The sequence below is a fragment of the Musa acuminata genome, chromosome BXJ1-10 (genome assembly GCF_036884655.1).
Source record: "Musa acuminata AAA Group cultivar baxijiao chromosome BXJ1-10, Cavendish_Baxijiao_AAA, whole genome shotgun sequence".
NCBI classification, from domain to species: Eukaryota; Viridiplantae; Streptophyta; class Magnoliopsida; order Zingiberales; family Musaceae; genus Musa; species Musa acuminata.
This window is the reverse complement of record NC_088336.1, coordinates 13,955,472-14,027,560: the sequence shown is the minus strand read 5'-3', so window position 1 is coordinate 14,027,560 and position 72,089 is coordinate 13,955,472. Positions and strand designations below refer to the sequence as shown.

The following is a 72,089-nucleotide window of genomic DNA, read 5'->3' as shown; positions in this document are numbered from 1 at the left end:
CCAATGATATGCCGGACGACATGATTCATGCTTAGTAATAATTATCTAGATTTAAGTATGTTTTTATGTGTGCAGGATTAACAATGATAGCAAGGCATAAAATAAAATGAAGTCCTGGAGTCAAGAACGCGATTTCATTGGGAGTTCGAGAGTTCATCGAAAGTCCGGACGTTCATCGGAAGTTCTGCCGGAATTGACCGAGAAGTCCTGGAGCTTGCCAAAGAAGCTCATCGGAACTTGCCAAGAAGATCATTGTGAAGTCTAGGAGCTTGTCAAGAGTCTGCCGGAACATTGCCATGAGATCGTCAGAAGTTCGTCGGAAAATCGTCGGAAGCTCACCGGAAGAAATCAGACTTATTTTACTTAGAATATGTCTTAGGAATTGTAGTTAGCACATAATTGGAATTGAAATTAGAAGGTAATCCCATCAACTATGTTAGGGGCCAATTGGGCCCAAAGTTGGGCTGGTTTGGGCCAGATTCAAGGCCCAACCAGGATGCTGAAAGCTTGGCCGGCAGTGGCATCGCTTGGGAGACAGTCTCCCAGGTGGTCTGGGCGGTGGTACCACCAACAATAAATGTAGCCAGTGGTGGTACCACCCCTGCCAGGCGGTGGTACCGCTAGAGCTCGGAGAAACCGAGTGCTGTCAGGCGGTGGTACCGCCTAGTGTCAGGATGCCAAGCGGTGGTACCGCTAGAGCTCGGAGAAACCGAGTGCTGTCAGGCGGTGGTACCGCCTAGTGTTAGGATGCCAAGCGGTGGTACCGCTTGTACCCGGGAAACCCAAGATGAGATATTTTTAGGCTCCAAGTTTGAATCAACTTGAAGCCTATAAATACCCCTCTCATCCCTGGTTAAGATACATAAGTATGGAGAGTAAAAAAGGAAAGAAACGCTGTTGCAATCTTGTGTGAACTCCTCTCCGTATTCTAAGTGTTAGAATAGTTTGAGAGAGGAGTAAGTGGGGGTGTAAGGGTTATCTCCTAAACCTGATAAAAGGAGAAAGAGCTATAAAAGGTGGTTGGTCTTTGCCTATTGAAGGAAGATCGATAGTAGATGCCGGTGGCCTCGACGGAAGAGGAATCGGTGGAGCGGATGTAGGTCACGACGACCGAACCACTATAAAATCTGGTTTGCGTTTTCCTTCTTGCAATTTACTTTTGTAGCAAACTATCTCTCCTCTTTATTATGCTTTTACTATGCTTACACTCATATACTCTTTCAAATTTTCGAAATCGATTTTCAACATATGAAAGAATTTTTAAAAACTGACATGATTTTACTGCTACACTAAGTCACCCCCCCCCCCCCCCCCCCCTTTAGTGTTGACTCGTCCCTAACATGAATTAGTGCAGTGGATAAAAACGTCGGTTTAAAAATCTTCGTACATTAAAAAATCGATCTCGGAAGATAGTTTGAAAGCATATTTGTTCGTAAGGGTAGTGAAAGCCAAGTAAGGAGGATGTGAAGCAATTGTAAATGATAATAATAGAAATGCAAACTAGAATTTATAGTGGGTCGGTCATTGTGACCTACATCCACTTCTGATTCCTCCTCCGTCGAGGTCACTAGTGTCTACTAATGATCTTCCTTCAATAGGCGAAGACCAACCACCTCTTTACAGCGCTTTCTCCTTTTCATGAGTTTAGGAGATAACCCTTACATGCCTCACACCTCTCTTGAATGATCACAACACTAGAAAGGGAGGAGGACTCTTTGCACTTTTACAACACTTTTAACATTTCTTCATCAGGTGGAATGACTATATCATATGCATGGATTAGTCTAGTGATCAAGGCACCATATGGAAGCATCATATCCTTTTTTGATAGTTCAATCATGTTTTGTTGTATCAGGTAACCAAAACAATTATCATGTCCCTTCATAATTCAATACATCGTTCTTAATTCTATTTGGCTAACTTCATCATGATGATATTATTTTGAGAGTATAATACTTATCAAGATGTGATGAAGCAATTTGGTGTTGAAAAGTAGTAAATGTTCATAACTTTTTGGAAGGATAAACAAGTTTGGATTACCAAAAATGGTACCTAAGGCTTCAGAATAAGTGGTCCCAACTGATTCTTCGCCTCATTGTTCTCTAAAGTAACAGCCTCTTCCTTTCTTAGTAATTCTTGTGAGATTATAGATTACACTATCATTAATGGGTATGTGATGTCTTAAGAGATAAGTGGATATCCTATCATATTCATCCGCATGCAAATTGTTGTAAAATAGCCTAACAAGTCTAGGATAAATAGGTTCACTTATTTAAAGAATTAGGCGGATATCTAGGTTAGCAAACAATTGAATTGGTTCCAAATTACTCAATTTCTTCAAATCTACGTATTTACCCTTATGAACATTTCTAGACTCTATGGTTGGAAATTTAAGGGCATGTTGAGGAGAATCAAAGAGTAGGGAGTCATAGGTTTCATCTAATCTCCTCTTCCCTTTGCCCCTTAAGGATCTTCTAGAAGTCATGGAGACAACATTTATTAAGAACAAATGAGAGGCAAGAACAAGTAATACAAAGAAGGAAACAATTTGATTTAGAGATTACCTTAGTAGTTTAACCTTCTTGTGATCACCAAAGGAGGGTTTGAGATTGATCCTTGATTTTGTAGAGAATGAGGGTTCTTTTGAGTTAGTAGAGGGAGAGCAAGAAGAATTGGGGATTTGGGGCTGTTTGGAGAGGTATAGAGTGAGTTGGGATCGGTTCTGTCGCCGGTCCTAACTTGTGTTTATATAGGGCAGGTTACGGTGGTGGTACTGCCAGTTGGGCGGTGTTACCGCTTATAAGCAGTGACCACTGACGGTGCTACCACCAACTGGGCGGTGCTACCGCCAATTGGGCGGTGCCACCACCTACAAACAGTGACCACTAGCTTCATTGGGGTGTGGTGCAAACATTATGTGGTGCCAACATTGTATGATTCCAACAAGCAAGATCTTTATCATTACGTGGTGCACATACTTATTTATGCAAACATCATATAAGGTTTTTGAAGTTCTACTTTCGTAAGAGAAGAAAATTTATATGGAAAAATTCATATGGCTCATTAAACATACCATAGATCCATGATTCAAATCTTATCTCAAGTGAAGAAATAATAGTGAATGATCTCAAAAAAGAGAACTCAATTAAGAAAATATGGAGAAAAATTTAAAGAGGAACTCATGTATTAGAAAAAAATTAACATACATAATTCTTTTATTATAAAATCAAATTGTTCCTCAATCAAGGGTTTTGTAAAAATATCAGCTAATTGATGTTTTGTGTCAATAAATTTAGAGATATGTCATGGTTATTAACATGATCTCTTATAAAATGATGCCTAATATCAATATATTTTGTTCTAAAGTATTGAATATGATTTTTTATTAAGCATATTGTACTAGTGTTATCACATTTTATAGGTATATTTTTCAGATGAATTTCATAATCCTCTAAAGTGTTTTTCATCCATATAACTTGAGCACAATATGCACCTGCTACTATATACTCAGCTTCGATTGTAAATAATGCAACCGAGTTTTGTTTCTTGGAAGACCAAGAGACAAGTGTGTGTCCTAAAAATTGATATGTTCCAAATGTGTAGTTTCTATCTATTTGGCGGCCAACAAAGTCGGTATTAGTATAACCAAGCAATTCAAAGTTTTTGGATTTTGGATACCATAATCCTAGTATAGGAGTTCCTTTTAGGTATCTAAAAATCCTTTTAACAGCTTTTAAGTGAGATTGCTTGGTATTAGATTGAAACCTTGTACAAAGTCCTATGCTAAACATGATTTTCGGTCTAGTTGCGATGAGGTATAATAAGCTACCTATCATACCCCTATAAGTTTTTTGATCAAAGCTTTCTCTACTTTCGTCACTATCTAACTTGGTGGAGGTACTTAGAGTATTGATAGCCTTTGAACTATCCATATTAAAATGTTTTAGCAAGTCTAATGCAGATTTTGTTTGACTAAGAAAAATACCATCACTAAGTCGTTTGATTTGTAAGCCTAAAAAGAAAGTTAGTTCACCCATTAAACTCATTTCAAACTCTTGACAAACGATTCGCATAAGGATTCATTTGTGGAACCAAAAATAATATCATCAACAAAAATTTGAACAATAAGAAAATTATTTTCAAAAATTTTAATAAACAATATAGTATCAACCTTACCTTTTGAGAAATTATTTTGGATAAAAAATGAGCTAAGTCTCTCATACCAAGCCCTTGGGGTTTATTTTAATCTATCGAGAGCTTTAGTCAATTTAAACAAATGATTAAAAAAATTATCATTCTCAAAATCGGGAGGTTGTTTAACATAAACATCTTCGGAAATAAAGCCATTAAGAAAAGCACTTTTAACATCCATTTGAAATAACTTAAAATTATTACTACTAGCATAGGCAAGGAGCATCCTTATGACTTTTAATCTTGCCACAAGAGTGAAGGTTTCTTCATAATCGATATCTTCTTCTTAGTTGAAACCCTTGGCCACTAATCTAGCCTTATTTCTAACCACGATATCAAATTCATCTTGCTTGTTTATAAAAATTCATTTAGTACTGATAACTAAACAGTCACTAGGTCTTGGAACAAGCTCCTATTAGGAACGAGTCGCCACTAAGAGGGGGAGGTGAATTAGTGCAGCGGCAAAAACATCGATTTCGGAAAATATTCGTTCATTGAAAACAGATCGAAAAGATGTTAACTTAAAAACACTTACGTAAGCATGTAATGAGGAAGTAGAGCATTAAGCAAGTAAAATGATTTGCAGCAAAGGTAAATAGTAAAGTAAAAGGTAGCAAACCGATGTTATAGTGGTTCAGTCATTATGATCTACATCTACTCCCGATTCCTCTTCCGTCGAGATCACCGGCATCCACTAACAGTCTTCCTTCAATGGGCGAAGACCAACTACCCTTTTACACCCCTCATCTCCTTTTCATAGATTTAGGAGATAACCTTTTACAAGCACTCACTCCTCTTTAAATAAAATTATAAACTTAAGCTGGAGGAGGGGATCTCTCAAGTAATTGCCATAGTGTTTTCTCACTTTTAAGTTCTCTGTGCTTATCTATGTTAACCAGAGATGAGAGGGGTATTTATAGGCCTCAAGTGGATTCAAAATTGGAGCCTAAAAATATCTCATCCTCGATTTTCAAGGTATTGGCGGTACCATCGCTTATGTTGGGTGGTACCACCACTTGTGCTAGGTGGTACCACTACCTGACACCCTACCACTAGACGGTACCACCACCCAGTCTGGTGGTACAACTACCTGACAGTCTCTTGGAGACTGTGTCTAGGTGGTACCACCGCTTGACACAGTCTCAAAGATTGTACCATAACGGTGCCACCTGTTGGGTCATTGTTTGGGCTTTTCACTCGGCCTAATATAGCCCAAACTTGGGCCCAATCAACCCCTAATTGAGTTGGCCCAATTCCAACCCAATTATGTGCTAACTATAAATTTTAAGATATCCACTAAGCTAAATAAGTCTATAATTCTAGGTTTCTTTCGGCGAGCTTTCAGCGATCTTCCGACGAACTTATGACGATCTCTTGGCAATGTTCCAGCAAACTCCCGGCAAGCTCTTGGACTTCATGACGATTTTTTTGGTGAGTTCTTACAAGCTTCTTTGGCAAGCTCTTGGAGTTCTCGATCAATTCCGGCAGAACTTCCGATGAACATCTGGATTTCCGACGAACTCTTGAACTCCTAACGAAATCTTGTTCTTGACTCCGGGGCTTTATTTTGTTTTATGCCTTAATCGCTGTCATAGTTAATCCTACACACTTAAAACCTACTTCGATCTAGACAATTATTATAAAGCTTGAATTCAATGTTGTTAGGCATGTTATTGGTTCATCGATGCTTCATTCGATTCCTCAACGCATCATCCTCTCTTGCGGCATATTGCCCAATCGGCTAGTTGACCTCTGTAACTCTGATTTCTTTGGTGCAATTTCTGCTCTTAATGGATAGATGCCCGAACCCATGGCCCGATGCTTTCTATTGATACATCGATTGATCCTTCGGCTCGACGTCCAATCTTCTAACATGTTTTTCTCCGGTCCAACATTATTCTTCTTGCTTTAATTGTCTCTCCGTAATCGAAGCTTACTACTGTTAGGATCGTAGTGGCACTAAGAGGGGGGGTGAATTAGTGCAGCGGCTTAAAACGTTGGTTTCGACAAATCTTTCGTACAATAAAAATCGGAATCGGAAGTGCTTAACTTGAAAGCATATTCGCAAAGTTGTGCAGTAAATGTAATGAGGAAATAAAGCAAGTAAGAGGGTTTGCAGTAATGTAAATAGCAGTAATGAAATGCAAACCAGAGATTACGTCGTTTTTAAAGTGGTTCGGTCAAGTGACCTACATCCACTTGCGAGGCCCCTCTTCGATGAGGCTCCCACCTTCCACTAGCAAATCTCTTGAAAGGGAAGGGTAAATACCCCTCTTACAACTTTTACAAGTGGTTCACTCTCTTACAGATTTTCAGCAAGAAAGAAGGAGGTGAACACTAGCAAATTGAAAACAAGAAAGGCAAAGACTCTTCTAAGACTTTTCTCTCAATCACTTGCTGCACAAAAAGTTGTGTTCTCAGTTGAGACTTGAGGGGTATTTATAGGCCTTAAGAGGATTCAAATTTGGGCTCCAAAAATTTGAATTCTCTTATGTTCCCGATGCTGGCGGTGCCACCGCCCAACGCTCGGGTGCTGGACGGTGCAACCGCCCAGCCCAAGAGGTGTCACCGCCCAGCTCTCAGGTGCCGGGCGGTGCCACTGCCCAGCCCAGGCGGTGCCACCGCCCAGCTCTCGGGTGCTGGGCGGTGCTACCGCCCAACCAGGCGGTGCCACCGCTTGGCTCTCCGATTCACTGGTTTGGTTTAATTTTAGCCCAAACCAAATCTGACTTTGGGCCCAGTTGGCCCCTAACCAGGATATAAGATTATCTCTTAATCCTAATCCTAATTACAAGTGAACTACATAACAAAAAAAAAAAAACATCCTAAGCAAGTTTTCAACCGCGAACGTCGAGTCTTGTTCCAGCGAGCTTTCCAACGAACTTCTTCCGACGGACTCCCTGCAAGCTCCCGATCTTGTGATGACTTTAACGAGTAGCCGAGCCTTCTCGGTGATCTCCGTGAACCTCCGACGATCTCTTCGGCGAACTTCCGAAAATTCCGATAGGTTCCCGATTTCTTCTCGGTTGGTTCCGGCAGCATCTCCGACGATTCTTCGGACTCTTAAACGTCCATCGATCTTGACTCCGGTATTCTTGCTTTGTGTTTTCTGGTTATCGTAGTTAATCCTGCACACTTAACTCAATAATATGGATTAGATCAATTAACCCATCAATTGATTTTGTCATCAAAATCCGAGATTCAACACCTACGTCACACAAAACACAAATCAAATCATAAACACTATCAATTGGTTTCATCATAAAAATTCGAGATTTAACAATCTTCCCCTTTTTGATGATGACAACCAATTGATGATGGAGTTTAAACAAACTCCTCCTATCAATATGCCATATTGATAGAACCTTGAATTCAACTTGAATTCAAGTCAAAGCAAATTTTAATCATGAATATTTGTAACACGTATCAATTGGTTTCAAAACATAAATCAAATCATGAACACTATCAATTGGTTTCATCATCAAAATTTGAGATTCAATAATCTCCCCCTTTTTAATGATGACAACCAATTGATGACGAAGTTTAAACAAACCCCCCCTATCAATATGCCATATTGATAGAACCTTGAATTCAAGTCAAAGCAAATTTTAATCATGAATATTTGTAACACGTCATCATAAAATCGTGCATAATCAAAATTTCAATACATCATTCCATGCATGATCATTATCATAACTTCTCCCTCTTTGTCATCAACAAAAAGGAGAAGTGCATTTAGCAAGTTTCAAATCATTGTATTATAAACATAATCTCAAGTTTTATCATCAAGCAAGCTAGCAATAATTTTGAGCTTTGCAAGTTTGTAAATTTTGCTAGATGTGCCAGTTAGGATATTTTGCTTCTTGAGATGGGCAAGATAGCACTTTTGCTTCTCTTGATATTGCAAGCTAATAATTCTTGGTGATGTTCAAGATAGCAAGTTATACATCATGAAAGCTAGTGAATTTTACAATATTTTAGAACATGCAAGCTAGCAATTTGGCAAGTGTCACTTCTCTTTGAAGTATGAAGACTAACAAGTTTTAGAAAAAGAATGCAAGATAGCAAGCTAGCAAATTTAGTAAAAGATATACAAATTTTGGAACATGCAAGCTAGCAAATTTTACATATATGAAAGTTGAAAATTTTTTTGCATCTTTCGAGATGAGCAAGCTTTTCGCTTCTCTTTATGATGTGCAAACTAGGAACTTTTTGCTTCTTCTTGAAGTATGCAAGCTAGCTAGCAAGCTAGTAGATTTTATCTCCCCCTTTGTCATTGTTTTCAGTTTTAAACATGATGCTTATTTTGATTTGGCATAAATGACAAAGGCATACTTGTATGAAATAAAAAGGAAATACATTTATCTTGAAAACTTCTCAATTCCTATCTTATTGTGTTTTCAAAGAGAGATTAATGAATGTTTTTTTTTTATGAATCTCTTGAAAATGATTTTGATTTGACGATTTGAATTTGAATGAGATTTATCTTAATTTTTTTAGATTTATAATTTAAAATTTCTTATGCCTGAATAAAGATATTATATCATTTGATCTCCTATGTTTCTTTTTGCTATTTATAAAAGAAGATATTTGTTAAAATCAATCATGTCTTATGGCATTTATGATTTGATATTAATATCTTTCATGTCATAATTTTCATATGACACCTTTGTATTTTTGTGATGACTTGAACATTTACACCATCATGTTCTTTCCTTCTTCTTTCTTATTTATAATGACAAATGGGGAAAAGAAAATAGCTAGCATCTCAAAAGAACCAAATTTACTAGCTTGAATGATAAAATTTAGATATGTTGGATCTCCCAAATGCATAAATTCTTCTTATACATTTTTTAGATCATGATATTGATTTCTTAAATTTTAGACTTGAATCTTCTTTTTGAATCAAGATTGTTTCCCTATCATTCCTTCTATATACATAAGAAGAGATATGTCAAAAATCATGACTTGATCTTTCATTTTTGATGATTGAAATAATGATTAGAATATTGATGTAAATTTATTATTTATCTTTGTCATGCTTTGAAAATTGTTGTAAAAATCTTTCACTAAGGCAAAGATTAATAAGCCATTAATCACAAGAATCATCATGTATAATTTTGAAATATAAACTCATTAAACATGATTATTATGCACTGTTAGATCATCAAGCGTGGTTTCATTGAACATAAGGCATCTTTAATTAAAATCAAAAAACTATACGGAAATCATCAAAATACACATTATTGCTTCTTAAGAATATACATAAGATTAATCTTATTTGGTGTACAAGCATTAGATTTATATATCTAACATTTTATTATATTTTCATAAAATATGCAATGGTCATTATCATTTTCAAAATTACTAGCATGATCCTTTTTTTTTTACATTTTTATTACATCATTAAACATGTAATTTTTCAAGAAAAATTTAAAAATATATATAATTTTTCTAAACTAAATTAAAAATAACTCATGAAAAGCATCAAGTAATTTCAAAGTAAACTAAGGGGATTTTGATTATCTTGTTATCGAAAACCGTTAAGGCGTAGTTTGCCACCTCGCCTTTGTTGGTTTGCTCCTCGTCTTTGGATGAGCTCGATTCGTCCTAGAGTGCTTTCTTTATCTTGCATTCATAGCAAATAGTTGTGATCTTTTTAGTTTATTTTTATTCTTTGATTCTTGTTTTCAGAACTTTTTAAGCTTTATTGTGAGACGTTCAAGTTCATCATCACTTAAGCTTTCGCTCGAGTGATCTTCTTTTGTTCTAAGTGCAAAATCCTTCCTGTTCTTTAGAAGGTTATTCTCAAGTTTGTCATATGCCACATAAGTTATTTCATAGGTCATCAAAGATCCAATAAGTTCTTCGAGAGGAAAATTATTTAAATCCTTGGCCTCTTGAATGACCGTTACTTTAGTATCCCACTTTTTAGAAAGAGATCATAAAACTTTATTCACAAGTTCAAGATTCGAAAAACTTTTACCAAGAGCTTTTAGACTATTAACGACATCTGTAAAATGGGTGTACATGTCTCCAATAGTCTCGCTTAGTTCCATATGAAATAATTCAAAATCATGCATCAAAATATTTATTTAAGAGTTTTTAACTCTACTAGTAAGACTGTGTGATTTCGAATGTGTGCCAAATGTCAAAAGCCGTTTCGTAAGTAGAAACCCGATTGAATTCATTTTTGTCTAAGGCGTAAAATAGAGCATTCATAGCTCTAGCATTTAAAGAAAAATTTTCTTCTTCAAATTATTCCATTCATTCATTGAAGTAGAAGACTTTTGAATGTCATTTTCAATAATATTCCATAAATTTAAATCCAAGGAAAGCAAGAAAACTCTCATTTGAGTTTTCCAATAAGTGTAGTCCGTCTTATTGAATATGGGAGGATGAACGATAGAAAAGCCCTCTTGAAAGTCGAAAAGAGCCATTTCTATTGGGTGTTAAACTAAACGAGAAATAACGTGGTTCTAATACGAACTATTAGGAACAAGTCGGCACTAAGAGGGGGGAGTGAATTAATGCAGCGGTAAAAACATTGATTTCAGAAAATATTCGTTCGTTGAAAACCAATCGGAAAGATGTTAACTTAAAAACACTTACGTAAGCGTGTAATGAGGAAGTAGAGCAGTGAGCAAGTAAAATGATTTGCAGCAAAGGTAAACAGCAAAGTAAAAGGCAACAAATCGATGTTATAGTAGTTCGATCATCATGACCTACATCCACTCCCGATTCCTCTTCCGTCGAGGCCATCGGCATGCACTAACAGTCTTTCTTCAATAGGCGAAAACCAACTACCCTTTTACACCCCTTTTCTCCTTTTCACTGGTTTAGGAGATAACCTTTTATAAGCACTCACTCCTCTCTAAACAGAATTCTAAACTTAAGCTAGAGGAGGGGATCTCTCAAGTAATTGCTACAATGTTTTCTCACTTTTAAGTTCTTTATGCTTATCTATGTTAACCAGGGATGAGAGAGGTATTTATAGGCCTCAAGTGGATTTAAATTTGGAGCCTAAAAATGTCTCATCCTCAGTTTTTGGGGTACTAGCGGTACCACCGCTTGCAGCATTGACACTGGATGGTACTATCGCCTAACACCCTACCACTAGGCGGTACCACCGCCTGACAGTCTCTCAAAGACTGTGTTTGGGTGGTACCACCACTTGACATAGTCTTAGAGACTGTGCCACGATAATGCCATATGTTGGGTCATTGTTTGGGCCTTTCACTTGGCCCAACACAGTCCAAACTTGGGCCCAATTGATCTCTAATTAAGTTATCCCAATTCCAACTCAATTATATGCTAACTATGAATTTTAAGATATTCATTAAGCTAAATAAGTCTATAAGTCTAGGTTTCTTCCAGCGATCTTCCGGTGAACTTCCGACGATCTCTCGACAATGTTCTAGTAAACTCTCGGCAAGTTCCTGGACTTCACGATGATCTTCTTGATGAGTTCCAATGAGCTTCGTTGGCAAGCTCCTAGACTTGGTCAATTCCGGCAGAACTTCCAATGAACGTTCGGGCTTCCGACGAACTCTCGAACTCCCACTGAAATCTCATTCTTGACTCTGGGGCTTTAGTTTACTTTATGCCTTGATCGCTATCATAGTTAATCTTGCACACTTAAAACTGACTTTTGTCTAAACAATTATTATAAAGCTTAAATCAAATGTTGTCTAGCATGTCATTGGTTCATCGATGCTTCGTCCGATTCTTCGACGCATCGTCCTCTCTTACGGCCTATTGCCTAATCGGCCAGTTGACCTCTATAACTCTGATTTCCTTGGCATAATTTTTACTCTTATTGGCCCGAAGCCTTCGATCGATATGTCGATTGATCCTTTGGCTCAATGTCTAATCTTCTAACATGTTTTTCTCTAGCCCAACATGATTCTTCTTGCTTTAATTATCTCTCCCTGATCGAAGCTTCCTGCATCACTCAAAACGTAAATCAAATCATAAACACTATCAATTGCCTCATGCTGCTTGAACTGGGTGGGTGCTAGTTGGAACTTTAACGAGCATCGCATCGCAAACTTTCAAAGTTTTTGGTCCTTCCTCCACAAAATTTACTCATCGACTCTTTTTTCACTTAGTTGTCACTTCCAAGTAGATTCACATCACTTCCGCTTTCGATTGGCATTTTGTTGGGAAATGAGGCGGATACTCTACTCTCAGTAGCACTGATCACCAATGGTGAGGATTTGACAACTATTATCTTCTAATATCTTCGAAGGGTCTTTGAACATATGCAGAGCTCCTCTGCTGGATAGATAAGAGAATCAAGGTACTTAGTTTCGCCCATTCTCTTAAGGGTTGAGAAGGCAAAGGTTACATGACTTTGCCCGTCTCCTCGAGGTTGTACTCCATGCATCGAGCTGGTTACTGGCCTTCGTCTACTCTTTGCTCACACTTCTGAAGCACTTGAAGTGTTTGCACTCCTTGCGTTGAGTTAGCTACTATGATTCACCTTCTCAATGCCATCGAACTTCTGGAATGCAAGAAGTTTTCACCCCAACTTGGAGTAATTCTCTAATAGATTTGGTCACCTCTGGGATTGTACCGTCTTCTCCATCAACCCTGTTGCCTACTCCCCTGAGTAGCAAAGGTACAGCACCGCGTACTGCCTGCTTTGTTCCTTGGTCATGCACTCTTGCATGACCCGAAGTCATTCACTTTCGGCTATCTTGATGAGAAGCTCGTTGACACCAGTCTTACGAAGTTCCTTGGCCTCTGCCCTTCAGCCTTGTCTCGGTACTTAGAGTTTGCCTCTGCATGCTCTGCCTCCTCAGCCCCTTTCACGACCAAGCGCTCTCCCTCCATGAGAGCAAGGGATCAATGACTTTCGCGGAAGTCCCGCCTCTGCGGTACCATGGCGCTGCCATGCCCATGGCCCTACTATCCGTCGCCTCGCATATGCATCCCTTTTTGTCACAATCAGTAGATATGTCTCTATGGCACTCCACTGAGTCCACCTCCATTCTAACTGATGCTTGATTTTGGCTAGTTAAATCCCTTTGGATTTGTCGTCACTTCCTCGCCCCTTTCGACCCCCTACTTCAACACCTCTGTATTCTCCAAGCAGCTCCCTTTTAGTCGATGGAAATATAGACTGTAACTCCCATGCATGGCCTCCGCCATCGCATTATAGGGTTTGCATCGATTCTGTTCTCCTTAGCTTCCTTGGTAGCAACGTTCACTTACTCGACCTTGTCCTCTGACTTGCCGGGCTCCCTTAAGCGAATATGGGCTCTAAAGCAATCCAACTCTCCAACTGCTTCGATCATACCTCTGCATGATCAAGTCCCTCCTATGGGACTCACTAGTACTTGCATTCGAACTTTTCCCTTGGCGGAATATAGCCCCCATATGCTGATGACCAAGGCTTTTATCCGATGTAAAATTCGATGCACGCATGGAAGACCCGCCTCTGTCGTACCATGGCCTTCACTCCTTGAATCCATAGCCCTTCTTGCCATCATGTTGTTCATAGAAGTGGAGCTTCTAGTAGCTCTCGATCATAGCTCTGTATGATCTAGTCCCTCACGGGACTCATTTATGTGTATCGTATTGCCACGAACTATTCCACCACGATCCGCTGCACCATGTCGCCTCTTGGTGATATCTCCATTGCATTCTGATCCTTGTGGGATGAACTTGAATTGTGATCCCTCCATGTGTGGCCTCTGCCAATACATCGCAGGGTCTCTTCCACCTTCGATTTTGTTCACTCATTTGGCAATCGACCTTCATCCACCCACTCTTGGGTCACACCTAGATGAAGCATCGCTCTAGGACAGTCCATCGCCTAGTAGCTCCCGAAGTCCACCCCCCCCCCCCCCCCCCCCCCCCCCCCGACTTCGCTGCAATTAGTGCACCATTGTTTGGATCCTGGGCCTCTGCCCCTACTAGCACAATCTTCGCTGCGCACCGCTTCCTTCATGGCAACTTGAATAGCAACACTGTGGCATATTCTTTAAGAGTACCTGCCTCCGCGTCTTTTTGCCCCGTGCTAAGGCCTTCTGAACCTAACTTCGCCTCTGCAAGTTGAGTCGCCTTAGTTCCTCCATCAAATGCTTCTCCGAGATAAGGTGTATATGCCCAGAAGCTCCCTTCATCTTTGGCACTATGCAAGATGAGTCCTCTCTATTAGAATGAAGGACCCATGGAACAACATGATCCTGCTCTTGCCTCTGCAATAGTTCATGTCCTTGACCTTTGTCCAAGGAAAGCACTATGCCTTTGCTCCATGTTCCATCTTCTATGCTGGCTCCCTTCATGCGGCTTGGGTACTTTGCCAAGTTACACCCAAGTTGCTTCGCTCTTCGTTTTTGCATTGAGTTGATGGTGGCCCTCGCGCCCATCATTCCACAGGTCAGCCCTTCCTTGAGTCTGATCTCCATATCGACTCCATGTGTGCCTTCATTTATGTTGCTTTAGGTCGCTCCCCCACTTGATCTCGCAATGCATCCACTAATGCATTCTCTCAAGCGAGATCATGCGACGGCTCCTCACCGCTTACTCGGTCCATTGTGCTTCATGGAGTTGTTTGTTGAGGTACTCCTCCTTAACATGTGAGGTCCATCCCATATGATTCTCCCTTTAGAGAGCCGGGACTTATCTTTCCTGGATAACTGTCCCGTTGGAGCAACATCTCTCTTCGTTTCGAAGACCACCATCCCCTTGGACTACTCCGATTTGCTGAACAAACTGTGCATTGTTCTACCTCCTGCAAACGCACTTACTAGATTGCGACTCCACGTCAATAAAGCCCCCGCTGCACCACTCAAGGCCTAGCAACATGCTGAACTCATTGCACATTTCAGCCTCCTACGGATGTATCCTTCACATACCGAAGAGAAAGTTTCAAGGCTCTATGGCGTCGAGTTTCGGTCGCCTTGGGATGGCCACCAACATTCCATCGTCCACATACAAGCCCATGCATAAGTACCAAATTCTTCGAGTTAGCAATTCCCCTCACCTCTGTGAGTTTTGCATAACTCTTTCGGTCATTGAGCAACTCATTCCACCTTGCATAGTCTCATCCTTTACCAAGCGCCTCGCTTGCCTTGAGTACCATCAAGTATAGTTGTCAACGTTGAGCCATAGCTCAAACTCAGCCATCCCACCCTTTGTGCGCTCCACATTCTTCCAAGCTTGCCTGTTCTCGTGGTGCATCTTGCGCGAAAGGTTGGCCATTCCTCTAAATGCCAATCTCAGATGCTCGCTCCTCCGAATGACTCTTTTCCCTACATCTCCATGCCCGTTTTCCCCTAAACGGTCGCGCGTGTGCTGACTGTCCTCAACGCAGCCCCGCTAGGTCCCCTACGTTTGTATGCTAAGTGTTTCTATGAGAGCTTGTCCTGCTCTTATACCATCTGTCACGGACTTAGCTGGTTTTGCCTAAGTCATGCAGCACCCTTGCGTGTCCATCCATAAAAGTCAGCCTCCCCGAAGCCTCCCACAGTCTCTTAGGACCCATAAAAGAGAGAACGAGTTAGAGAAAATGCCTCATTTGGGATCCACAAGCAAACATTTCCGAAAACACTTCATAGACAATGCAAATTACAAACATGCTTTACAAGCTCTGAACAGTTGCACAACAAAGGGTAAAATGGTCAACTACAGACAAAAAATCTCTCACAAGTGTCCATATGACACAACCTTTATTTACAAGCCTAAAGCGGCCACCAACCCAACTAAAATGGGACTGTTAAGCCTTCGACTGTCCCTCTACATGTTGTACAAAGCATGAACATACCAAAAGACACGGACATACATAAGTATTACATCAAACATCCTGTTTAGGAGTTTGTTTATGGCAAACTCTATTTACAAGCCTAAAGCTGTAAATGCAAATTACAAACAGACTTTACAAGCTCTGAACAGTTGCACAACAAAGGGTAAAATAGTTCATTATAGACCAAAAATCTATTACAAGTGTCCATATGACACAACCTTTATTTACAAGCCTAAAGTGGCCATCAACCTAACTAAAATGGGACTATTAAGCCTTCGGTCGTCCCTCTACATGTTGTACAAAGCATGAACATACCAAAAGACACGGACATACATAAGCATTACATCAAACATCCTGTTTAAGAGTTTGTCCGTGACAAACTCTATTTAAAAGACAAGGACATACACAAGTATCTACATGACACAACCTTTATTTACAAGCCTACAACGGCCGCCAAACCTAACTAAAATGAGACTATTAAGCCTTCGGCTGTCCCTCTACATGCTAGACAAAGAATGAACATACCAAAAGACATGGACATACATAAGAATTACACCAAACATCCTATTTAGAAGTTTGTCCGTGAGGGTGGTACCATTGCTCACTCTGGGCGGTACAACCGCCTGATAGTGCTCGAAGACCGAGCTCTAACGGTACCACCGCATGACAGCATTAACTGCCAATGGTACTACTGTCCAGTCTGGGCGATACCACTGCCTAGAGTACTTGGGAGACTGAGTCCCAAGCGGCGCCACCGTCGGTCATGACTTCAGGTGCTAAATAGGCTATTCAACCGGCCTAATTCAGTCTTGTTAAAGGCCCAATTGGCCCTAATTGAGTTAGTGGGATTACCTCCCAATTCTAAATTATATCTAACTACGATAATTAAAATATTTAAACAAGCAAACTCTATCTGGTATGTCAATTGATCTCTCGGCAAACTTCTGACGAACTTCTCAGCAAACTTCCGATGAATTTCTCAGCAGTTAACTACTGACGAACTCCCGACGAACTCTCAGCGATCTCCCGACGAACTCTCGGCGAGCTCCTGACGAACTCTCGGAGAGCTTTCGGCAAACTTCCGACACATCATTTGAATCTTCGACGTATCGTCCGATCTTTGACTCCGCCCAACATATGCTTTATGTCTTACTGCTATCATAGTTAATCCTGCACACTTATCTCAACATATAGATTAGATCAAATAATTTATTAATTAATTTTATCATTAAAATCCTAGATTCAACATAAATAAATAGGACCTCTAGGGGCTATAGAGACGCATCTCAATGTAGTTGAGAGATTAAGTTTTTCCTCTCAATCTCCCTAATCCATCAATCTAAATAGTCCTGTGAAAGTATAGGAAGAGAGGAGTGTCTAGTTCTCTTTGCGGATTCATAGCGATCTTAGATCTAAAGACAATGCCTTTGTAGATCATACAAAAATCTTCTTTTCAATGGCATCAAAATGTTCGCATCGTAATATTGTTAGATCTAATTTTATTTGATTTCAATCCTGACATAAAAAATTATTTCCACATTACAATAGTATAATTATAGATTTTATGCTAACACTAGTAACCAAAACCTATCACTTGACCTTGCCATTGTTGTATAAATTGCTTGAACATTATCTGAGCTACAATAAATGATAATAACCGAGAAGAAGTCTACCAAAATTATAGTGTCAATTTAATTGTCATCTTTTTGTTGATTATTAAGGGTTTGCTCTAGTGTCACTGCTATCATAATTTATATCATTTCTGTATTGGTTTTAGCAGGTTCAATGAGATTTAAAAAGGTTAAGAATACTAAAAAGGGCCACCTTTGTAGTTTCAGTCCTATAAGGTATAAGGTAGATTGAGCTTTGTTCACAATTCATCACCCTTACAACCAAACGATATATTTTGCGAGAAGCCACAGTTTTCCTCTGGATAAGAGCAACAGCGGAGAGAAGGCAGAAAATAAGATAAATGCTGAGGAACTATGGAAGGGGGATGAGCAAACTCTATTAAGGAGAAGGTTTTGGCACCTTGAACTTCTTGGATGCTTAAGGAAGCTCAAGCAAGAGAGTTATGTGAAAGAGTATCGAGCGTAGCAGATGCCATTAGACTGCAAGGGATGTGATGATGGGAGTTAAAGCATAAGGGTTGGGCATTAGACAAATGTTCAGTAAGCACCAGATTTCAAGTATTGGAGGATTAAGATTCCTGTAGCATAATTTATCTCATTCTTCTGAACAATGGTTTTTGAATATCATATTAATCTCAAAATGTTTAAGAGATCTTTGGGTTCCTTTTCTATTTTAAGGTAGATTGAGTATACATATTGTTCACCATGGTGAAAGATGCACAAGTTTATAAATGTTATATAGGTCTTGTTTAAGTCAGTCTTGCATTGTTAATAATGTTGGAAGTGGCCTTTTATGTAAATCTTTCTTAAATGTTAGGAGTGGTTTACTTTCTATGACCGTCATACCGTTCTTACCCAAAGATCTTGGTGATACCAGCATTGGTCCATTTGAAAAGAAAGAGAGGTTCAAAGTCCTCCATAGGATCAAGGAAAATGTGTATTGGATTCCAGAATCTGCTTGACACGTTTGTGATTGTTTAAAATTTTGGAGAGAGCTTCAGCAGATTCATGGATTGGACAAGGAAATAATATTATAGGCTGCACTCTTTACTTGTGAAACCTGCTTAATGATAAGTGTTCATGTAAACCATGCACCAAGCAGGTTGGTTCATTTTGTTTTATCTGATACACTTCTTAATAGGTTGAAATGGGAAATGATGGGCATCTCAGAAGAGCATTCTCCTACTTTGATAAAGATGGGAATGGCTTGATTGAACCTGAGGAAACTTTGTGAGGCCTTAGCTGAAGATGGAACTGCTCCTGATAGCATGGATGCTGCAAATGACATCTCACGAGAAGCTGACACTGACAAGGTAGCTATCTCAACTATCTCTGGTTACTACATCTTCATTCTCTCCATCACATTCATGCTAGAGTATTTATGTGATTGTAGGACGGGATAATCATGGCAACGATGAAAACTGGAACAGGTTGGAGGAAAGCTTCATGGCAACTGGATAAAAAAATGGATTGATTTAAAAGGACCCGACGGATATACAATTGTTAATGGGGGGCTTGAAGTAATCCAGATGCACAGTGATGATCATGGATTGGCTCGGAAGATGAATCCTGTCATCTTTAACTCTTCACTTTGGATTTTTGCTGCGATATATGCTAAATCAGACCATATTACTTTTCCTTATAAAGCACTGAACTTTTTTACTTCCAAGACCATATATTGTACCACATTGATGCTTATATAGCTTCGATCATAACATATAACCCAGCATGTGGAACTATGCAGATATCTATTTATCAAATCAGGTGCATGGAATTAATCCTTAAACAACCTGCTGCTGAAGTTTGAAGCAGAAGCTCTCATATGAAACTTTTGGAGTTGGGTCTGCGTCTCTTTCTGGTTAGTTCATCTAATTCTGAATCACTTCTCCCGGTATGCAATCCAACAGAATGACCCACAGAATTTGAATCTGCTTCCTTGCAGGAAATGCTTCCATGGTAGTACAGCTCCATCAACAGGTTTAGGCTCATCCCTTAAAGGCAGCCATTCTTCAAGCTTTTGTGCTTTCTAGGATACTGGTATGCTTGGCAGATCTGAAGTCAATGTCTCCATTGGTAGCAAGTTAGATCTTTGATTATGACGGACATTGTAGGGTAGTGTATAAGATGAGACTTCCTCGTATGAGTATATTCTAAGTACGATTCCCAGGAAAAGCAGCTGAAAGTTGACAGACTGCCAAAACAAAACCTACCACTTAAATTTGGTTGGTTCAGATTTCTTGACTCACATGCAATCTGACAATTTGTTCATGTAGTAAGGTTTGACTTGGTATGGTAGACCAATCTGAATCAGGTTCAGTATAATGTATCAGATCAGAGTTGGATTATTATGCTGCCTAAGAAACTCAATCAAACCAACAGTTTCCTAGTTCCTTGCATTTTGCTTTAGATAGTTCTTGAGATCTTTCAGAATGAGACAAAGCAATATATTGGGTGAAGAACTCTGTTATATCCTTTGATTGTTTGGTAATATGTTACATCCACTTTGAAATGAAAAGGCTGATTAGTGTCAAAGAATCACACCAAACAAAGTTTCAGAATAGTAAAATGCCAGCCAGAACGTGTTAGATTTATGAAAAGTGGAGGTCTATTATTGTCCTTTTCGAGACTATAAAACACTAGTCATAAATTATGTGAATAAAGTTGGAACCTTCCAAAGAATATGTCAGAGGAGCATATTTGAATTATTATCACCAAATTTTGAATTATTTTAGTTTGAGAACCTGGGTCCGGTCACCTCACAACAAGGCGGTGAACCTAACCTTACTTTATCTCCTCTTTGTGAAAAGCTAAAGTTTCATGGTCCCTCTTATACATGGAATTGAAACCCTATTTTATTCCATTTCCTGTCTTATAAGCACTCTCGCTTATGGAGAGAGCACTAATAGAAATTAGGATAACATTCTTTTTAAATTGATGAATTTATGTGCACATGCCAAACTACAAATATTTTACGGCGTGGGTTGCGTGACGCACCGGGCGGTGACCGGACCACAAGGGGAGGACCGGCGGGCATCAGAGAGGGAAAGCAAAGTATCAACGGCTCGGAAAAGCTCCGCTTCCCTTTCCCAATTCTAACTCACGTTTGATTCTATACCCGTGTGCTTACTCGCTGGACTGACCACAGTCATCGTCTCTAATGCATACGACCGAGCGGGTATGTCGTTACGCATGTACGTTATAATTTTAGCTCAGAGAACAGATACGACCTGACCCAATCCGTTAGGCGTCGCATCGCACGTGGACCAACTTAACGAAGGTGGATCCGATGCAATGCTAGTTGTGCTGGTACATCCTACAATTCGTTCGTGGCAGTGCCTCATTTTTGATGAGGTTATGTGGGGATGGAGGTCGATAGTGAAAGATGGGTTCACTGCAGCGTGGCGAGAACACGATCCCGCCTTCCATCTTTCTCCGCTCTCTCCTCCCCCGTCGAAGGCAGCCTGCTGCTTCGAATCCTATGGTCCATGGCGGCGCCGCGGGTGGAGGATGTGATCGCCTTCCTCACGGCGCGCGGCTTCTCCGCCGCCGCCGCCGCCCTGCGCGACGACCTCCTCTCGAGCCGCTCCCCCGGCGACGCCGCGGGCGACCTCAACCTCGATCTCGACCTCGACGTCGGATCCGCGCTCCCGCCACTAAGGCTTCCGCCGCCGTCCCGTGGTGGAGGGGGCGAGGACGCGCTGCCCAGCGCCGCCTCCAGCTCCTCGGATGCGTTCCTCAGCCTCGGCTCTTCCCCATCTGGTACGCGATCCAGGGATCCTGGACTATGGTTGTTTCTTGATCTCGGCACCCGACGTCTCCCTTTGCTTGCTCACGGAAACCGATTTGCTGTGACTAATGCGCTGCTTTTGATGACCTCTCGATTAGAGAGTCGAATCGCTTATAAAGAATTTATCGTTTCCTGAAAGGATAAAAAACGCTTCTTTTTCGACAAATGAGTATTTAAACGTCAAATGTGAATGAAGTGCCATTGGGAAAGCCGAGCTGATTTGTACGCTTATCCTAAACTTTAGATGAAATTTTCAGTTTTCTAAGGGAAAAATGCATCTTTTTGTTAAACGAGTAGCTATAGATCAAATCTTGAATTGAGTTGTGATTCCTTCTCACTTAGATTTCCTGGAACAGAGCTTCTCAATCCCTATGGAGTCTGGTCACCAGGTCGAGCAAGATCGGATGACGAGTCAACCGATATGCACTCAGAATTTGGGACTGCCCGAGAGTATAATAGCTACTGGTATGATGACCAGTATGGAGGATCTCGCAATGATCATTTCTTTGTGAGGACCGACTCTGGCAGATTGCGTAGTGAGGACAAATTCATCATGTCCACAGAGGGGGAGGAGCAGTTGAGGAAGCGAGACAATCTTGATTTTTCAGCGAATGATCATAGGTATGAGCATGATGATGATGGTTGCGAAGGATGTGCTGAGATTTACAGCTCTCCGTTCCCTATTTGCGATTGCTGCCGTGGATCGAAGATGCATGACAATGACGAGGTTGCGGAAATGATTAGGAGCTCGAGTTCAGCTGTTTATGGCCGCTATCAGATATTAGATGACCAGACGGAGAGGTTGGATGAATTTGGGGAGGATGAGTTTCAATTGAGAAGGGTATCTGAGCAGACTGTGACTATTGTTTCTGCAAGTGATCTCTTTCATGACAGAATCCAACCTGAAGAGAAGGAAAGCCCCGAATTGGGTTTACCGGAGAAGGAACTGCGGATGCTTGATAATAATGTAGTTAATGCTAGTATCGATTCCACAAGTGAGTTTCTTATTTATTGCCTATATTCTTTTTTGGTAAATTTAATATGCTTATGACTTGATTTATGCATATGTGACAATTAATTTCTGATGAGAGCTCCAATTCAGCTTTATTTTTTGCTTCATTTGCAGTTTATTGAAAGGATTCAATCATAAAAAACTTTTGTTTCACTGTCTCCTTGTACATTATGTTGTGCCTTCGTTTCACTTTTCTAATGTGACAGCGCACGCATATCTAGAATCTCATGGACATGAGCATTGGCTTTGCTTATGTTTCATTTTCCAATTCCTGAATACAAATTTTTCAAGAGGTTCATCCTGCATGACAGATTAGTGAGGATGTTACTGTTTAATGCTTATATGTACCCAGTTTTGCTGCATGTCTACCAAAAAATATCCTAAAAACACTATACTGTTTGTCTTGTGAGAACTTCTATTAAGATCTCTTGCATTATATCTAAACACAATCAGAGCATGAGTGCTATTGTTTTTTTTGTTCCATGTGAACTTGTTGGTTTTTGCAGTTCTAATCATCATGAAAGTTTGTTTCTGAATGCAGACTGTAATCTTATATGCAATAAAGATCCCAAGGGAGATTCATACAATAAAGAAGTAATTTTTGTCAATGAGACGGATGAGGAGGTGCTACAAAAAAGAAATTACAGTACACCACCATTTGAAGAGAAAGCTTTCAAACAAGGTGCTAATGATGCCTGTGGATTCAATGATTGTGGAACAATTGATAGAGAATTCCAAGACAGTGGAACCGCTGACCTTAAAGGAGAGGATGATATTAACGATGACGTTCATCTTTACAGTACTTGTGAGGATGAGCTGGAAGTTTTCGACTTGAGAATAATTCATCGTAAAAACAGGTTAAGAATCACATTTTCTTCCTACAAATTTTGGCATAACATAGCGAACAAATAAAGAAAAAACTATTGTGCTGATATTCTTAGGTGATCAACTACAGGACCGGCTATGAGGAAAATAAAGATTTTCCAATTGTTTTGAAGTCAGTTGTGGCAGGCAGATATTATGTCACAGAGTATCTTGGTTCAGCTGCATTTAGCAAAGTTGTTCAGGCACATGATCTCCACACAGGAATGGATGTGTGCCTTAAAATAATAAAGAATGATAAGGATTTTTTTGACCAGAGTTTGGATGAGATTAAACTCCTCAAGCATGTTAATAAACATGACCCTTCTGATGAGCACCACTTATTGCGCCTTTCTGACTACTTCTATCATCAGGTATGTATTATCTGGTTTTATATTTTATCTCCAGCTTGCCATCAAACTCTTGTTTTTCCTTGTTCCTTATGGCTATCATATTCACATCTCACTCAATAAAAATCATTTGTTCATATTCCTATCTAGATAATGATGAAGTTTCTTTTACAGTTACATTAGTCAGTTATCGTGGATGTTCTAACCTGATCTGAGTTGCAAACCATTATGGACTGTCGTTGCATATCTTACTTCACGTAAATTGTTAATTCATAGAACTGAATATGCATGGTTTACAGGCCCAAATATGAAAGCTTACCTATCAATGGTGCAAGAAGCACATTGAGTTGAACCACCTGTGTAGTGGACTACATGCCATACATACTTCTTACTAGGGAATGATTCTGGAAAATGTTTTGGACCTTGGACCTTGGACCTTGATGTGGATGTCAAATATATGATCATGGGAAATTGTAACTTCTTGATTGGTCTCACATCAAAAGTTCAACGAAGAATGTCGCATGGTACATATGGTTAAATAGGTCTACCACTAATAACTTGGACTAAAACATATATTTATGGTTCTAGACCTCTAAGTTATTAGGCTGGTCGGTTTATCGAGCCAGGTCATGATAGAGCAAGCATGATAAATGCTTGTATTTTTTGAGAATCTAGATTCTTAATGTAAACCTGAAACATAGAATTTTCAAAATGACAAGCTCTTGTGACAATGAGATCCCACTGACCATTTACTTTATCCCATTATCCAGTACAGAAGAAGACCATTAAGGATAATCTCCACAAAGGACCTCAATGATCATCGAGTAAACTAAGGTTCTGTTGCTAGAATCCAAAGGATACCATGCCCTAACATCAATTCATTCCTTTCAAGGATTCAACAGGATATCTAATTTTTCCAAGAACTGGTGCAAATCTCATTGATGCAGTCCATATTACTGCACCATCATATGAAACTAATACTTATATATTTTGATATGGATTTGGATGAATTTATTGACTTTTGAGTCTTTGGACTTTAAAGATAGCAATATTAATTTTCATTGAGTGGTCAGGGAAGAACTTCTCTCCTAGACTGCTTTGAATTCATTATGTAATTTCTTTCATATGCTTTCCAAATTGGTACTCAAATATCTGAAATTTTTATCAATAAAATTTTCACATTTATGAGTTGGTTCTGGTTTTTCTTCACATTCTGTATATACGTGTTCTTTTTTAAAATTGGTTATAACCTTGGGAAGCAAACATATCATTGTGATACACTAATTCTAGTTGATAGAGAAAGTGTACTGACATCAATAATTAAATGTTACAGGAACATCTTTTCATTGTCACAGAATTGCTCCGATCCAACCTGTATGAATTTCAGAAATATAATCGTGAATCTGGCGATGAAGAGTATTATACATTGCCCAGAATACAGGTATATCATTGACTCATTGTAATTCATGAAAAGAAGTATGGTATTTAGTCGCAATTAGGGAACTATGATTGGTATAAGGAATGACAAAGAAAGCACACAGTGTACTGTCAAGGGAGTTTGCATCGTATTTCTGGTCTTGTACCAAAATGGATTTCTTTCAATAGAATGCACACACTTAAATCTTGTCATTAAGATCCATATCATGCAAGCCCTTTCATGGGAAAATTTCATTGAAGATTAAACTCTTGTTTCTCAAAACACCTCTCTCTCTTGTGTCAGTGATTGCCTTCTCATTTTAAATTTCTCTTGTTCCTATTGGTAGGAAGAAATTGTGATGTTAATAATTGTTATTTATTTCATTGATATTGGATTAAATATATTATCCTCCTCTTGCAGGCTATAGCTCGACAATGTCTGGAGGCATTGGAGTTCCTGCATCATTTAAGGATAATTCATTGTGATTTGAAACCTGAGAATATTCTTATCAAGAGCTATAGCAGATGTGAAATTAAGGTTATTGACCTTGGAAGCAGTTGCTTTGAGACAGACAACTTATTCTTATATGTCCAGTCTCGTTCTTATAGGGCCCCTGAAGTTATTCTAGGACTCCCCTATGATCAAAAGATTGATATATGGTCTCTTGGTTGCATCCTGGCTGAGCTTCACACTGGTGATGTAAGTTCCCATCTTATCTTATTTAAGCTAAATCTTTAGAATATAATCTTCTTTATTTATTGGCCAGGTCCATATTCAAGTATGGCAGCTGTTTAAAAGTTATAAGTTCTTGAAACAATGCAATTCAAATTTCAGCATGTTTCTACCAATAGGTTGTTTCTTGTTTATGATAAGGTCGATCCTATTCTACCTAGGTTAGTAGGTGATTGAAGTATTTTTACTGCAGAGGCAAAGCTGCTTCTATTGACCTTCTCCGGATCCTGCATTTCCCTTAGGTTGTTTCTTGTTTGCCTTTACTAAGAAGCAATAGTTAATGTTTCATGAGTCTAGCATCCGAAAAGAAGTCTGATTGAGAGCTTCAGAGCCAAGCATTGTTAAATTATCATTGTGCATTTAATTCCTACAAATGGTTTAAAGAGTGTCATTATCATTCTAGATTACATAGCCTTCAGTTTGGAGGCTTCCCAGTGTTTTTAATAGGTGCTTTAGCACTCGCCTAGGCACTCATGGGAGGCAAGGCGAGACCCGAGTGCCTCACACAACTCCAGGGCAACACGCTTCATTGAAGCGCCACTTGGGCGCTCGCTTGAGCCCAAGCTCAAAGCGCCTCTAGCAAGTGCCTGAGTGAAAGTGACATGTGCTAGAGCCTGGTTCGATTTAATAGGTTCATGCGTTTAATTGAACCGACTAAAGAGAAGAGCCCTAACATTAAACCACACCCCCCCTCCCCCCGCATGCTCGACCCAACTTTGAAACCCTAAACCTTACTTTCGTCGCTATTGCTTTCGTGTGCAACTCCCTCCACTGCCATTGCCTTCATGCATAACTCCCTCCACCACCATTGCTTTCGTTCGAAGCTCCCTCTACCTTCACACGCAGCTCCCTCTACAGCTGACGCCTTCATTTGAAGTTCCCTCTACTGTCGATGCCTTCGTCCGAAGCTTCCTCTGCCACTGTCACCTTTGTCTGAAGCTTCCTTTGCCGCCACTACCTTTGTTCGAAGCTTCCTCTACTATCGCCACCCTCTTCTTCCCCACCTTTCTCCATAGTGTCACGGACAAAATTCTAAATAGGATGTTTGATGTAATGCTTATGTATGTCCATATCTTTTGGTATGTTCATGCTTTGCACAACATGTAGAGGGACGGTCGAAGGCTTAACAACCCCATTTTAGTTGGGTTTGATAGTCGTTTTAGGCTTGTAAATAAAGGTTGTGTCATATGGACAATTGTGAGAGATATTCGATCTGTAGTGGACCATTTTAACCCTTTGTTGTGCAACCATTCAGAACTTGTAAAGTCTATTTGTAATTTACATTGTCTATGTACTGTTTTTTGAAATGTTTGCTTGTGGATCCCGAGTGAGGTGCTTTTCCTAACCTATTTTCTCTTTTGTAGGTCCTAAGGGGCCATGGGAGGTTTTAGAGAGGCCGACCTTTGCGGACGGACACGCAAGGGTGCCGCATGACTTAGGCAAAACTAACTAAGTCCGTGACAGATGGTAACAGAACAGGATAAGCACTCATAAAAACGCTTGGTATGCAAACATGGGGGATCTAGCTGGGTTGCATTTAGGGCAGTCAGCACGCACGACCGTTTGGGGGAAAACGGGTATGGAGATGTAGGGAAAAGGAGTCGCTCGGAGGAGTAGGCATATGAGATTGGCATTCAGAGGAATAGCCAACCCTTCGCGCAAGAGATACCACGAGAACAAGTAAACTTAGAAGAATGCATAGCCCACAAAGGTTGGGATGGCTGAGTTCGAGCTGCGGCTCGACGTTGACAACTATACTTGATGGTGTTCAAGACGAGTGAGGCGCTTAGTAAAGGATGAGACCATGCAAAGTGGAATGGGTTGCTCAGCGACCGAAAGAGTTGTGTAAAGCTCATAGAGGTGAGGGGAATTGCTAACTCGAAGAATTCAATACTCATGCAAGGGCTTCTATGCGGACGATGGAATGTTCGCGGCCATCCCAAGGCGACCGAAACTTGGCGCCATGGAGCATTGAAACGTTCTCTTCGGCATGAGAAGGATACGTCCGTAGGAGACTGAAGTGTGCAGCGAGTTCAGCATGTTGCTAGGCCTTGAGTGGTGCAGCGGGGGCTGTATTGACGTGGAGTCGCAATCTAGCAAGTGCGTTTGCAGAAGGCAGAACAATGCACAGTTTGTTTAGCAAGTCGGAGTAGTCCAAGGGGATGGTGGTCTCCGAAGCTTTCAGAGGGAAGGAAACGAAGAGAGATGTTATTCCAACGGGATAGATACCCAGGAGGGATAAGTCTCGGCTCTCTAGAGAGAGAATCACGTGCAACATACCGCACATGTTGAGGAGTACCTCAAAAACAACAATTCCACGAAGCTCAATAGACCGAGTGAGTGGCGATGAGTCGTCGCATGATCTCGCTTGAGAGAATATATTGGTGGGTGCATTGCGAGATCAAGTGGGGGAGCGACCTAAGGCAACACAAATGAAGGCACACTTGGAGTCGATATGAAGATCGGACTCAATGGAGGGCTGACCCGTGGAATGGTGGGCGCGAGAGCCACCATCAACTCAATGAATGAGGAGCGGAGCAACTGGGGTGTAACTTGGCGAAGCACCCATGTCACATGAAGGGAGCCGGCATAGAAGATAAAACATGGAGCGGAGGCACAGAGCTTTCCTTGGACAGAGGTCAAGGACGTGAACTCTTGCAGAGGCAAGAGAAAGATCATGTCGTTCCACGGGTCCTTCATTCTGATGGAACGGGCTCATCCTGCATAGTGCCAAAGACAAAGGGAGCTTCGAGGCACATACACTTTACCTCAGAGAAGCATTTGACGGAGGAAATGAGGCGACGCAACTTACGGAGGCGAAGTTGGGATCAGAAGGCCTTGGCACAGTGCAAGCGGACGCGGAGGCGGGTACTCTTGAAGAATATGTCGTAGTGCTGCCATTCAAGTTGCCATGAAGGAAGCGGTGCGCAACGGAGATTGTGCTTATAGGGGGTAGAGGCCCAGGATCCAAACAATGGTGCACCATTTTCAACGAAGTCGGTAGACTTCGGGGGCTACTAGGCGACGGACTGTCCTAGAGCGGTGCTTCATCTAGGTGTTACCTAAGAGCGGGTGGATAAAGGTCGATTGCCAAAGGAGCGAATACAATCAAAGGTGGAAGAGGCCCTACGATATGTTGGCAGAGGCCACACATGGAGGGATCGCAATCCGAGTTCATCCTACAATAATCAGAATGCAATAGAGATGTCATCAGGAGGTGACATGGTACAGCGGATCATAGTGGAATAGTTCGTGACAATGCGATACACACAGATTGTAGCCCGGTGAGGAATTATATCATACGAAGGTATGATCGGGAGCTACTGGGAGCTCTACTTCGGTGAACAACACGATAGTAAGAAGGGCTATGGATTCAAATAGTGAAGGCCATGGTACCATAGAGGCGGGTCTACCGTACGTACATCGAATTTTGCATCGAATGAAAGCCTTAGTCATCAACATATGGGGGCTATGTACCACCGAGGGAAAAGTTCGAATGCAAGTACCAGTGAGTCCTATGGGAGGGACTTGATCATGCAGAGGTATGATCGAAGTAGCTGGAGAGTTGGATTGCTCCAGAGCCTATATTCGCTTAAGGGAGCCCAACAAGTCAGAGGACAAGGTCGAGTAAGTGAACGTTGCTACCAAGGAAGCTAAGGAGAACAAAATCGGTGCAAACTCTACAACATGATAGCAAAAGCCATGTATAGGAGTTAAAGTCTGTCTTTCCATTGACCAAAGGGGAACTGCTTGGAGAATACAGAGGTTTTGAAGCAGGGGGTCGAAAGGGGCGAGGAAGCGACGATGAGTCCAGAGGGACTTAGCTACCCAAAATCAAGCATATGTTAGAATGGAGATGCACTCGAAGGAGTACCACAGTGCCTCAGAGGCAGATCTACCGATCATGAAGAAAGAGATGCAGATGTCAGGCAACGGATAGTAGGGCCATGGGTATGGTAGCGCCATAGTACCGTAGAGGCGGGACTTCCGTGAAGTCATCGATCCCTTGCTCTCATGGAGAGAGAGCGCTTGGTTGTGAAAGAGGCCGAGGAGGTGCAGCATGCAGAGGCAAACTCCAAGTATCGAGACAAGGCTAAAGGGCAGAGGCCAAGGAACTGTCTTGTAGCATATTATCTAAACCCGGTAATTCAATTTCAATATAGTCTTGGAACGCGATCAGATTTATTATCGGCACTAAGAAATGTTATATATTGACTCTTGTCAAACACTACTAATGCAACTGATGCTATTATAGAGGGTCAATTAATTCGAGAAATAATTAATTCATTCTCCGATGTTATAGCTATATCGTGTCGTTACAATAAACTATATTTAATATTAATTATTTGTTATGCTAATAAAGTCTTATTTATATTTTTTTGCAGTTGAGTGGTGGCTATAATTTGGAGGGGATGCACCAAATTTAAGAAAAGTTATCGTCCGTGTACTTTCACAAACGACAACATCTAATTGTTGCGAACATAATTGGTTAACATTCGCATTGATTCACACGAAGGTCCTCAACAAACTGTCATATAGACGATTGGAGAAATTGATATATGTCCACTATAACATATGACTAAAGTTATGATGTGCCGAGCTAGACAAAGAGCCATAGAGGAAATAGTGGTTGATCCTATTGACCTCCAATTCTACAACGAAGATTCAGAGCCGATGTTAGAGTGGGTTAAAGTGACAAAAAACCAAGAGGATCCTCCACTTGATGAGGCGAGAGATCCTTAACGTCCTTTACGTTTTATCATCGAGACAATAGAAGAAGAGGAAGCACATCCCCAACAGGAGGAAAATCCCCCTCGGTTAGAATGCTGCAAAAGGAACTGAACAAGATCGAGTCAAACTGTTCTAGGAACTAGAGACACCCAATCGTCATAATCGTCCACCTAGCATACAAAGGCAAAGGAAAAGGGGAAGGCGGTGGCATCAGTTGCACTATAAGAAAGAATCGAGTCGGGCGACGAGATACCTTCGCAATCACATTCAACAACCCGCTTAGTTTAGAGACATGGCTACAACATGGATAGCAATTGCCTCGATCGATGATGGCGACAGTGCCAAGGAGTCAATGGTCTCGTCTAACACAATTTGAGAGTGGTGTATTGTCACGGACTTAGCTGGTTTTGCCTAAGTCGTGCGGCACCCTTGCGTGTCCGTTCGCAAAGGTCAGCCTCCCCAAAACCTCTCATAGTCCGTTGACCTACAAAAGAGAAAACAGGTTAGAGAAAATGCCTCACTCAAGATCCACAAGCAAACATTTCTGAAAACACTTCATAGCCAATGCAAATTATAAATAGACTATACAAGCTCTAAACGGTTGCACAACAAAGGGTCAAAATGGTCCACTACAGACCGATTATCTCGCACAAGTGTTCACATGACACAACCTTTATTTACAAGACTAAAACGGCCACCAAACCCAACTAAAATGTGGCTATTAAGCCTTCGACCGTCCCTCTACATGCTGTGCAAAGCATGAACAAACCAAAAGACACGGACATACATAAGCATTACATCAAACATCATGTTTAGAAATTTATCTGTGACATTCTCCCTCGCTTTTTCCTTCGACGTCCTCGTCGAAGCCTTTGCCAACAATGCAACTCCTCACCTTTGTTGAGTCTTCAATCTTTTGCTTCAGCTGTAATACGCCTCTTTGTTCCTAGCTGCTCTCTGTTATTGTTGATGAGTAGTTGAACTTTTGATTCGCCATGCTGCTTTAACTCGCCAATGACTCTGACTCTAGTGTGGGGTTGGCTAAGTTATGTTGATCCCTGTTGGTTCCTACGGATCCTTCAGATGAAGGAAAAGACCATCCTTACTATGCGCCAATCTCTCAAATGTCTCATGCTGCTTGAACTCGGTGGATGCTTGTTGGAGCTTTAACGAGCATCGTCTCGTAAACTTTTGAAGTTTTGGGTCCTACCTTCACCAAATTTGCCCATCGACTCTTCTTTCACTTAGTTGGCACTTCTAAGTAGATTCGCATCACTTCCGCTTTCGATTGGAATTCTGTTGGGAAATGAAACGGATAATCTACTCTCAGTAGCACTGATCACCATTGGTGAGGATTTGACAACTATTATCTTCCATTATCTTCGAAGGGTCTTTGAACCTGTCCAGAGCTCCTCTACTGGATAGATAAGAGAATTGGGGTACTCGGTTTCACCCATTCTCTTAAGAGTTGAGAAGGAAAATGTTACTTGACTTCGCCCGCCTCCTCGAGAGTTATACTCCATGCATCGAGCTGGTTACTGATCTTCGCCTACTCTTTGTTCACACTTCTGAAGCACTTGAAGTGTTTGCACTCTTTGCGTTGAGTTAGTTACTGTGATTCACCTTTTCAATGCCATCGAACTTCTAGAATGCAGGAAGTTTTCACCCCAACTTGGAGTAAGTATCTAATAGTTTTGGTCGCCTTTGGGATTGTATCGTCTTCTCCATCAACCCTGCCGCCTACTCCACTGAGTAGCAAAGGCACAACACCGCGTACTGTTCCACCACGAACTGTTCGTGTGTATTGTATTGCCACGAACTGTTCCACCACGATCTGCTGCACCATGTCGCCTCCTAGTGACATCTCCATTACATTCTGATCCTTATGGGATGAACTTGGTTTGTGATCCCTCCATGTGTGACCTCTGCCAACACATCACAGGGCCTCTTCCACCTTCAATTGTGTTCGCTCCTTTGGCAATCAACCTTCGTCCCCCCCGCTCTCGGGTTACACCTGGACAAAGCACCGCTCTAGGATAGTCCGTCGCCTAGTAGTTCTTGAAGTCCACCGACTTCGCTGAAATTAGAGCACCATTGTCTGGATCCTAGGCCTCTGCCCCTACCAACACAATTTTCGCTGCTCATTACTTCCTTCATGACAACTTGAATGGCAACACTGTGGCATATTCTTCAAGAGTACCCGCCTCCGCGTCCTTTTGCCCCGTGCCAAGGCTTTCTAAATCCAACTTCGCCTCCGCAAGTTGAGTCACCTTAGTTCCTCCATTAAATGCTTCTCCGAGATAAGGTACATGTGCCTAGAAGCTCCCTTCGTCTTTGGCACCATGCAAGCTGAGTCTACTCCATCGGAATGAAGGACTCATGGAATGACACGATCCCGCTCTTGCCTCTGCAAGAGTTCATGTCCTTGACCTCTGTCCAAGGAAAACTATGTACCTCTACTCCATGTTTCATCCTCTATGTCAGCTCCCTTCATTCGGCTTGGGTACTTTGCCAAGTTACACCCAAGTTGCTCCGCTCGTTTTGCATTGAGTTGATGGTGGCCCTCGAGCCCACCATTCCATGGGTAAGCCCTCCATTGAGTCCGATTTCCATATCGACTCTAAGTGTGCCTTCATTTGTGTTGCCTTGGGTCGCTCCCCCACTTGATCTCGTAATGCACCCACCAATACATTCTCTCAAGTGAGATCATGCGACAACTCCTCGCCGCTCGCTCGGTCTATTGAGCTTCGTGGAGTTGTTTTTGAGGTACTCCTCAACATGTGCGGTCCGTTGCACATGATTATCCATTTAGAGAGCCGAGACTTATCCCTCATGGATATCTATCCCGTTGGAGCGACATCTCTCTTCGTTTCTTTCCCTATGAAAGTTTTGGAGACCACCATCCCCTTGGACTACTCCGACTTGCTGAACAAACCGTGCAATGTTCTGCCTCCTGCAAACGCACTTGCTAGTTTGCGACTCCACGTCAATACAGTCCCCGCTGCACCACTCAAGGCCTAGCAACATGATGAACTTGCTGCACACTTCAGCCTCCTACGGACATATTATTCTCGTGCCGAAGAGAAAGTTCCAATGCTCCATGGCGTCGAGATTCGGTCGCCTTAGAATGACCACAAACATTCCATGGTCCGTATATAAGTCCTTGCATGAGTACCGAATTCTTCGAGTTAGCAATTCCCCTCACCTCTGTGAGCTTTGCACAACTCTTTCGATCACTGAGCAACCCATTCCACATTGCATGGTCTCATCCGTTACCAAGCGCCTCGCTTGCCTTGAGCACCATCAAGTATAGTTGTCAACGTTGAGCCGTAGCTCAAACTCAGCTATCCCAACCTTTGTGCGCTACGCATTCTTCTAAGTTTGCTAGTTCTTGTGGTGCCTTTTACGCGAAGGGTTGGCCATTCCTCTGAATATCAATATCAAATGGCCACTCTTCTGAGCGACTCATTTTCCCTATATCTCTATGCTCGTTTTCCCCCAAACGGTTGCACGTGCTGGCTGCCCTCAACGCAACCCTGCAAGGTCCTCTACATTTACATGCTAAGTGTTTCTATGAGTGCTTGTCCCACTCTGATACCATGTGTCACGGACTTAGCTGGTTTTGCCTAAGTCGTGCGGCACCCTTGCTTGTTCGTCTGCAAAGGTCAGTCTCCCCAAAACCTCCCATGGTCCCTTGACCTACAAAAGAGAAAATAGGTTAAAGAAAGCGTCTCACTCGGGATCCACAAGTAAACATTTTCGAAAAAACTTCATAGCCAATGTAAATTACAAACAGACTTTACAAGCTCTGAACGGTTGCACAACAAAGGGTCAAAATGGTCCACTACAGATCGATTATCTCTCACAAGTGTCCACATGACACAACCTTTATTTACAAGCCTAAAACGACCATCAAACCCAACTAAAATAAGGCTGTTAAGCCTTCGACCGTCCCTCTACATGTTGTGCAAAGCATGAACATACCAAAAGACATGGACATACATAAGCATTACATCAAATATCCTGTTTAGAATTTTGTTTATGACACTATAGAGGAAGGTGGGGAAGAAGAGGGTGGCGATAGTAGAGGAAACTTCGAACAAAGGTAGTGGCGGCAAAGGAAGCTTCAGACAAAGGTGATAGTGGTAAAGGGAGATTCGGACGAAGGCGTCAACAGTAGAGGGAACTTCGACCGTCCCACCAAACCCAACTAAAATGAGGTTGTTAAGTCTTCGGTCGTCCCTCTACATGTTGTGCAAAGCATGAACAAACCAAAAGACACAGACATACATAAGCATTACATCAAACATCCTGTTTAGAATTTTGTCTGTGACATTATGGACCGGGGAGCAATATTTTACACATGCCACCCAAGATTTAGATCATGGAGCTCGACGAGATATTGGTTAAATTTATGCACGAAAGGAGAAGCCAATGGATGATTTTGAGCAGATGCGACAAAGCCTACACGACGTAGACATAGAGTGAAACTCATCGTATTCACAACCGTCGTATTATAGAGAATCTACGGCCAACAACAGTACGATGATAGTTGGTCATACTTCTCCGAGCAACAATATGATACAGAGCAATAGATCAATAGCGAAAATAGAAGTTATGACATTCATTATGCTTCGCACCAATACATGCCACATTCATCATTGCCTCAAGAGCCACTTCAAACACATGTAGTTCACGACGTCAACCTACGACTATCACCACATTGATGCACCATTGGCATACGATGTATTAGTACACTATGTCGTGAGATCATTTTCATGATTAGATCTGACAAACAGATCATATTGATATACAGATATATAGGATCGAGGATCCCGATCCACCGCACGTGGAGTCCCGTCGTTCTTTTTGGTGGTAGAAGTAGGTATATCCATCGGTTTATTACTTAATTCGTTTGAATCTTAAAGCTTAAGTTGTATAAAAAATAATCTAACAATTCAAATTTTTTTTATAGATAATTCAATATTAACGGAAGGACGATCCGGAATGTACCATAAAACTACTCTTAAAACCCCAAAAAGATATGTGACACTATTTTTTCCTAATTGACATTATTTTTGCTAAAATTATACTAAATTTATATTTATTTCTAACTTAAAAACCTTATTCTAACTTTTTTTTTTCTATTTTTCTAGTATTTTTGGAAAATTTTCAGCTCATTTTGGGCATACTATCAGTGTACCTCGGTACGTACTGTATTGAGTAGGGCTCGGTACATCGATACAGATCGAAATTGCAAACCTTATTTTGCATAACAATATTGAACGCTAGGAATGTGTTATCAATTAATTTTAATGACTTGCAAGACATTAATAACTTGTCCTCAACCTGCTAGTTGAACTTCTAGCAGTAAAAACTCTTTGAGGACCTAATGGTCTCTAACACTCTGTAACCCAGAACTGATGGCTGCAGAATGTATACTAAGAAAAAAAAGATCCATAGATGCTTTCTAACAATACTTTCTTATCTAATCACTAGACAACAATCATATTGAAGAACCATTTAAGATTTGTTCACCTTTACCCATGGTATCTACCTTCTATTCCTATTCTTTTATAATTTTTATGAAATAATGTAGTGGTTCAGAGTCCTATTACTAACATAATATATGATACTTCCACTTGACAGAGGATACAGAAATGGCTTAAAAGATATCACAGGCAAAACTGGAAAGTTTATGATTAGCATAACACAGATATTTCAATTTTTTTCCTAGGGTTAAAATGCTAATTACAAATGGTACAATAGATGGTGATACTCATAACAAAAAATGTATGCTCTAGTTGCTCTGAGACAGCTGAAGTGATTGCCTCTGAAGACAATACTCTTGCTCTAGGATTACAAAAGGCATGCCTATGATTATTCAGTCTCAAAAAAGCGAGAGGTCCGGATCAAATGTTTTCTTTTTTCTTAATTTTTGTCAAATGATTCCTGCATCTTTTATACTTAACTTTGTAAGCCTTAGTGTTTTTAAAAATACTAGGCACCAAGCAAAGTTCGCCTTATTGGTCCGTACCAATATACCAACCAACCATCGGTATAGTACGTATCGAGGTATACGAGCATACCATATGTCAGTACACTTGGCCATATCGATGGTTCGATAAAATTACCGAAAATAGCTCCAAAAGTTCTTGAAAAATAAAAAATAAAAAGTTAGATTAGGGTTTTTAAGTTGGAAATAAATATCAATTTAGTATAATTTTAGCAAAAATAAACTAAATTAGGAAAGAATAGGAACATATCTTTTTAGTGCTTTGCGGAATAACTTTGTGGTACGTTCCAAACATTTCTTCTATTCATATTGAATTATCTATAAAGACATGATTTGAATTGTTAGATTATATTTTAAATAATTTAAACTTTAAGATTTTATGAATCAAGTAATCAATCGATGGATATACCTGATTTTACTACCAAAAAGAACGATGGAACTCTATGGGTGATGGATCGAGGTCTTCGATCCTATGTATCTATATATCAATTTGATATATTTGCTGGACTCAATCTTGAAAATGATCCCATAACATAGTATACCGATACACCGTATGCCATTAGTGCATCGATGTGGTGATGGTCGTAGTTTGATCGTCGTGAACCACATGTGCCTGAGGCAAGGACAATTATGGCATGTATTACTACGGAGCATGGAAAATGTCAAAACTTCTACTTTCGCCACTAATTTGTTGCTCCGTATCATAAGATCAATCACTGTACTATTGCTCGAAGAAGTATAACTAACTATCACCGTACTGTTGTTATTCGTAAGATTCTCCATAATATGACAACTATGAATACGATGAGATTCGCTCTGTGTCTACGTCGTGTAAGCTCTATCGCATCTACTCAATGTCACCATACTACCTTCTCCTTTCGTGTATAAGCTTGACCAGTACCTCGTTGAACTCCATAATCTAAATCTTGATTGGTATGTGTAAAATGTTGCTCCTCTATCCATGCATCACTCTCAAATTGGGTAGATGAGACCATCAACTCCTCGGCATTGTCGCCATCATTGGTCGAGGCATTATTGTCCACGTCGCTGCCATGTCTCTGGATCGAGCAGGTTGTTGAATGCGATTGAGAATGTGTCTTATTGCTCGACTCGATTTTTTCCAACAGTGTGACTGATACTATTGTCTTCCCCGTTGCCTTTGCCTTTGCCTTTGTACGCTGGTGGACAATTGTGGTGGACGAAAGGGTTCAAAATCCTTTCCTATAGCTCAAGTAGTCAAATTGACCGTTTGAAATAGGGCACTCTGAGCCCTTAATCGGTAACGGTCGAAATCCGATCATTACCGACTAATACAGGCTAGTAACAATCAGATTTTGATCATTACTGACCAGTACAAACTTTGTATCGTCCGATACGGGGCCATGTAACGAGTACTACTCGATAAAGGGCGGTCCACATACCGATCCCCTATTAAACCAATATGTACCGCCCATACCAAGTGATACAACTCAATATGGCAAACCTTGGCACCAAGTTCCCAAAACGCCTAAGGTGCTAGGCACTCGCTTAGGCGCCCGCCCAAGTGAAGCGAGGTGCTCCAGAATACTAAATTATAAAAAATATATTAACTAGCAATAAACAGTTCCAAACAAGGATTGAACAATCTAAACAACTTTAAAGACAGACTGAGGACAGTTCTAAAGAGGGATTAATCAATGCCAAACAACTCTAAAGAGGCATTAAGAAGAGAAGTAACTAGCCTATTGTCACGGACTTAGCTAGTTTTGCCTAAGTCGTGCGACACCCTTGCGTGTACGTCCGCAAAGTTCAGCCTCACTAAAACCTCCTATGGTCCCTTAGGACCTACAAAAGAGAAAACGGTTTAGGGGAAGCACCTCACTCGGGATCCACAAGCAAACATTTCAGAAAACACTACATAGACAATGTAAATTACAAACAGACTTTACAAGCTCTGAACGGTTGCACAACAAAGGGTCAAAATGGTCCACTGCAGACCGAATATCTCTCACAAGTGTCCACATGACACAACCTTTATTTACAAGCCTAAAACGACCATCAAACCCAACTAAAATGAGGCTGTTAAGCCTTCGACCGCCCCTCTACATGCTATGCAAAGCATGAACATACCAAAAGACACGGACATACATAAGCATTACATCAAACATCCTGTTTAGAATTTTGTCTGTGACATTCTCCCCCACTTATTCCTTCGACGTCCTCGTCGAAGCCTTTGCCGACACTGCAACTCCTCACCTTTGTTGAGTCTTCAATCTTCTGCTCCAGTTGCAATATGCCTCTTGGCTCTCAATTGCTCTCCGCTGTTGTTGTTGAGTAGTCGAACTTTTAATCCGACATGCTACTTCAACTCGCCAATGACTCTGACTCTAGTGTGGGGTTGGCTGAGTTGTGTTAATCCCTTTTGGTTTTTGTAGATCCTTCAAATGAAGGAAAAGACCATCCTTACTATGCGCCAATCTCTCAAATGTCTCATGTAACTTGAACTGGGTGGATGCTTGTTGGAGTTTTAACGAGCATCGCCTTGCAAACTTTTGAAGTTTTGGGTCCTTCCTCCACCAAATTTGCCCATCGACTCTTCTTTCACTTAGTTGTTACCTCCAAGTAGATTTGCATCACCTCCGCTTTCGATTGACATTTTGTTGGGAAATGAAGCGGATAATCTACTCTCAGTAGCACTGATCACCATTGGTGAGGATTTGACAACTATTGTCTTTCATTATCTTCGAAGGGTCTTTGAACCTATGCAACGCTTCTCTGTTGGATAGATAAGAGAATTAGGGTACTCGGTTTCACCCATTCTCTTAAGAGTTGAGAAGGCAAAGGTTACTTGATTTCACCAGCCTCCTCGAGGGTTGTACTCCATGCATCGAGCTGGTTACTGACCTTCGCCTACTCTTTGCTCACACTTCTGAAGCACTCGAAGTATTTGCACTCCTTGTATTGAGTTAGTTACTGTGATTCACCTTCTCAATGCTATCGAACTTCTGGAATGCAGGAAGTTTTCACCCCAACTTGTAGTAAGTCTCTTGTAGGTTTGGTCGCCTCTAGGATTGTACCGTCTTCTCCATCAACCCTGTCGCCTACTTCCCTGAGTAGCAAAGGTACAGCACCGCGTATTGCCTGCTTCGTTCTTTGGTCGTGCACTCTTGCATGACCCGAAGTCCTCCACTTTCGACTATCTTGATGAGAAGCTCGTTGACACCGATCATAAGAATTTTTTATACATTAAAAAATTATAAATTAAATTATACTGAATATGAATTTACCTGCATTATGAACTTACCTGAATTTATCTTGGTCCTTATGAACTTCAATCCTACAATTGATGATCTGTAAGTATTGGTCGATCGTAAAATCATCTTTGAATGCTTTCTTAACCTCCTCTCTTGCTATAATCAGCATATGCCGAAGATAAGGCATTTATAGACGCTTGTCCATATTGACCTTACGTGAAGTGGTTCCACACCTATTATGATTTCATTCACGGTCTCCTAAAATCTAGAAGAAAGAATGGTCTTTTCTATCTTTCCATCACTCGATCTCGAATACCTGGATTCAAACTATTCTTGTAACGTGACCATTGCCTTGAGGCCTTGCCTCTTTTGCTATATTGACTTTAAGGCAATGAAATTTGTAGCAAACCGAATGACTCCAAGCTTGAGTATCTTATCATTTATATACTTTTGCATTAAAGAGTTGACCCAATGATGATTATATATAAACTTTGTAATCGACTGTACTTAAGCTACACACTTGTTGATTAATGGTATCTCGCCAATATCCTTCAATATTAGATCCATGCAATGAGCTGCACATGGAGTCCAAAACAATGTTTTCTTTTTTTCCATCAATTGTAAACCGACCTTCTTGAAATTGACTCCATTGTTAGTGACTATCTGGACAGTGTATTATGGTTCGATCTCTACTACGGGGTCCATTAAATTTTTAATATAGTTTGCATCTTGAATCTGGACTTATAAAACATGACCCGTCTATTGCAATAAACAAGAAAATTGATTATAGTCATTCTTGTTAGTTCTATCCAACTGTTACATATAAGTGCCACCCCATATTCATCCCATTGCCTCTTGAAGAATTTGATCTAATCCTTTAGTTCTACCACCTCTCCATTTAAATACACGTCATGGGTCTCCCTCGGTGTTGGGAGGTTGGATTCCTGTGCCAGACTTTTGAATTGAGGAGACCATGCTATAATAATATGGACTTTGGGTTGTGTTTGTTGAAATCCTGTGGAAGGTGAACCATTTTGCAATTGCCTTCCCAATATCTCGCCTCTTTTCTTTTGTATATGCATCGTCAATCCGTGTCTATTTCACTATTTGTGGAGGACAAGCTTGCAGATCAACATCAGTAATATCTAGTGTGAACCTCCTGCTAAGTCTTCTCATAAAACCACGGATTCCACTCTACCTCATGCTATCAATTCGACTTAACTGGGGAGGGGCAGTTGGTTACCTCATGTTAGTCAACCTATGGATTCCTTGTAGCGCATATCCACTGCCACCGCCATGCTCCTATTATGAGTAGGTCATTGATGTCTCATTGCTTCCTCGTACATATATTGATGCTCTAATGTTGCACGAATACTAGCTCTGAGATCCGGGTCAATTTTATCGCCGCGACCGTTATAGTCATCATAAACTGGTTTCTGCATAACCCTATAGTATTTTTCCTCAACTCTTGCCTTCTTTTTTTATTGTATCTTCTCTTGCATGTTGTAACTTATTTTGAAATGATTTACGAACCTCCGTTGGAACCTTCTTGCATTTTGCAACATCGAGATACCTACAGGCCAAATGCATCTTCCTACAAATGATTCCTCCACCCTTGTCGACGTAGTCACAATAAATACACTATCAATAATAATGGTTCCTGTTCATCTTTTGGGTATGATCCCAAGTGTCATCATGTGCCTATTCCTTTGGTGTCATGTTTTTATCAAATTTAAATCAAATAACCAAGTTACAATTACTCTTGATTTAAAATAACAAAGTGTAATTATATGTAATGTTATAATGAACCCTAACAAGGTGCATTAATTACGTAGAATTGACTCAATATCATTAAATCATCATTAAAACCACCAATCATAGTATTAACATAGTTAATTAAACCCTAATTAGTCCTCTTTCACTACTATAAACAAGTCAAATACCCTAATAGGTATTAAAGACATTGAATTAACCTAATATTGATCAAATTTCGATTAAATCATCATTAAAACCATTAATTACAGCATTAAAAAACTTAATTAAAACCTAATTAGCTTTATTTTATGTAATTTTGATCTAATATAGGTCAAATAACGATGAAATCATCATTAGATACACTAATCACATTATTAACATAATTAATTACCCACTAATTATTTCTCTTTCAATACTATAAACATGTCAAACACTCTAATAGGTATTAAAGATATTTAATTGACCCAATATGGATCAAATTTGGATATCATCGTAATTAAACACACTAATCACAGTATTAACATAGTTAATTAATTCATAATTAGTTCTTTTTCATCGTTATAAATATATCAAACACCCTAATAGGTATAAAGACATCGATTTGACCTATAGATCAAATTTCGATTAAAACATCATTAAAACCATTTTTTGTAGTATTAAAAAACTTAATTAAAACCTAATTAAACTTATTATACCATCACAAACATATGATCCAATCCTTAATTTCAAAAAAATCAATATTAAACACACTAATCACAATATTAAAGACCTTCATTACTCCATAATTAATACTATTCTCTTATCAAAAACATATCAAACAACATATTAGACATTAAGTCATACATCACATAGAATAGGCTTAATCATCTCATAAATCAATAAAAATCTAGAAAAAGAATACATACCTCTTGATTAGAGTATTCTTCCTCTTAATTCTCTCAAATTAGTCTTCTAAATTTGATCCGATCCACAAATTATTGCTTTGTTAAGTTTAGGAGAATGAAAATGTGAGAATAAGAGAGAGATGTGAGTGAAAAAAGGTTTGAATTTAAGAGATTGAGTGAAATGAGTTAAAAGAGGGGGAGTAAGGGGTTCAAAAATCTTTTTCTAAGCCCTAAATGGTTAAATTGACCGTTTGAAATAGGGTAATCTCAACCTTTGATCGGTAACGATCGAAATCCGACCATTACTGCCTGGTACAGATCTCGTATTGCCTAATATAGGGTTAAGGCACTGCTGCCGCCCGATAGAGAGCAATCCACATACTATTATTCTCTCTGATTGGTCTGTACCGCTCTTACCGGGCAATGCCCATCAGTAACGCAATCCTTGATGCAAAATACTAACATTTTCCTTGTTTTCCGTTGTCTCATAAGTTTGCTTAATATGAAGAAACTGAAAAATATGATTTCTTAAGCATGTCTTGAAAGAAACTTGTTGCTTTTTGTGAGATGCTTTGGAACATTTAACTATTTTTCATGCTAGGACCTTATTAGTGTATATAGAATCATGCATGATCTAGAATTTCTGTCCTACATCAGGTGTTATTTCCAAATGACTCGGTGGCCATGATACTTGCCCGTATGATTGGTATCCTTGGTCCAATTGATGAGGAGATGCTTGCACTAGGTCAGGAAACAAGCAAGTTCTTCACTGTAAACTATGATCTTTATCACAGAAATGAGGTTTGTGTCTCTCTCATGTCTATCACTTGATCATTCTTTTTCTAACTTGTTACTGTAAGCTGTATAGGATCCTTAAAAGATGGCCCTTAGTAAGCCACTAGAACATTTATGGGATCTTTAAGAAATGTCCTTTGGTAAGCCACTAGAAATTCTACTGTAGGTTATACCTGCCATAATCATGGCTCCAACTTAAAAGTCCTACGATATACCAATTCTGCATACCAGTCCAGTGTCATACTTAGTATATTGGTGTATCAAGTGTTAGTCGTACCATCCAGTAATAAAATATTAAACTTCTTTTTTGCATTTCTTTTATTAGTTTACTGAGGCAGTGTCTGTCCGATAATGGGGTATGAGTAATAATACCAGTCCTCAAAACCTTATTACATATTATGAAGATAAGAATCACATAAAGTAAAACACTAGTATTTTGGCTTATTATAGTTTTAACTCTCCTGGTGGAATTGCAATATATGTGGAATGGAGATAAAGGGACGCAAAGTAGCTGAACCCTATATACATCAGTATGTTCCATCGTATTCATTGTGTTAACTAAAGTTGCTTAGTGAACAGTATTAGTTAGAATTTTCTATTAGTTTTTGGGAAGTCACTGAAACATAATTTAAAGAAAAAGACAAAGAAAATAGCTGATATCAAATATCAAATATGACTTAAAAGGATGACCAATGTGATTAGGTTCATAAATTCTCATCTTGGATGAATAATGATATTGGAAAGATGATGAACAAAGAAAATTATCTAACTTGGAAGCACATATAGCATAGTTACAGAAATCTCTTATTTTTGTATTTACTACAAGGGAATATTGATTCTCCAAATTCGTCTAATCAGAGGATCTTTTTCATTTTTTATACACTCAAAAGTTGAATAAAGTCTTCCTTAAGGGGAGAATCCGAAACGGTTAGGGTCTTCATGTCTGGTTCAACTTGCATAGTATTGGTAGAGGAAACCTGTGTAAGCTTTAAATACCAGATTTTATATGGTCCATCTTGTGGATTTTTCTCAGAACACTTTTATCTTCTTACAATAACATCATACCAACAGCCACAAGTTGATCAATGTTCCCCAACTGCCTGATTGATTATAATTGTTCTGTAAATACACCAGGCACTTTATGCAACATATTAACTTGTTTGGTCTGGTGTTTTGGTGCCATTTCAACTGTCAACATGCTGAATGAGGCATCTGCTTATAGAAGCTATGGAAGATATTGTTTAGATCTAAGATCTTTGCACCGCTGCACGAGTGTTTGCAAATGATGAACTTAAAAATCATCATCAGCCTAAATTATACTTGCTGCTCAAGCGACTACAGTTAACTGATAAAAATTCTGAGTAGATGTAAGGTCTCATTTTTTTTATTCGAAAAGGAAACTCTAATTTACTCTCAAAAAATCATAATTCTCTTTTTATTGCCACCTTTTTACAGGAAGGAGACCAAGTGGAGTACTTAATACCAGAAAAGTCCTCACTGTCGCATCAACTGCAATCTTCTGATGCTAAATTTATTGATTTCCTTTCTTATTTACTCCAAATAAACCCTAGGAGAAGACCGACAGCAAGTGAAGCACTAGAACATGAATGGCTTTCCTTCTCGTACCAGTGAATCTGCTAAAAGTTTCACTTTGTGCATGTTAAGTTGGATAAGGCAAGTCTATCCAAGCATATCATGCATCATTTCGCAAGATTCCTCAGCCTGAAGTTTCAAATTAACCTGTTGTTGTGTGTCTGCAATTCAGCACCCCAGTTTACCACAGTGAGTGAATATACATGTACGGAACATGTAAATATCGGGAAAATCATGTGTTAATGTGTATAGTCGATGGCCTTTTGGATTATGTGACATGAATTTGTGTTCCTCATACACGGTTCTTTGGAAGCTGGAGAGAATCCAGCTTAGTTGTTTTCTTTTTCTTCTTAATTTTTCTATCTGTAATTGCTGGGCTTGTCTCTTTCCTGCATGTCATAATGGGTAACTCCCAACTTCTGTAACAGATATCTTGATTACAGTCAATTACTAACTGGTTTCAGTTCCTTATCAGCTCTGTAAGCTTCAGAAACTCATCTCACGTCTCAGCATATGTGACTGAATCTTTTAACATCAAAAGGAGAGTTGCTGCTAAGAGACTATTTCTTCACTGGCCACATCTTATATCAAGTGACTTGCATTCATGTGGTTTTTAGCTCTCTGTGAGCTCCATCCTTGCACATAGACAAATCCCTTCACACCCCAACACACACACACACACAATCCAAACTTGTATTACACGTCTTTAATGAAATTTACTTAAAAATTGTGAAAAAAATTATTTACAAATTCATGGGATTAACTAAGAAATATATTCTCTATCGAGATATTCGATTGATTAATAGTGCATTATTGCATGAGTCCACGTGTAAACATTTTGTACGTTATGTAATGTAATAATTTTTTTTAATATTTAATAAAAAAATAAGAAATGTATCCTGATCAATGTAATCACCAAGACACAATTTATTGTTCCACCAAAGAATCTTCCAGTGCAGAAGCCTTGCAGATTTGGGCATACATTCTTAATCGGTAGCCATGTCTTAATGCAACAAGCATGTCAAACATGTCCACTATTTTATCCTCTTGGGAGATAATCTGTGTCTTTGTATGATTCTCAAGGATAAAAGCTATTTTATCCTGTTTAGCTACCTCAAGATGGCAAATCTCCAATTGATGGAATGGTCCGTGTTTACATTACCAATCTGTTCTTCTAGAGCAAATAGTTCCTATAAAATACGAAATAGATAGCAGATACATTTAGGTTGAAGTAATTATATGAAAATAGAGTGGGATGAACAAAACCCACACTTTTACCTCATAACTCATGTTGTCTATGTTTAGTCTCAAGTCATGGCGCTCATCAAATGGATTCCTTCATCACAAATAGAGACTGCACTGTCAAGGCATGATGGACTATGCTCCTCTGATGCACAAAATTAAAGATTGAGCTTTTGAGTATTTATTTATTTATTTATTTATACCTTGATCGATTATTTACAAAATTTGTGCTCATAGCACTTGGTATTTATCTCCTCGAAGAATCCTTCGTTTCATTTAAATCTCAGCTGTATAATTCTCCTTATATATTATATGTATCAAGAACAATTTTGATCGTCAACCCAATATAACAAGTTGAATCGACCTAACCTAGTTTTTGTTAATCATGTTGCCTTTAAAGCTCAAATCGAATTTGCTAATTTGGAGTTCTTGGTGGAGATGTCGTGAAGTGACCAGACTTGTAAAGATTAGCATCTGAATAGGCTCCTATTTGTAGTGTAAAGACCCTAATCATATGCAATTAAATTGATATATCTACCATATCATACATATCATATTCATACTAAGCTGCAAGTAGATGGTAAAACGAGAAAGAGCTGACTCACAACTGTTCATAAAACAATGAAGAGAAACATAAGCCCAACTTACAACCTTCAAACCACAACCCTTCAAGTTTCGACAGAGTAGCAGTTTCCTAACGTACCCTGGCAGCTACATCAGGAAGCTAAATCATCAGAAAACTCCGGACGTGTAGGGAAACCGTGGCATCTTTTTGCTGCACAAACAATTTAAACCGTAAAAAGTATTTATGCCTGCGTAACGATGTGCTAATTGGTAATGCTGCTAGGGTGAGATGCACATGAGAGATCCAAAGCAAAGCATTAGGTATCAACATTAGAAGTCACGTCTATGCCAAGTTGTTCATTCCTATAAGCCTACGACATTAAAGAAACCCTTGAAAGTGCAAGAGTTTTTTAAGTGCAGATCCCAAGAACAGTGTAAATAAAAGAGATATTAAACCATAAGTGACAGAGCAATGCAAAAGTGTTAGCCCTAAAACAGGCGCCTGTAATTCCCATAATAGTCATCGTCGTAATCAGAATCATCGTAGTCCTCATCCTCCTCATAATCCTCGTCTCCATCTTCATCATCGTCCAATTCTGAATCCTCATCAGATTCATACTCGAACAATGGGCACTTACATGTTTGGGTTTTGTTCTTCCATTCAGCCCCACAGGTGTAACAAAATTCGTATCCACACCTGCATATTCATATATTATGAATTATCCTCATTGAACAAAGTGTTATGATGTTAGAATTAGATATATAATGTCAATGGGCATGCACTAGGGTGGATTAGAGTCCGAAGAAAACACTATTCAAAGAACATTGACAAAATCACATGGTTCAAAGAAAAAAATTGAAATGAGGAATTTTAAAATAAAACCATTGTTATAGTCTGATCCTCTCTTAACCAAAATGTTGGTCGTACCATTATTATCTCAAACTCGGACCTCCATCAACCTAGGAGTCCAGAGAGTCATTATCAACAAACAATGTCTTTTCCTTTTATAGCTCAAAAACATTTCAGTTAGCAGTCCATCAGGCCACGAGTCATTTTCAGTATTCTCTTTTCGGTAGATGCAGCCAACTTGAGTTAGCTACCACTATTTCAGAGGTGGATTGAAAATCTCTTGGAAGGCTTAACCAAATAGAAGAATCAAGAAATAAAAGGCAGCATTGACCATTGAATTAGATGGATCATAAAGATACATCTTTCAAGAAGAGCATGTGCTGGAGCAGACATTATTGGCACTACTCTATTTCTGTAGATTGATAAGATAATAGAAATAATTTTCAATTCACTAAAACATGAGCTTACAAAAGAACAAACAGTAATGTTGCCAAAATATTCATAGGTTAATTGTAAGTAAATTTAGATAGCCCATCAAACACCTAATGTTTGCAATTTTCTTATGCAAAACACAACAGTGGAATGGAAAGGCATCTCATGTTATGCCCATATGACCAATTGCCATGATGAATGACACATGTTGGCATGAGTCAAGATGCACTGTGCAAAAGATGAGCAAAACATGCATCCCAATCTATGACACAGGTGCCAAATATGGTTAGACCACTTTTTGGCCAGTCTTGACCTACACAGGAGCACACCAAACGATATGAATCAAGGCATTATCATGCCAAGGAGGTATCAACAAACCCCTGAACCATTACATGATAATTTGTGCATTAAACCATATCATTATGTCAAGAAACTATTCCAATTCTAGAGTTATAATTTGCACCAGGCTCTGAGAACCTCAGGATCATAATGTAATGCGTCTTTTCTTCAACCTAAGCAGACACCAAAGAGGATGCCATTTCTTTTCTCTAGAAAAGGAGATGAATGATTATGTATTTAATCGATGAAAAAACAAGACAAACTAAAAAATAATGAGTCTAAGTTCTGTGGAGGATAAAACAGAATGAAACTGTAAAAGAGAAATGCTTATTCACTGACTCTATATACTCAGTATAGGACAAAAGCACATAGCGCACTATAAACCCAAATAACACAACTACTATTATTACCAAGATCTCAAAATATGGGTAAGATTGGTATGTAGTACCGATCAGTATTTGCCCTTCAGATCAAGGATCAAAATTGGACCATATATATCAATGCCAATCAGTATTTTTTATCTATGATTTGGTGAGGGTGATATAAGTCGGTATAGCAGTCTGATATACCTCTTTTGTATGAGTTTGACAAGGTGTTGAAACCAATATTAGATTGAGGTTTTAAACCTTAACTATCATTATCCCAAAATAAATTCATCTAAGACTATTTTAATTTTGTTTTTATTTGCACTCAAAGATGAAAAGGGAAGAGAAAACAAAGTGAGCCTTAAAATGCAGAGAAAGAGATACCATCATTCTCTTTTATGTAACTTGCAGCAGAACAACAAAGCTAATACCAGAAAGGTCCAAAGTCCTTACAAGTAAAAAAAAACTGGTACTGATTCTTGATGTAAGGTTCCATTGCACTACTAATTAACCAACCAGTATAGAATAATTTGATAAAAGCAGAACATACAAGATGATACAATCATCCATCAAATATGCAGTCAGATATAGAGCATAAACCACAGAAGGTGACTTCTGTCAGATTAGCATGTGCTATATTCAGGGATGAATCATCAAGAACAAGGCTACTTGAGCTACTCAAGGTTACCTGAGAATGAAATTTATTCTATTGGATCAGAAACTCGTGTTCTTTCCATTTGCTTTTCTGCTGTTTGGTTGGTAAAAAACAGTTAGATTGCTGTTTCAAATATATGAGACCTGCTATGTCAATGACCTACATATAAGTTAGTTCAACAGCTTTTAAATGAAGTCATTAGTAATCTAGTATAATTTAGTTCATCATGAATTAACTATCTCATGGACAAGATTTCCAAATAAAACTACAGACACCATTTGTCTTTCTGAAGATCTGTCATTAGATTTAAGAGATATTTCGACATTGGTCGTTTTACATAAAATAACTGAATACTTTTTCTTATAATCCCAACTCTTCTTTGAGTCTAAATCATATTATATTTCATACTTATTTGATTAAACCATCTAGGAAATTAGAACCTTGCATTGATGAAATTAGAACAAATCCTTCTGCATCAAGCTTCCAAGTCAGAAAATTTCCACCATGGTTATGCCATTTCAATGACCATGAGTCTTGGTCCAATAATAAGGATATATTTTGGACTAGAATTATCAAGGTGGTTAAAGAGGTAAGGTTGTGTATATTGACACTCAAACCTTGCATTGGCGGAGAACTCGTACTCCTTTTTTTGGTTGTCATTTCAATATTATTTATTTTCCATCAGCTCCAACAGGTACTTCTGCCACTCTGAACAGACAATCACTTAAGCTTCGTTTTTGTTTCAGCAAACACCACAATGACATAGAAGTATACAGTGATGAGACACTCTATCATGCCTCCACATGTTCAGCTAGATGGACAATGCACCATAGCTGGTGTAATTGAATGAACCGTTAAGAATGAATTAATCTCTGGGCAACCTGAACTGTAGATCTTATACTTCTAACCGTAGACTTCTTATTAAACTGTACAAAAGGGCATACTCAGTGCACTAGGCTCCTGTCAATGCAGAGTCTAGAGAGTGTCAATATACATAGTCTTCTTTCTATATTATCTAAATATAGAGAGACTGGTTCTGTGACATGAACTTGGTGTACCAGATAGACCTTACCATTATACCAAGGTCAGCCCTTCACATTGAGCTGTTAGAACATAAAAATCACAAACACCAAAGCTGACACATTCATGTCAAGAAGTTTTTTTTTCTTTTGAGTCCAGTGGCAACTGTTGGATATGAATCATGAAATATTCACCCTGAAATAACTCACCAACTTAGAATTACAATTGCACTAGTTGTGTAACAGTAATCCTCTCTTCATTAGTTACCATCTCATTCTATATTTAGGTTTTCTCTTAAGTCCTATGGTTGGTAGGACACATTAAGAATTTGATTGATCTATTTGACAAATAGCAGCTTGTGTGCAAAAATTTTCATGTTACTAATTCCAAGTAACCATTTTATTAATATAATGAACAACAAAAATAAACCAGACAACAAAATGAAAAATATACAAATAAAATAAGAAATCAAAGTCCATGAGAAATCAGCATATCGAAAACAACATAGGTCCAATAGTAAACAGCCTAGAAATTATGTGTAAAGAGACACGGAACAAAATATTACCTGCATGTCATGTGAAAACAACCTTCTGTCAGTTCAATCATGTGGTTGCACTTAACACACTGGCGCCATAACTTTTGCTTTGCAAGGGATTGTAACTTTGTCTCTTCTGGATGGAGATGTGGATTTAACCTCTTGAAGTCAGAGCATGATAGTCTCTCATGCCAAGGAACCTTACACCTAATGCAAAAAGAACCATTGCATTTGCTACATTTCCTTAATCCAGATGCATCAACATTCACTTTCTTAAAAGAAGACTCCAACTGAGGGCAAATTGCTTCACTTCTTGACATCAGAGCTGAGCACCTAGGGTATGGGCAGTAAACTCTTTCAGTTGCAGGTATTGATGCCTCCTTTAGACGCTGACCCATAATTTCTAGTAATCTAGGTGGTAAAAATTTCCTAGCACCTTCTGTATCAAGCTTCACTTCGCAGCCATCTTGTGGACAACCAGGTAGTATTCCATGATGCAGTTTAACTTCGACATGCTGTTTCATACAGGAGAAACAAAACCTGTGCAAACAACCATCCACAGCAAACATTTCAGAAGAATCGTTAACTTCCAAACAGATATTGCATGTCTCCCTCAGAGCTTTGAGGCCAACTAGGTCCACATTCTTGGACAACTGAGAGTCTAAGACATCCCTTGCTAATCTGAATGCAAATCTGACACGGCAACGTGGCAGCAAAAATATTTGGCATTTTTCAAATTTTCTCTGGAGAATGTGGACTTGATTGATCATGTTGGCAAGTTTAATCTTTTTAATGCCCCATATACCTTTAACCTGTAAATGAGACCAGACATTACATGAAATGAAGGAAAGGGGATATGATATGATCCTTTTGTTAGGAAAACAATCAAACAGTTACCCTATTAATAATTTGTGAACATCCAAATGGGTTGAAATGAGCATATGGAAAAATGACACATATATGAAACAATGCAGATTGACAAGGATAAAAGCAACTCACTAGAATGAACATAAATTAAGAGTTCGTAACTGGAAAACTTCACTTGCAAAATTTAATGCAATTTGAAGATTTCGATGCCTCTAAGTGGAAAAAACATGAAAGATCTGATATTATTTATACAGTGGTATGAAAACTGGGCTAGGATTACAAAATGTAATAGTTGGAGGACCTGAACTACAGCATAGTGTACTGGGTTTATATCAACTTGGTATGGTTGAAAACACACACCATCAACCTACACAATCATTCATCAGGATGGTGTTTAGTTCATGTTGTTGAATGTTGATTAAAGAAAATCTCAAGCCAGCATCAATTGGGGTTAGATAGGCTTGATCTTGAACTCGCAGTGAAAATCAACCCACACCCAATGCGAACTTAATCTATCCCATCCCAGCGATTTCAATAGGCGCTCGGGCGCTCGCCTAGTCGCTCGGGTGAGGCAAGGCGAGGTGAGGCCTGAGCGCCTTGCTTCATGTCCAAGAAGCGCACTTCAAAGAGACGTCGCTTGGGCGCTCGCCCGAAGCGCCCGGCGCTTGGGCTCGGGCGAGCGCCTGGATTAAACCAAGCGACCCTGGTGCTTTAGTTCGTTCAATCGAACCAACTAAAGCACCGATATTAGCCTCCCAGCATCCCTCTCGCAACTTCCCCAACCCTAACCCTGCTCGCGATTCTGCTACCAACATTTCCTCTCCGCTGTTGCTGCCTCTCTCCACTGTCGTTGCCTCTCTCCGCTGTCGCTGCTCTTCGCTGCCATTGCCATTGTTGTTGCTCACCGCTACCACTATCACTGCTCGTCGTTGCCATTGTCGCTGCTCGCCGCTACTATTGCTGCTCGCCACTCTCGCTCTCACTGCCGTTGCTTGCTACTACTGCTGCCGCTGCTCTCAGTCAATAGCATCGGTCTTACTCTTACGTTGCGCCCTTGCTACCGCTGTCGCTGCCACTATCGCTGCTCGCCCGTGCTTGCCATTGTCGCTGCTCCCGCTGCTCGCTGCTGCTATCTTACTCTTATTCACTCATCTCACATCGACTCGATAGTCTACTGTTAATAATATATTAATAGTATACTGTAAACTGTATACTAGTAAGTAGTAACAGTATTTTTATTTATTAAATTAATAATATATTATTTTGATTTATTACTCAAATTTCTATTTATTTGAAATTATTGTTATTGTTTTGAATTTTGAGACTTTTTGTTAATATGATCAAGGTATGCAATTTCGAATAATACCGCCTAGTATGGGCGGTACGTACCAGTTCATCAACTAATCGGTACACCGACCGCCCGTTAGTGGACGGAACAAAAAAAAAAAAAAAAAAAAAAAAAAAAAAATATATATATATATATATATATATATATATATATATACACACACACACACGGGGTGATGTCGCCCCGCGTGGGAGAAGGAAAAGACATCGCCTTTTATAAAAAAATATATATAAATATTTATAATCTTTTTTATATATAATATATATTTATTAATTTATATATATATAAATATAAACGAGACGACGTCGTCAAATTATATATATATATATATATATATACCGAGTGGTATACCGAACGGTATATCGCTCGGTATACAATATCATACCGTACCGAGCGAACATTGAAACTTCGGTACGGTACGATATTACGTACCTTGAATTTAATTATATCATATTTTCTTAATTTAATATCATATTTTATTTAAATAATTATATTTATTAATTATATTATATATTTTTATATTTTAGTATCTTGCTTCGCTCGGACGAGCGCCTCGGGCGTTTTTGGACCTTGGCGCCTAATGATTTTTAAATCACTGTCCAATCCAAACCTAAACACTGCCTGTATCTACAAAATAAGTCATATTACATTTTTAAAAAATATTATTTGATAGAATCTTTATATTTAAAACTGAACCTCATGTATTTTACTTGTATACAACTTAAGTAACCCAATCCAACACAGAACAACCTTAACCCAACCAGAATTTGGATTAGATTAGTGTTGGGAAAGCCTTACGCTGAGATCAGTTTGGGGTTGATTTCTAATATGGCTCAACCTACCCATGTTGTAGCATGAACTCAGACATCAAATATACATATAAGTTATTCTTATAGAACTAACACCTTTCACGGTTCAAAAGTTCAAATGAATAAAATTGTCATAAGCAAGTCAAAACTATAATCTTGAGCAAAAGTTTCTAGATTATGTTTACTTTCACAAGAAGACAATAATCCTGATTTTCACAGGAATAGAATCCTTTCTTGCCTGTAAATAAGAATGACCCTAGTAATAGTATGCTCCAAAAGCTCAGTGTAACATCAAAATGCCCATTGGACACATCAGATTCAACTAGAATGCTCAAGTGAAGTTGTGTTGCTGGATGAACTCCCCCGGTGGTTTCATTTTCAAAATTTTGAGTATGCAAAAATAGATTTCATATGAAGTTCAAGCTTTTAATAAATTTCAACCAAGTTGCACCAAATCAAAGTCCTTTGTTACCTTATATCATGAATGAATGCTCTGATATCAGAAATTTTAGCAGAAATCAGGGGAAGAAAAACATAATCTACTCTAAACTGGTTTGGCATACATGTCGATAGATGAGGTGAAGATGATGTGCTTCATTTGTCATAGTGGAAGATAAGAGTAAACCAAGATCATAAACATTGTGAGTTCTTGATAATGTTCAAGAGGATATATATTCTACAGATCATCTGTTAGTCCAAGTTCTGCAGCTTGAACTTCTCTAGTACATAAATGTTTAGATTGATAGAATATTCTACTAAACTGGACAGCTGGTCCATGTATTTTATCAGAAAAAAAATCCTTGATTATTTCGAGGGAACTTCATAGACGTATCCATATTTCTTTCTAATGCCAAATAATTATCAAATTTTGATATTGATCATGAAACTCATTTTAAAATCGAACATCAAACTAATTGGTCCAAGAACAATGAACAAGTTGACAGAGATGAATCTATACTGCAGGTCATTTGTTTCCCCTCCATGTACAATGAACTGACAGGTTAGCTACAAACAATAGTGCAAATTCTGAAAATGCTCTCTGACATTAAAAGAACATAGCTTGATAGAGAAAGTAATCATGGTACTCATTAATAATGAAAAGATATACACAAGCAATATCATTGGAAACATAGTGCCTTTTTGGGATCCAATGCAGCCTGAGCAGCATACCATATATATAAGTAGAGGCAGAAAACAAGATGAAACCATAAATGTGTCCTGGGTAGCTGCCATTGGCCAGCACCTATATTGTATACATTTAGTTACCTCTCTTTAACTCCATCTGATTGTGGAAGGCCAGACATATGGATTTCATGCTTAGATCGCAGATAGACTCTTATTATACTCACTGCATCACAATTACCATCCAGCATATATTTCCTCTTCCTTCACCAACTCCTCTTATTCCTTCCATACATGCTAGTATACCATGTACTGATACACCAATACCGGCTGTACTTACCAGTTAGATATGGGACTGGTACAGGGTCTGGGACGAGATTGCATTCCTTGCAAATGATTATACAAATGAATACAAAATGTAAACATGAAAGAAAATAATTCAATAAACCATAATAAGATCTTTGTGAATATACAGACAACCAATTCTGAGGAATTATAGGAACCAACTTATTATAAGTATAGTAACTAGTATATCACCTTCTTATCTTGATATATAATCTTTGCAGCAATGCCAGAAAAGGGTCATAGTTTTTATATCATTTTATATTCATATTCCTTTGACATACCATGACTTTTGAACATTTTGTATGATGTAATATCTTTGAGAACTCATAGTAAGCATACAACTATCTATCCACCTATAATTCTTTACTGTTCAAGCCAAGAGAAGAATAAGAAGAACAATTGCCCCAACATAGTAACAAATCAGCTGGACAAAATCTGCAAGCATAACATGAGCATGCAATATATATTGAGTCCCTCCAAAATGAGCAGAAGGAAACCTGATATATAAAAGAAGGGTTTCAGCATCTGAGAGAGCAAATACAATACCAGCCAATTATGTGGTCAAAAAACTCCCAGAATACGATATTAAAGTAAGAAAAGAAAGTAGATATCTTTTAGTCATTAATCTCCACTACAAGATCGAAGTCCATATCTACCATCTCAAACTGATAACACTGATCAAATCCAAATTCCAACATTTTTCATTTGTTGCGGATTTGTTTTCTCAAGGACAATGGAACGATGAAAGTCTTGATCTTCTTTTTTGACCTGTCCTAGGAAAAAAAATTATGCTCATTGGCATACCTCTTGAACCTGATGAGAATAAATGGATACCGAGACATCACCTAAAGGGATAATTACTGCTAAATCAACTTATTCCTTTCTTAATTCCAATGAATATGAGGCAAATGTGCATAGGGATTGGTGCCACATACTTTGGCACACTCCTAGAGTTAAAAGGTATTTTGATAGAAGTTGCTGCTTGGTCGACTCCCTAGTGCTGAAAGACCACATCATCTGGGCATTAGCAATCGACTATGTCCTCTTTGTGGGCTTCATGCTGAACGCTGTAAACAACTTTACTTGTATGTTCTCTAACGAGATCAGAAAAATGTTTGAACAAAATTGTTCCGTTCACTTTTGCTTTTTTAACTATTGGAAGGATGGTAAGTGGTTGGCTGAAGGAAATGATGATCACAAGAAACATGGTATGATTCTTAGGAGTCTCATTGCCAATGCACTTTGGTGGATTTCAAAGACCCATAATAATGCTATTTTTAGTAGTATTAATGCCAATCATAAAGGTGTATTCTATAAAATTATTGCTTCTATGGATCCAGTGATGAATGATTGTGTATTTGATGGAGATAAAGTGGTATGATCATTGAGAATTAGGTGGGAACGACTTAGCTTGGATTGGATTAAATTAAATTGTGGTGATTCTTGGAACTTAAAGAAGGAAGAGGGGATCGGTTTTGTCTTAAGAAATGATACAGTTAACACTTTGATTGTTGAGTGCAGGTAATGAAGAGGGCAAATGTGTACTCTAGTATGAGGTGAAGGCTATTTTTGAGGAACTAAAGGCTGCAAAAGCAAGTGGTGTGCAAAAAATCCATATTGAATATGATTCATTGGCTGTTTTTCGGTTCTTGCAAGAGGAATCCAAACCACTGTGGATGGTCCATAATGTAATTAGAAATAACCACATTTTGTTGGGGAAATTTTTGAATTATAAATGGATGCAGGAGCAATTTTGTTTATATGTTATTTGAATAAATTTTACTATTTTAGAGATATTTTAAATATGTCATAAGTGTTGGTGAACAAATGTGCCGTGGCTGGTGAGTCAGCACGGCTCAGTCCACGGGTCGATGTTGGGAGTCTTCTGCTGCCTGAGTTGGACGCCGAGGTAGGCCGGGCCCTCGGGACGGCTCAGTTCCCGACGTCGGCCCGCTGACCTAACCGTGTTGACTCATCAGCCACGGTACTTTTATTCACTAACATTATTGATTGAAGATTATAGATCTTGATTGAGGATCTTAAAGATTCATCTCTATAAAGATTATAAAAGTCTATCAATCAATACTATCATAAAAAAGATTAACCTTCAAATCAAATTAAAAATATTATCTTCTTCAAAGGAAAAAACATATTGTATATTTGATTAGATACAATTGTAATTTTTTATTTTTTTTATTCTTGTTTGTAGTTGGCCTATAAAAAGGATTAGAACATCGTAGTGAAGATCAATTAGAAGATGAATCAATGAATGAATTATTTTTCCACCTTGTGTGTAAGTGGTAGTATAAGACCACATTTGTTTTTTCCGATGGAAAATTCCATTGTCCACATGCAACACATGGGGAGATTGGAGTCTCCTCTTTGAGCCAAAACAAGTCTCGTAGTTATTTAAGTTATTATCCTTTATTATCTCTCTTTCTATCTTAAAAAAAATCCATTGATACTTGTCCTACTTCATAGGTTTTATCATATTTATCGAAAAAGCAATAAGGTTGCAAACTGTTGCTACTCGTCCTGCTTCATAGGCTTTCTCATATTTATCAAAAAAGCAATAAGGTTGCAAATTGTTGCTACTCATCCCACGTCATAGGCTTTCTCATATTTACCGAAAAAGCAATAAGGTTGCAAATTGTTGCTACTAGTCCCACCGTCATAGGCTTTCTCATATTTACCTAAAATGCAATAAGGTTGCATACTACTAGCTCAGTATTTTCGACGACCAAAATGCTCTCAAAAGTGGAATGACCCTCCGATTTGTTCTTGTTACCTAACCTTGATGTAAGGGAAGATTTCTACACCCGTCTTCAAAAATTTTTAAAAAATATATCTGCAATTAGTATCGAACAAACTAAACTACCACGCAAATAAATAGGGTTTTCAAATTCCTAATCGAAAGCCATCAGTTATGATCTCAAGGTTAACTGGCACTTCTGGAAACCCTACTTCCACCACTAAGTTAATACAAAAAATTTTAACAATCTGAAGAGCAAGCTGAACTAGAACAACAACAATGAATTAGGGATCTTCTTAATTCTTATAGGCAAGATGAAATTGCTAGGCGGAGCATAGAATCCAACGAAGCAACAAACTCACATGATTGTAGAGCGTCCTGTAGTCGCAGAACACGCGAAGCCTCTTGATGCCCAACGAGATGACCGCGTTCAGGCCCTCGACCAGCGCTTTCGCCTCCAAAACCTCGCGACAAGTCCCAGCGGCCGAGACCGGCACCGGTTTCTGGATCTTCAGCACCGGATTGTCTTTGTGATCGCAAACGGCAACCCCAATCGCGGCGAGGTGGACCCAGGCGTCCTTCACGAGGACCCGGCTGGCCATGCCCTTGAAATAGAGGCGGAAGGTGGGCTCGTCCACGATGCGGGCCGCCTCAATCGGTCGCTCGAACTCGTCGCCATACTCCTCCCACTCGTCCTCGGGCATCTCGAGGATCTCGCGGGCGAAGCGCTCGTCGTGGGCGCAGCGGCGGAGATCGTCGGCGATGCGGCGGAGCTCTTCCTGGCACCGGTCGCTGTCCTTTCTCTCTAGGTGGAAGCGCTCTAGCTCGAGGGCCTGCAGGCGCATGACTTGGGCGAGGCCTTCGTTGTCGTCGTCGTCGTCTACTTTACCACCGGCAGATGCAGCGATGATCGGTGGCAAGGCGGAGGAGGAGGTGGCGGCGGCGGCGGTGGAGGAGGAGGGGCGGGAGGAAGAGGGGCGATGGGAGGGATGGAGGGCGAGGGAGGCGGTCATGGCCTCCTCCATCTGTAGGCGAAAGGCGAATTCGAGGTCGGACTCCGCGGCGGCGGCGGCCATGAGTTTCCGGTGTTGGCTGGAGACGAGGATGTCGAGGTCGTCCGCCTCGCTCATGTCACTATGTCATGTTCCTTCACGACTCGTGCGAGCGAAGAAGAGAACTAGACGTGCGTGCGAGGGGTCTTCCGCCCTCTATGCTCTCTATTCTTGCTTCTGTTTCGGCTTTGTACGGGCTTTAATCTCGACCGACCGTATTGAACGAGTGGAAAGTATTGACTCGTCTTTAAGTATTTATTTGTAGTTGACTTAACACCTGATCCGAGTATTATATTAGACACTAAATCTTTATAGATTATATGCCTTTAATAAAATTAATATTATGATATTATCTATTTAGAGGATCAAATCGCACGAGGATTATTGTTTGATACCTGAAATAAATTCACTAAAATGGGACTAATTATGACTCATCTTTATCTCATTTTAACTTCTACGTTACATTGAATATTTTCAATAGATCATTCAATACGATGCAGTAGAACTTTTAGTGATTAAGGTGTTATGTACCCCAATATAAGGAAAGAGTTTATGTCTTGATGTTTATGACTCATATCATAAAAGTTTGCCAATTTAAAGCGTTAATAAAATTACACCGAGTTTAACCTTGTAATCTTATTGTATAGATTATATAATGATGTAGGATAAGTAGCAACGAAATTTTTTTATAATAGAGAAATAAAAAGAGAGAAAAAAGATAATAATTGAATGAAAAAAATAAATAGATAATTATCATACTAACTTTAGGAAAAATAATTATGAGCTCATCTACAAGGTGAAAAAAAAATATATTTTTATTTACTTTTTATTGATCTTAATTATAATATTGATAATATTCTTGATTGATAGACTTTGATAATCTTCAATTAAGACATAATTTATTTTTTTTGTCTTTGCTTACTTTTTCTCCTTATTGAGTATATATTATCATACGACAATTTATTATAAAATTTAAAATATCTCTAAGTTAATTAAATTTATTTAAATGAAAAGATAAACCAAATTGCTCCTGCATTATATACTTCCCCTACATAGAAAATCTCCTCGAGTTTATATAATCGAAATATAGATCAACCTTGATAATATAACATCTTGACTAAATCAAAAGCTCTGATACTAAAATCTAAGGTAAGATAAATAGTAATAATTTATGTTTTCATAATAGAGAAATAAAAAGATAGAAGAAAAAGATAATAACTAAATGATAACAACAAAAATAAAAGATAGTTGTAGTATGAAAATAATTATGGCCTCACAACACTCATACACAAGTGAAAAAAAAACTTAATTCATTGATTCATATTTTGATTAATCTCAATTATAATATTTTTACACCTTTTTATAAGCCCAAGTAAAAAAAATTTATAAATATATTTTTTATTTTTAATTATATATTTATTATAGACTTCTCTAATTGATTGTTTTGTCGACTATCATATGTCCTTCCTCACAATCAAGATTCGGGTACCTGCATTCTAGAAGTCATTCAGTTCCTTGAAAATTTTCTCTATGAATGTTGGTTTTTTTATTTTTCACTTTAGAGACTAAGATGATCTTTCTAGGATGCTTGAATCTGACTTGTGGTATATTTAGAACAAGTTCCTCATTCTTCGATCCTGAAAATATGATTTTCAACTAAAGACAATTTTTTTACTATTCTAATTTGAGTAAAATATTCAACATTTTTTTTATGTGAACTTCTAAATTTGTCAGCATTATTGCTAGCGACATTAGAAAGCTATTTTTTCTATAGACCAGCTCACTAATTCTAAGGAGAGTATTGGATTTGTACTAGTGTGCGTAGATGTTTCTACTACTTCAAATCTTTCTTATGTCCTATACTTTTCCCTTAATGATGCCAAAAGACTATATTGTTAGGCTACAGCATGAATGAAAACCCGTAGTAAACACACAACTAAATGGGTCCCGAAGCAGCCAATAGCTCCTACTTTCTATCTCACCGATGTCGATGGAGATCCCCTCCACTATTTTTGTTTCCGTGGCTTTTCTAGGCTAATTACTTCTGTGCCAATTGTGTCATAGGCAATTCCTATTTTAGTTGCATGTGATATTGGTCCTACTAAGTTAGTGAATCTTGTGCCACTTAAGTCTATACAGATTGTCTCTATTATCTCTGCATTAGTTATCTATGGTATTGGGCTTCCCTTTGGACATGTAGATTTGTCTCCAGTATCTACGTCGCCGTGACAATCTCGATAGCTTTGATGCCCTCATGAGTACTGATATAATTGATTTCGAGGAGGTGAAAGAAGATAGATATTTTATATTTGTCAACCTTTAATTTTATATTGCTTGAGTATCACGTACTTTGAACTATAACTAACATACCACGTACTTTAAACTATATGCTAGCATAAATAATATGTATACTTCGTAATATGATTTATAATGTTTATATTTTAAAAATATGGTAAATCATATGCTCATGTTTTTAACTTTTAAGAGTGAAATACATGCTTTCCAAAAATATCATTCTTAGTATTTTACGAAATATTGATTGAGCATGCATAAGTATTAATGTTTACGTTAAACATAATGTAACAAGTTTAAGTATGCTAGCGAACTTGAATATTAGGTTATGATAATAGGCATACATATAGTGACTAGAAGTGGTGGTTGAATTTGTTGGGAAACCTTTAAGAAGCATCACATGCATAGAGAAAATAAAATTAAAAAATCAGTTTCCCAAAATAGGTTTATCGAATCGTCGTGTGAAGATCGGGAATGAAAAACTTATAAAAATTGAAAACTATATAAGATATGTGAGACACTCTTACCTAGGGGAGATCGTATATCTCATAAACTGTAGATCCTAGTCTATGGATGATGGAGCTCTCGTAAACTTCTCTCTAGCGGTGATTCACATGATGGATGAAGTGGCAATGCACCTCCTCTCATGACATGTACTTTCTTTGCCTTTGCGCACCACCACGTAGTAGCAAAACAAGAAGGGGTTAACCCTTCTTACTATCCTCATGCACAAGTAGGGGCTGGTGGCAAGGGAAGAAAGAGGAGGAGAAGAAAGGAGGTGAGCCGCCAAAGGAGTCTAGCCCATGATCATTTGGTCACTTTCTTATTTATAGAGAGCCCTTCTTTCTTTAACCATAATGGATCCTACCCTATTGGGTATTGCATCTTTCTCCAATTACCATGACATATTAGAAATAGGATCTCTTTCCAATTATCCACTTTTAGCCTTTATTGGGTTTTGTTGAATATCAGATTTTGATGATGAAATCAATTGATGAAGTTATTGTTGAATCTCGAATTTTGATGATGAAACCAATTGATAGTGTTTATTTGATTTACGTTTTGAGTGACACAGGAAGCTTCAATCAAGGAGAGATAATTGAAGCAGGAAGAATCATGTTGGGCCGAAGTGGAACATGTCAGAAGATTGGACGTCGAGCCAAAGGATCGGTCGACGTGTCAGTAGAAGACTTCGGGCCAAGAATTCGGGTATCGGGCCAAGAAGAACGAAACTTACGTCAAGAAAATCGGAGTTGCAGATGTCAACTAGCCGATTGGGCAATAGGCCACAAGAGAGAATGATGCACCAAAGAATTGGACTAAGTGTCGAACCAATGACATGACCGGACAACATTTGATGAGCTTTGTAATAATTGTCTAGATTGAAGTAGGTTTTAGGTCTAATTAAGTCGGTATTAATGTGAAACAATGCCAACTCAATTAGGAGCCAATTGGGCCTAAATTAGGAGTGATTTAGGCTTATTGGGAGGCTCATTCAATGACCCAAATGTTGGGCCACACGGTGGCACTACTAGAATTGGAGGTAGAACCGCTTGTGAGTTCAAAAGTATCGGGCCAAGAAGAGTAGAAATTGTTGAATCTCGGATTTTGATAATGAAATCAATTGATGGGTTAATTGATCTAATCCATATTATTGAGTTAAGTGTGCAAGATTAACTATGATAGCCTAAAAACATAAAGCAAGGATACCGGAGTCAAGTTCGATAGGTGTTTGAGAGTCCGAAGATTCGTCGAAGATGCTGCCGGAACCAACCGAGAAGAAATCGAGGACTTATCAAGTTTTCGGAAGTCCACCGAAGAGATCGTCGGAGGTTCACGGAGATCACTGAGAAGGCTCGGCTACTCGTTGAACTCGCCACAAGATTGGGAGCCTGTTGGGAGTCCGCCGGAAGAAATCCAAGGGTGTATCGGAAGTCTGCCGGAAGATCGCCAAAAAACTCATCGGAAGGAGACTTGACATTTGCCAGTTAAAAACTTGCTTAGGACTATGCTTTCAGTTGCATAGTTTATATGTAATTAGGGTTAGGATTAAGGGATAATCCTATATCCTGGTTATGGGCCAATTGGGCTCGAATATGACTTGGTTTGGGCTAGATTTAAAGCCCAACCAATGGCCGGTAAGGTTGGGCGGTGGAACCGTCGGACTAGGCAGTGGCACCACCTAGAACCCAAGGATCAGGTGGCACCGCCCAGCACCCGAGTGTTCGGGCGGTGGCACCACCCAGAGCCCGAGAGTTCCGGCGGTGCCACCACTAGAACACTATCAATGTGAAAATTGACAGGTGGTAGCACCGCCACCGACAGGCGGTGGCACCACCAATACACGATCAATGTGACATTGACAAGCGATGGCACCGCCACCGATAGGCGGTGGCACCGCCAACTTCGGGAATCCAAGAGAATTCAAATTTGGAGCTCAAATTTGAATCCTCTTGGGGCTTATAAATACCCCTCAATTCTCAATTGAGATTATAACTTTTGAGAAGCAATAGATTGATTACAAAAAAAGCCTTAGTAAAGTCTTTAGCAAGTCTTGTTTTCAATTGCTTGAGTGTTCACCTCCTTCTTTCTCGTTGAAAATTTGTAAGAGTGTGAACCACCGTAAAAGGTTGTAAGAGGGGTATTTGTCCTTCCCCTTCAAAGTGATTTGCTAGTGGAAGTTGGGAGCCTCTTCGAAGAAGGCTTCGCAAGTAGATGTAGGTCATTTTGACCGAACCATTTTAAATTGGTGAGTTCCTTGAATGTGTGAGTTTTTTACTTTCCTGAAATTGTTATTTACACTACTGCTAGCTTTCGGTTTTCATCTACTTAAGTTACTATCGAAATGAAATCTCCTCGTATTTACGAATTCATTATTAAACTTACAAGTTTTAATCCGCTGCACTAATTCACCCCCCCTCTTAGTGTCACTCCGATCCTAACAATTGGTATCAGAGCTAGGCTCACTCTCATATTTGGTTTAATACCTAAGAGAGATGGCTTACTCCGGCATGCATGAGGGTCATTCTATTACACGTCCACCTATGTTTAATGGGTCGGATTAGACGTATTGGAAGACTCGTATGAGAATCTTCCTCATTTCCATGAATTTCGAGCTTTGGACTATTGTCGAAAATGGATTTAAAAAATATTCTCTTCCGATGAGCGAATGAGATGAATCGGAGAAGAAAGTGTTTACTTTAAACGCAAAGGCTATGAATGCCTTGTTTTGTGCATTAGACAAAAACGAATTTAATCGCATTTCAATTTGTGATTCGACTTTTGATATTTGGAGAACTCTTGAGGTCACTCATGAAGGCACTAGCCGAATGAAAGAGTCCAAAATCAACATTCTTGTGCACTCTTGCGAACTTTTCCGAATGAAACTAAGTGAGTCCATCGGAGACATGTACACCCATTTCACGGATGTCATCAATAGACTCAAAGCTTTTAGTAAAGATTTTTCTAACTTTGAACTAGTAACTAAAATCTTAAGATCCCTTCCAAAAAGTTGGGATCCAAAAGTTACAGCCATTCAAGAGGCTAAGGACCTTAAAACATTTCCTCTTGAAGAACTTATTGGGTCTCTAATAACCTACGAAATGACATGTCATGCTTATGAAGAGCTCGAGAACCCCCTTCTAAAGAACAGGAAGGATATGACGCTTACATCATAAGAAGACCACTCAAAAGGAACATCAAGTGATGAGGACAGTGACGATGACATTGCACTTTTAACTAAAAAATTTTAAAAATTTATAAGAAAGAATAAATTTAAAAATAACACCAAAAATAAACTTGAACATAAAAAGGACCAAGTAATATGCTATGAATGCAAGAAGTCGGGGCACTTAAAAAATGAATGCCCCCAAGCTAAGAAGAAGCAACCGAAGAAGAAGAAAGCTTTAAAAATGACTTGGGACGATTCAAGTGATTCATAAAGTGAAGAAGCTAGCAATAAAGAGGAGGCAAACTTTGCGCTAATGGCTTTAGGAGAAGAGGTATGTGATTTAATTAATGAAGATTTATCTTTCGATGAACTTTCTATCGCTTTTCACGAATTATTTGATGAGTGTAGAACTATTAGTAAGAAGTTTAATCTTTTAAAGAAAGAGCATGTCTTACTACAAAATAAGCTTGATGGTCTTCAGACTCCTCCATGCTCTAAGTGTGAACACTTAGAAGCAATAAAAAATAAAAATTTACTACTTAAAGATGTTGAATCTCGAATTTTAATGATGACATCAATTGCCATTTGTTATCTAATCCATATGTTGAGATAAGTGTGCAGGATTAACTACGATGAAAGTAAGACATGCAGCAGGAGTTGCGCCGGAGTCAAGACTATAATCACTTTGGGAGTTCGAGAGCTCGACGGAAGTCCGGACGATCGTCGGAGGTTCTACGGGAACAAATCCGAGAAGTCCAGGAGCTTACCAAAAGAAGCTCGTCGGAACTCGCCAAGTGGATCGTCGCAAGTCCAGGAGTTTGCCGGAAGTCCGTCGGAGCATTGCCGGAGGTTCGTCGGATGTTCACCGGAAGTTTGTCGGAAGCTCGCCGAAAGAAGCGATTTACGCACCAGAGCAAGCTGTAGTAAATGTCTTAAGAATTGTCATAGTTAGCATGTAGATTAAGTTAGGAATGGGAGGTGATCCCATTAACTTAATCTTGGGACAATTGGGCCCTTAAAAGACCCAAACTGGGCCGAATGGATCAGCCCATTCGGACCTAAATTACTTGGCCAGAGGTGGCACCGCTTGGGTCGGCGGTGGCACCGCCCAGGGCTCAGTCTCCAAGCTTTGGCTGGGCAGTGCAACCGCCTCTGACAGAGGTGCAACCGCCTGAGCTCGGTCTCCGAGCTCTGGCAGGAGGTGCAACCGCCCCTAACAAGCGGTGGCACTGCTTAGAGGCTCAGTCTTCGAGCTCTACCAGGTGGTGCAACCGCCCTAGTCAGGCGGTGCAACCGCCAGACCCCGAAATTCCGAGAATTGACAATTTTAAGCTCAGAATTCAAATTGGTTTGGGGCCTATAAATACCCCACTCTTTTAGCAATGAAAGGGCAACCAAAAACCACCAAAATCCTAATCTTACTCTGTGATTTTTAGAGCTCAAAAGTGTTATATGAGTTAAAAGTTCTCCTTCCTCTTTTCTTCCAAGTTTTGATCTATCAAGAGAAGAAAGAAAATTCTGTAAGGGTTGTCTCCTAAGCCCGTCAAAAGGAGTGAAACTGTAAAAAGGTGGTTGGCCTTCGCCTATTGAAGGAAGGCCTCTAGTGGACGTCGGTGACCTCGTCGGTGGAGGAAGCCAAAAGTGGATGTCGGTCAAGATTGACCGAACCACTCTAAAATCTCGGTTTGCATTTACTTTGAGCATATTATCTTTACTGCAAACCTCCTCAATAGCTTACTGCCTTCTGCACATTTACGATCGTGTTTCAAAGTTCAGTATTTTCCGAATATCATATTTCAGTTTACGCTTACATTCTAATTTCCATTATAACTACAAACTGCCTACATAGACTTGCTTTAACTGCATCTTGCTTGATCACAAGTTAAAGTGATTTACGAATCGACTTTTCTACCGAAATCGCTCTTATCGTGCGAACGGAGTTTTAATCGTCGAAAGTTTTCCGCTGCACTAATTCAGCCCCCCCCCCCCCCCCCCCCCCTTCTTAGTGCTCTTGATCCTAACAAAAGAGACCTTAAACAAGTTTAAGGTCGGTAGCAAGGGATTGGACATGATCCTTGCAAACAAGAGTCACATTGCAAATAGAAGTGGAATTGGTTTTGTGAGAGGATCTCACCAAAATCCTACCACTTTCATTAAAGGACCCACATTACACGTTTCACCTTGTTTGAAATGCAACTTTTGTTGTAAATCTGGACATGTTGCTTACAAATGTCCATTTAGAAAAATTAGTCCACATAAGTTGATATGAGTTCCTAAAGGAACTATAAATACTTCAATGATGAATAACAAAATTGGTAGATCAATTTTTGAGGCACCCAGAATCAAATGGGTACCTAAAAACCATCCTCTTTTGTAGACAAACCCACAAGCTAGGAGCAAGAGATGGTATCTTGATAGTGGATGCTCAAGACATATGACTGGAGATCTATCTCATTTCTCTATGCTCACTAGCAAAAAAGAAGGGTATGTCACCTTCGGAGACAACAACAAAGGCAAAATCAGTGGCAAGGGAACCATAGGTAACAAATCATATTTTTTAATTGATGATGTATTACTAGTTGATGGATTAAAACATAATCTCTTAAGTATTAGTCAATTATGCGATAAAGGTTACATCTTGAAAAACCAAACAATAACTTGTCAATGATTGCTTTAAAACAAAATAATGTCTACACCATCAACCTTGATGAACTATGTAATGAAATGTGCTTCTCCACTTTAAATGATGATGCTTGGCTTTGGCATAGGAGATTATGCCATGCAAGTATGAAACTAATATCTAAGATCTCATCTAGAGAATTAGTACGAGGGATTCCCAATATGAAGTTTGTTAAGGACAAAGTATGTGATGCATGTCAACTAGGTAAACAAATAAAAACTAGTTTCAAACCAAAAAATTAAATTAGCACCACTAGACCATTACAATTGATCCATTTGGACTTATTTGGACCAATTGACATGACAAGTCTAGAAGGAAGCAAATATGCTTTTGTAATTATAGATGACTATACTAGATACACCTGGACCTATTTCTTGGCTCACAAAAGTGATTGTTTCAAATGTTTCTCTAAATTTTGTAAACTCACTCAAAATGAAAAAGGCTTCATGATTTCATCAATTCGGAGTGATCACGGTGGCGAATTTCAAAACCGTGACTTCCAAAGTTTTTGTGAAGTTAATGGACATAACCACAACTACTCCACTCCAAGAAATCCTCAACAAAATGAAGTGGTTAAAAGAAAAAATAGAAACCTACAAGAAATGACAAAAACTATGTTGAATGAACATAGTCTGCCCAAGTATTTTTAGGCCGAAGCCGTGAATACGACTTGCTACATCATGAATAGGGTTCTAATAAGACCGTCTCTATTAAAAACTCCCTATGAATTATGGAATAACAAAAAACCAAATGTTTCTTATTTTAAAGTCTTTGGTTGCAAATGCTTTATTTTGAATGAAAAGGATGCTTTAGGAAAAATTGATGCCAAATCCGATGAAGCACCTTTCTTGGTTATTCTTCCGTTTCTAAGGCTTTTCGTGTTTTTAATAAAAAGAACCTTAGTTATAGAAGAGTCTATTCATGTAGTTTTCAATGAAATTTCTAAGTTAAATAAAAATGATTTTGATGATGATATTGGTTTTGAAAATTTGAATTTAAATGAACCTCCTCCTCAAAATAGCAACTTGGATGCATCTTCTTCCTTACCTAAGGAATGGAAGTATGTAGATGCTCATCCAAAGGAGCTAATTCTAGGAGATACATCAAAAGGGGTTCAAACTCATTCTTCCTTCAAGAATTTTTGTGCTAACGCCGCCTTCCTTTCTCAAATCGAACCTAAATGCATTGACGAGACCTTGAAAGATAATTCTTGGGTCATTATAATGTAAGAGGAATTGAACCAATTTAAGAGGAATGAGGTATGGAAGCTTGTTCCTAGACCTAGTGATCATTTAGTCATTGGTACTAAATGGGTCTTTAGAAATAAGCAAGATGAATGTAGTATCATGGTTAAAAACAAGGCTAGATTAGTGGCCAAAGGTTTCAACCAAGAAGAAGGTATCGACTACGAAGAAACCTTCACTCCTGTGGCAAGATTAGGAGCCATTAGGATGCTCCTTGCCTATGCTAGTAGTAATAATTTTAAACTATTTCAAATGGATGTCAAAAGTGCCTTCTTGAATGGTTTTATTTTCGAAGAAGTATATGTCGAACAACCTCCCAGATTTGAAAATTCTCTTCTTTCTAATCATGTATTCAAATTGACTAAAGCTCTCTATGACTTGAAACAAGCTCCTAGAGCTTGGTATGAAAGACTTAGTTCCTTTTTTATTTTAAATAATTTTACCAAAGGTAAGGTTGATACTACATTGTTTATCAAACACTTTGAAAATAATTTTCTTATTGTGTAAATTTATGTTGACGATATTATTTTTAGTTCTTCGGATGAATCATTATGTGAATTATTTGCCAAGTGCATGAGTCATGAATTTGAAATGAGTCTAATGGGTGAATTAACCTTCTTTTTAAGATTATAAATTAAACAACTTAGTGATAGTATATTTCTTAATCAATCTAAATATACATTAGAATTGTTAAAACGATTTAACATGGATGGTTCAAAAGTGATAAATACTCCTATGAGTACTTCGACGAAGTTAGATATGGATGAAAATGGTGAGAATTTCGATCAAAAAATGTATAGGGGAATGATAGGTAGTCTAATTTATCTTACCGTGACTAGACCGGATATCATGTTTAGTGTAGGACTTTGCGCTAGGTTTCAATCTAATCCTAAATTATCTCATCTTAAGAGTGTTAAAAGAATATTTAGATATCTTAAAGGAACTCCCAATTTAGGATTGTGGTATCCGAAATCCGATAAATTCGATTTAATAGCTTATGTAGATGCCGATTTTGGCGGATGCAAGATAGATAGAAAAAGTACATCCAGAACATGCCAATTTTTAAGACATGCACTTGTTTCTTGGACTTCTAAGAAACAAAACTTAGTTGCACTATCTACGGCGGAAGTCGAATACATTGCTGCAAGTGCATGCTGTGCACAAGTTGTTTGGATGAAGAATACATTAGAAGACTATATAATTTACTTGAAAAATATTCCCATAAAATGTGATAATACAAGTGCCATATGTCTTACCAAAAATCCAATTCAACACTCTAGAACTAAGCATATCGACGTTAGGCATCATTTCATACGCGATCATGTCCTTAATAATAATGTCATTCTAGAGTTTATTGACACAAAGCATCAATTAGCAGACATTTTTACAAAAGTCTTAAATGAAGACCAATTTGAATTCATTAGAAGGGAACTAGGCATGTTAAATTATCCCTGAGAATAAGCTTGTTTGAATGTATTTTCCGAAAAGTTTTTTATCCTCTTTCCATTCTTTCGTGGATTTGATTTTTTCCTTCTCTTTTGATTCCAAATGACATATTAAAGTGCAATCCAAGATCCTATCCTATCTTGAGCCAAACACCTCTGAAAAATTAAAAGGGGGAGGAAAAAAATTTTTTCTTTCTCTTTCTTGGCATGCCAGCGGTGGCACCGCCTGATCACTCGGATTGGCGGTGGCACTGCCCGAAATCTCCTTTATAAGAAAAGGGGTTAGGGCCGGCGGTGGAACCGCCCCCAACCCATGAGAACTCTCCCTAAATCTCCCACAACTCCTTCAAAACTTCTCTAACCCTCATTCCAACCTTTAGAAGCCTAGGAGAGGGATTCTTGTTGGTTCAAGCTCTCCATCTTTCAAGGAATTCTCCATAAGATAAAATCTGAAATCTTTCCTTCCTCTTCTCATTATTTTGCCTACTCTTCACATTTTCATATTCTTGATCTATCATCTTGTCTATATAATGGCTCCTAAGAGATTAACAAGAACAAAAGGGAAAATGGTTGAAGGAGATTCATATGATCAAAATCTTTTTAGATCTAAAGAAATAGCTCTTAGGTTTCCAAATTTCAAAACAAGAACTATACATAAGAGTAAACATGTTGATCTAGATGAACTAGGAAACCTAGAACCCATTAGATGGTTTGCATATTTAGATGCCTTACCTCTCCTATAAATCAATGAACCAATTTATCCTAGGTTAGTTAGACTATTTTATGCAAACTTATATGTGGATAACGAAAGCCTAAGTACTTACCTTTTAGGAACATAAATTAAAATCTTTGATAGTACTATTTGTGAACTAATTGGAATTACTGAAAAGGATAGGGGCTATTACTTTAGAAATAAATGGGACGTCAATGTAATCAGAGCAACTTACTCCGAAGCCTTAGAAACTATCTTTGAAAATCCGAACCTAGGCATGATACCCAAAAGTTACGAGCACTTACTATCCTTTAACTCTAAAATTCTTCATCATATCATGACTAGCATACTACTTCCCAAGCAATTTCATCTTGATGAAATGAGTCAAATAGAGCTAAGCACCATGTACTGGATTATGATCGGATAACATAATTGCTTTGGATACTTAATCCGGCAACACATGCAGGATATAATAGCTAAAGACACTATGTTACCATATAGGGGGTTAATCACTCGATTAATACTTACCCATGATATTTGTGTCTCGCTTGATGAAGAAATAATTCAAATTGATCGATTTAACACCATCAATAGAAATTTACTGAAAAGACTTAGGTGCACATTTAGCAATGGTATATGGGTTAGGAAACTTAGAAGGACTGATCTAATTCCCCTACCAGTAGAACACCCCGAAACACTAATTTTTAGGGGAAATGAATCTCCTCCTCCTAGTCCCTTTGGTGCAGCACCTTTAGCTCATGCTTAATCTTCTGAAGAACTCATTATGGCAAGAACTCATGCTTAATCTTCTGAAGAACTCATGCTTTAGCTCATGCTTAATCTTCTGAAGAACTCATTATAGCAATAGCTCATGCTTAATCTTCTGAAGAACTCATCAGATCAAATCACAACAAGAACAACTCAAATCATAGCAAGAGTAAATTCAAATTCAGCAAATTAAAATTTTGAAGAAACTACGACAAATGAATCAAAAAATAGATGTCAT

At 39.0% G+C, this 72,089-nt stretch overlaps 2 protein-coding genes across 3 annotated transcripts; one reads left to right on the top strand and one right to left on the bottom strand.

Moving 5' to 3' along the window:
• The first annotated feature begins 20,917 nt into the window (after positions 1 to 20,917).
• On the top strand, positions 20,918 to 45,214 carry LOC135595195 (uncharacterized). 2 transcript variants are annotated; one of them, XM_065085802.1, is made up of 8 exons: positions 20,918 to 21,336; positions 21,721 to 22,359; positions 22,918 to 23,233; positions 23,332 to 23,611; positions 24,921 to 25,028; positions 25,425 to 25,703; positions 43,013 to 43,156; positions 44,606 to 45,214. In XM_065085802.1, the coding sequence occupies exons 1-8, from the start codon at positions 20,940 to 20,942 to the stop codon at positions 44,780 to 44,782; spliced, it is 2,340 nt and encodes a 779-aa protein (XP_064941874.1). In that variant the 5' UTR covers positions 20,918 to 20,939; the 3' UTR covers positions 44,783 to 45,214. The 2 variants fall into 2 exon arrangements, with proteins under 2 accessions (XP_064941874.1, XP_064941875.1); XM_065085803.1 differs by lacking the exon at positions 43,013 to 43,156.
• A 1,638-nt stretch (positions 45,215 to 46,852) lies between these two features.
• Positions 46,853 to 59,198, bottom strand: LOC135595194 (E3 ubiquitin-protein ligase RSL1-like). Its single transcript, XM_065085801.1, has 3 exons — positions 58,351 to 59,198; positions 50,776 to 51,557; positions 46,853 to 47,246 (listed from the first exon to the last, which is right to left on the bottom strand). Exons 1-3 carry the CDS (start codon positions 59,116 to 59,118, stop codon positions 47,039 to 47,041), a joined length of 1,758 nt encoding a protein of 585 aa, XP_064941873.1. The 5' UTR covers positions 59,119 to 59,198; the 3' UTR covers positions 46,853 to 47,038.
• Positions 59,199 to 72,089: the final 12,891 nt, after the last annotated feature.

Coding starts and splice junctions, on each gene's coding strand:
- LOC135595195 (XM_065085802.1), top strand. CDS start 20,940: ATGGAGGTCGATAGTGAAAGATGGGTTCACTGCAGCGTGGCGAGAACA. Junction 23,612..24,920: donor CTGACTACTTCTATCATCAG/GTATGTATTATC, acceptor TAAATGTTACAG/GAACATCTTTTCATTGTCAC. Junction 25,029..25,424: donor ATACATTGCCCAGAATACAG/GTATATCATTGA, acceptor CTCCTCTTGCAG/GCTATAGCTCGACAATGTCT.
- LOC135595194 (XM_065085801.1), bottom strand. CDS start 59,118: ATGAGCGAGGCGGACGACCTCGACATCCTCGTCTCCAGCCAACACCGG. Junction 51,558..58,350: donor ACAGGACGCTCTACAATCAT/GTGAGTTTGTTG, acceptor TCTCATTTACAG/GTTAAAGGTATATGGGGCAT. Junction 47,247..50,775: donor TGTTTTCACATGACATGCAG/GTAATATTTTGT, acceptor ATGAATATGCAG/GTGTGGATACGAATTTTGTT.